Source organism: Anabas testudineus, chromosome 6 (genome assembly GCF_900324465.2).
Source record: "Anabas testudineus chromosome 6, fAnaTes1.2, whole genome shotgun sequence".
Classification (NCBI taxonomy): Eukaryota; Metazoa; Chordata; class Actinopteri; order Anabantiformes; family Anabantidae; genus Anabas; species Anabas testudineus.
Genome location: NC_046615.1, coordinates 20,297,679 through 20,351,373, shown reverse-complemented (window position 1 = coordinate 20,351,373; position 53,695 = coordinate 20,297,679). Strand labels below are relative to the sequence as shown.

General features: G+C 39.7%; 1 long non-coding RNA gene across 2 annotated transcripts; it reads left to right on the top strand.

The window, feature by feature from the left end:
- Window positions 1–5,215: 5,215 nt before the first annotated feature.
- On the top strand, window positions 5,216–53,424 carry LOC113166196. Of its 2 annotated transcripts, XR_003299160.1 has the most exons (8): window positions 5,216–5,429; window positions 8,953–8,980; window positions 15,247–15,467; window positions 34,502–34,559; window positions 46,824–47,078; window positions 50,465–50,570; window positions 51,065–51,105; window positions 52,543–53,424. It is a non-coding gene; the product is annotated as an uncharacterized LOC113166196 (long non-coding RNA). The 2 variants fall into 2 exon arrangements; XR_003299161.1 differs by lacking the exons at window positions 5,216–5,429; window positions 8,953–8,980 and adding an exon at window positions 9,400–9,517.
- Window positions 53,425–53,695: the final 271 nt, after the last annotated feature.

The window sequence follows — 53,695 nt, the reverse complement described above, 5'->3', positions numbered from 1 at the left end:
AAACTCAACTCGTCCAGTTTATATCAGCTTTTAAAGTGAAGTATTCTGGACAAAGTGTGGTTAAACTGACTCAGATGATCCAAATTAGAGGGGGGTTCTGCTCTGCTGGAGCCCCGAAACCATCCTTGACCCGCACTGACGATAACGCGCTGAACCTCCGGGTGATCAGCCGCGTCCTCTGCGCCGCCGCCGCCGCTGCTGCTGAGGGGTCTTTACAGGATCCTGTTGATGAAGGGCGCGTTTGAAATTCAGCTTTTCTGAATCTGAGAGGGGATGGGGTTGGCGGATGGATTTTTGGGTGAGGATGGGGTGCTGGTTTATTTTTATCACGGTCGCCTTTCAGAAATAGAAGTCAGTCTAAAAAAACAGAGCTCATGAGTTCTTCTCAATCGAAGACGCTTGTGCAGCAAACCGTGCATTTATTTGTGATGGAAGGAGACTTTAAATACACCGCCCCCCCTCCTCCTCCTCCTCCTCCTCCCGTCCTCACCGCCACTAACACCACCATCCCTCCAGCTTTCAACTCCAACCCCCTCCCCTCCACCCCAAACTGTGTTACGTAATCTAGCATGTGAATGTCAAGAGACAGAAAGAGTCGTAGAGAGAGAAGGGAGGAGGGGGTGTTATTTGGTCTATGCATAGAGCTCCCAAAACTCATACCCAGGGAACACTGTGTACTCTGGTGTCCCCTGAGACTTGGCAGGTTAGATTTCACCCCCTTTGTGCACGCGCACGCATGTACGCGCACGGTTTGGTAATTCCAACTGTAGAAATAATAATTAAAAAAAAAAACTAGACATGGTTCACCACGAGAACAGGTGACTACCCGCATTCATCCCATTTGTCCGTCCATTCACAGACTCTGTGGGAGCAGTTGTGTGAATGAGTGAGTGGGAAAGTGATGAATGAATGAATGACTGCACGGAATGAGTGAATGAAGAGCAGCAGGAGAAGCAGAGCACAGGGGGCGCGCATCGCCCCTGTCGCTCTCAATGGTTTTTTTTTTTCCTCCTGCAGAGGGAAGTACAGCTGCATGGACAATAACCAAGCATGGAGAGCAAACACATACAGTACACACACATTAAAGGGGGTAGGGGGGGTCGAGGTGGGATGATGGAGCGTGGTGGGTTGTCGTGCGCGCATGCGTGTGCGCGTATTATGTCCACATGTGGCAAAGCCGTTCATAAATATTGAGCGGCTGTATTCATCCTCTTGAGGTGGTTTATTGTGTGCAGCACTGCTCCCAACCAAGCATGTGATGCTGTGTGTGTGTGTGTGTGTGTGTGTGTGTGTGTGTGTGTGTGTGTAAGCAGCAGTAGCAGTAGCAGTGGTGTGTGTGTGTATGTGTGTGTGTGGTGGGGCGTTCTATAAATAGCACTATAGCTCTGCTTCCATTGACATCATTTAGGCAGGAGAGATGGAAAAATAAATAGGAGGAGGGGAGGGCGCAGGGTTCCTTAATCTGGGCTTGAAATTCAAACAAAACCTGGCCAGCCATCCGTCTGTACACACTCTCAAAAACAAAGGCTACTTCGTAGTAAACCTGCCCAAGGTGCTTCTAGAGTCACTTCAAGCTTCTGTCTTTTCGATTTGCTTCAGATTTTGTTATGTGGTGAAATTATATAAAGTAAATTTACACCTGTAAAAAAAATAAGGTCCCAACAGAGCAACAAACAGCTCCAAATCAGCTACTTATGAAAGGGTTCCTCTGTTCTGGTTGAACTTTTAACGTCGTTTCAAATTTTCTAATGTATGTTTGACTTTTTAAATATGTGTGTTAATTACACATATGTTTATTAAGTTAAAAAGCGTACAAACGAACTTGAAGCATTATCTTAGCAAAGGATCCTTTTTTTTTTTTTTTTTTTTTTTTTGATGTGTACGCTTGCCCTCATCCAATGGGGCCCAATAGTAAACAGTGGATCAAAACACCCACTGTTTCCTAGAAAGACGCAGCCGACAAGTCGGAATGGAAAGCAACAAGGCAGATGGGAGGGGACATCAAACAAATTAAAAGGACCTGTGTGTATACAACAGACACACACACACAAACACAAGCAGCAATCCAAATGGATAAGATGGTGGTCATCACACACCCAAGGCAAATGTTTTGGAAGGTATCATTATTGTATTGACATGCCAGAAAAAAAAGGACGAGGTGGAGGATTGGAGCTCAATAGGCCACATGGAGGGAGCGATATTTTCATTTCGTTATCAAGACTACCATTTCCGCTCAAACAGCCTGACTGACTTGTGTGTTTATGTTATTATGGAGGAGGAAAGGAAGACAGCACACTGTTTTTTCCATGGCCGGAGTGTCTTAGTCACACCCAGGACCTCTCTCAGTCTGTCGTCAGCCTTGGCACTGACCCCTGAATGCTGCGTGACTTCCATTGGTGCTGATGACGTCTTCTATGATACATTTCTCCCCATGTGGGTCCTCCGCCTTGTCCTGTGATCACACGTCTCTGAGTCCTGCAGCCTGTACCTGCAACAACACTTGTTTACGTATTGTTGCCTAATTTCCTGTGTTTTCCTTTTTGATTTCTGTGAGATTTCCTTTCTCGTCCATCCACAGTGAGGTCAGAGTTCAGAGGACTTCAGTAGATCTCTTCAATAGGCCACACATTTGCTCAGACCCTGGATGAACCTGCCCTGGTTTGCACGGCGATCTTTTATTTGCAGTAACCTATGGAAGTTAGTGGTTCGTTCATCTATTTGGGTGAAGATGTAGCATCTTCCCTTTGTTCTTCACATTTGCCACTTCCTTCCTTCTCCACTCACAGCTTTTTTTTTTTTCAAAGTATATTTGGCGCGCAGTTCTCACAGCAAAAACCTGAAAGGTGTAGTAAAAAACGGCTAGCAGACGTGTGATGAAGCATCCCACGACATTTGAAGTGTGTCTCTCAATTCAAGAGGATGAATCATAAGGCCTAATTCAATCCTAATGGTGAAGTATTTTTGCCTTTCTCCCCCTTCTCTGTTACATACGCCCTCCTCTTTCTACTTCATATATCACACATACAGTCTCTATGTGTGGACCCGGACACAAACAAATGGTTTGGTGACTAATGTAGATTGGGCGACTTTTCAAAAGAGCCAGTGTAAAAACAGGTGGGCAGGTTCCAAATCAATAGCCAACATCTGCATGTGTGAGTGAGTGTGTGTGCTTATGTGGTAGCCATGCATGCATCAGTGACAATGTGTGTCTTGTAGAAAGATGCAGGAGGCCACTTTCCAAAACAACATGTCTCATAGTCGCATGAAATGAAAGCTAGAAATCGTTGATGTTGCATTGACGATACAAAGCCTGTTGTTTTGAAAGATTTCTTTAATACCCTAATTGAAACATCCGATTAGTGACGGGAAGTGTGTGTAAAATGTTCACTGTGTCTGCTGCTGATGCTCACTTGCTTTCTAAACTGCAGGCAGGTCAAAGGTCAGGATCACAGCAGGGCAGCACTGTGTAGAGCTGTAGTTTCTTTGAGCATCTGTCAGCAGCATCGCTGACATTTGGGATCAAGGATTTCCTCCCTAATCGCTGTTTGTGTAACGTAGGTGAGTAGGTTTATTCAGTAACAAAATCATTTAAAATAATTAGTTCTGTGCTGATTCTAGTGAGTTTATTACCACTTTGCGTCATCAACCTATTATCAGTTATCAGTCACAGACGGCAGATGAGCCAGAGGCCAAACTAATAGCGGTTATACTGTTTTGTAGAGGCTACTTTTTAGAACAGGGTTTAGTGAAGATGTGGAAACATTTAATACAGTGTTCAGCTCCTCGGTGGAAACCAGAACGTACAACAGTTCATTTCTCCCTGAATCCTAATCCACTTCATCCAGCCTCTATGAACTGAAGCTAAAACCACAGACTGACATCTAAACAAAACTATTCTGGACTTTTTCAGATTCAATTTTTAATTAATTTAAATGGTTAAAAATGTGGGTTATTATAGGTCAGATGAATAAATAACTGAGCATCGCCACATCCTGTATGACAAAAGTTGTTCTTTGCCTCCTGATTGTCTGTCTGTCTGTGGTGTTCTGGCTCCCTTGGCTTCAAGTGCTGGAGGATATTTTTAGACTGGAAGACCCAGAGAGACGGGAAGGAAGAAACACAAAGAGACAAACCTATGCTGACCAGTTTGACCTCAATCCTAAATCAATTCCTCATATTTCTGGTCCTTATTTTAGTCGAGGGGTGGTTTATACTTTGTAATTGTCTGGATTTAGCAGCAATGACTAATGTGCATGTGGAATTCAATTTGAATTTGGGTTATTTTTGTTCTGTTCCTCCATCTAAGTGGGACTGCACATTGAGCACCAAGTTATCAGGCTTCAGATATCGATGTGTCATGGTCTAGCTCTCCAACCCAGTCAACTTTGGAAACGGTGATGCCAGGGAGATGGGGGGATTGTTGAAAGGGTAAAAAAATCAGAATAAAACATGCTGTCCCCCCATCCTCACCCATATTTAACTCAAACCCCCTCCACCCCAAGCGTCCCAGCCCCAAACACTCACAGGCTCCACCTCTCTCTCCTTGCCAGCTGAATTAATTTGATACTATTTTTGAAAGTCAGTGTTTCTAAGGGATACCTAATGACGCAATGACGTCAATGCAGGTCAATAGCACAGTGCTGGAGAAGAGGACCAGAGAGAGAGGAGAAAAAACGATGGTTCGAGGTCTCGGCGTCGAGACGATTTTCCAAAGACAATCCTTGTGTTTTAACCTGAATCCTTGTCTCCTCCTTGTCAGTTCTGTTTAATGAAATCCAGCCCTCTTTCCGTGATCTGGTTTCGCCTCGGTCCTCCTTATTTTTTGATTCTGCCCGATCTATTCGCTCCCCGGCAGATTTGTGCCGACAATAGCGCGAACTCTCCGTCGCGCTTCTCCTGTCCCATTCATGCTTTCCGTCTCTGTCTGGGAGTCATTCACACACACACACACACACACACACACACACACACACACACACACACTGGAACAGGCACGCGCGTGCACACAGACAGAGAGGGAGAGTGTCAATGCAGTGAGTGAATCGTGTGGCGCGCCTCCCCAGACGCGTAAAGAACCCCTGATTTGGCGGGCTCTTTCTGTCAGCTGGCTCCTATTTGTAACTCTTTGTACTCTCCCCCTCCTCTGCAATCGCCAGACCTTTGCACTCCCAGACCCCTCAGCCCTCCCAACACCAACACCCAATCAATCCACCTTTCTTCTGAGCTGCCTCAGTGAATAGCAAACCCAAATAATTTAGTCTCCGACAGAACTGGGAGACGACGCACGTCGGACTGACCTGCTTTCTCCATCCTGACGCAGGAGGAGAGACTGTTGGCTGCGCTGCCTTTCTTCTCTATACTCTCTTTCTGTCTCAGCTTCCTCAAAGCGCTTCTTAAAGAGTTTTAAAGAGCCAAACTATATTAAAAAGGTAAGTGATTTATTTTGTAGACGGCGCGAAACCCAATCCAGAATGTGTTATAGTCAAGGAAGTTTGCAGTTAGACCATGCCTTGATAGTTTGAGACTTAAAGTCTGGGGGATTAATGATCTGAAGGCTAGGGTAGTAACACTCTAATAGATGGGAACGGCATCAAAGTCAGATTTCAGCTACTCTAAAAACATCTTTTTGACATAATCATCTAGATATGTCGGTCATTGTGCGTTTGTGCTATTAAATCTGTGCTACATGTTGTCAGTGCTTGCCTTATAGAGATTTGTAACTGAAACACTATTTCTTGTTTGTTGCACATGAGGCATCCAGAGCAACGTTATTTTGGATGTATTGTAGGGAATACCAGTGTTTGCAAGCGTGTCTGTCTCCGGAACGGTCGGACTAGTAAATAAACACAGAGGTGCAACAGTATTAGTCGGAGAGCATGTGTCCAGGTTCTTAATATATCCAGCAAAGAGTCCACGGGTCAGAAATAAAAACACCAGTTATAGTCACGGAGGTTTCTTAGGCTTTTATCCATTTTTGGCATCGAATTATTTTGCAGACACTTAAAGGCAGCGAGCTGCAGTAGTGCGTAGGAGTAAGCTATTCACGTGTTGGGAATCCTCTGTTTTAGCCTGTACACTCTGATATAAAGCTACCAGAGGGGGAAAAGAGACGCAAAGTTTAGGGAAATATACATGTTCTCACCTAAGATCTGTGGCATGATGCAGCTTTGGCAACAGCGGTTTCTTCCCTGTCGTGACAATAGAGCAAATGTGAGTGAGAGGGAGAGGGAGAGGGAGAGAGAGGGAGGCAGAGAGAGCGTGACAGCTCCTCATTCATGTAGACTTGTTATGGACAAAACTCAGCTCAGAGGTAAGACGCCTTTATTTCTCCTCTTGTAAACAACTTTCCGCAGCAGACTTGCGTCAGTCCACCACACGTGTTGCCATCCACCTCAGAGTTACATGCTGTCTTATTGCTTTTCGTGGCAGCAATTTGAATGCATTTGCAGATCATGTAGTTTCCCTAACTTGGCAGAAGCAGTGTAAATTACACTGGTTACGTTGTGGAGCAGCGGGGGGTTAGAAAATTCGGCACGACAGACTCGCTGCGTAAATCAGCACCACGGACAGCACAGCAGATTTTAGTTGGAGGTAAAGTTAATGTGGCGAGAAAGTGCTTCAGTGGTGGAAAACTAAAGAGACAACGTACTGTGCTTTTAAATAAAGGGAAGTCCAGAGGTAGTAGCCTAAAACTGGACAGTTTGAGTGTTATGGATGCTCATCTCAGCTCATTGTGGCAGAGGTTTTGGTTTGAAACGGTTTAAGTGTGAAGAGCACACGTCCTGTGATTAACTGCGTGTCACGATGAGAGCTGCAGCATGTTCTGTCCTTTCGTGTTGTGGGATTAACTCCTGTAAAGGCTTCACAAAAGGAAGAAAGAGAGAAGTCTGCTGTGGCTTGCAACTTGCTGGAGTCAGGAGTGCACTTTTTAATGGGGGGTGGGGGGGGATTTGGAGGGTGCAGAACGAGGAGGATCTCTGGCTGAGTTTGTCGACACCACGCGGTGATCTTGGCGCACTGCACTTAGGAACCTCGGCTGCAACTCCCATTGATACTGCTCCCACTTTGATTGAATGACTGTGGACTACAGGGAACTGTGAGTGTGTACGTGTGTGTGTGTGTGTGTGTGTGTGTGTAGGGTGGCTTGTGCTGGTGCTTTGAATGTGCATCTTCTCGTTCGTTGACTTGATTTTGTGAAAAAATGGAAAAAGCCAGACAGGAACAGATGCCAAAATATTCAGAGCATAAAAACTGCCCGTGTTCTTCTTTTTCTATTATTTCATTCCTTATGCCTGGTATCACAGTGTGGGGGAAATGCTAAATCCGCTCTGTGTCTGAGTCCCTATAAATGCACTCGCCAGCAGTCACGGACATACAGTTGGCCTACAGGCTGGGATAAAAATAGCACAAACCGATGCGACGGGCGCAGCCCTTTTCCCTTCTCACAGCCGACTTTCCTAGGTAGCTGCCACTCAGTGAATTCTCACCACCTCTGTCTCTAAACCCACAACACCTTCCACCTTAGCCCACCCCATCCCATCCCATCCCGTAAAGTCTCGTGAATCTCCACGCGGCATGAGTGCAGATGGACGGCGTGGGGTGTGTGGAGAAGGTCTTACTGTAAAAGTCTTATAGATGCTGAAAAGAAGGTGGAGTGAGAGACAGCATACTGTGGAGGGAGGTTTGTTTGTGCGCCTTTGCATGGACAAGTGTGCACTCCCCGTGGGTCTGTTCCGTGGGTGAACGGGGTCTGGTGCGTGGGCACGGCCAGTGAATATAGGAGATGGAGGGGGCAGCAGCGGTGCACATCGCTGTGTTTTCCTCTCCTGCGGCTTAGAGGCACAATGTTTGCCCGTCAAATGCACTGGATGCAGGGATAAAAATTTCTCCAAGACCAAAACAGCACCAACGCTTGGTGGGGGGATAGCCTATATAGAGACACGGCTGGGAGAGAACAGGAGGGAGGGGGAGGTTGGATGGTAACCCAGATGCTCCAGCATTAGAAGAGGGTTTTTACCAAGAGAAACCTACTACAGCTAGCTACAGTTGCCACGAGTCCACACCACATTATCCACCTGTAATATTTTCCTGTTTTGTCACTCTTTTCCTCATGGCACATATGCGAAGAGCTGATCACAGAGCAGCAGTGTCTTTAATCAGACTCTACGGGCTGTAAAGTGAGAGAATCTAAACGTGACGTCAATGCCTAGTAACTGACGCAGCCCTTCAACAAAAATGGCTTTTTATTTATTATTTTTTTCTTCTTCTCGTCAGCAAAGCTTAATTACTAAATTTTACAGTGCTCCGTCGACTAAACGAAAAAGAAAATCCCACAGGGAGCGTCGGGTAATCCGCGTTCATCAGTATTTGGACCTATTTTGCGTTCATGAGTTTCAGCCGAAGTGACACTGGGACCAGAAGCTTCTGAAGAGGGCGACAAGACATCAAATATTGTCGATGATATTGGCAGCGACGACGAGTTCCAGATTTTAGTTGTTGGGGGGAGAAAGTAGTGTTTTAAGGATGAGAAGGAGGTGGTGGTGCTGCTGTTGAAGGCACATTGGCTTGCAAAAAAAAAAAAAAAAAAAAAAAAAAATCACTGCAATGATGCAACGGAGGGGTATCGGGGCTCTTGTGCAGAGTTGGAGAGGCAAAATTAATTTAGATTACATGCACTTCACGTAACGTTCCTAAGCGATGCCTTTTGTGAGTGTTTTTTTTCTCCTTCCTCGTACTGTGACCTAAAAATAGCATCATAGTTTTGATCGTGCGCCAGAAATAGACAGACGGGTATCACTTGTATAAAAAGGGAGGCGATCCTGAGCAAACTTGGACGTGCCACTGTAAGCCTACATAATAACAAATGGAGGTCTTAATCTGTTGCATCTCTTCCCGACTCTTGTTGCGGCTTTTCACTAAAATCTCAACCTTTCTCTGTTTCCCTTTCTCCAGTTTAGAACAAGGACATCCCTGCACCACGGTGAGTGAGACCTTTGCACATGCTATGTTTAATTCCGTTCACTTTGGTGTATTTGGTAGTGCATGCTCCCGAGTGCCTGTGCCGTTTTCCTTCTCCAAATGTTGCCTCCTCCTCTGTCTCATGCACGCAAAACACTTGACTCGGGCATGGATTTTATTGGCATGCTTTACGAGCTGTGTTTGACTGTAGAGCCGAATCATAGAGCAACCCTTCCTGCATAGTAGGGATCACCCCTTTTTGTAAATAAGCAAGTGCAAAAACTCCCTTTGTCTGTTGGCGCTGTTGAGTCTGTATCACATTTTTTTTCCTGCATAACCGCGAAAGTGAGGGGAACCCTTCTCTGATGAGCGCTTAAGGACGCCTTTCCCTTCGTTTTCTTTCTTTTTTTTTTTTTTTAAAGAGGAGTCGTACTGACAGAGAAGCAACGGTGGAGGAGGAAGAGGAGAAGGAGAGGAGGAAGTGGAGTGAAGGAGCTGTTGCTGCTGCAGAGACCAGGCGCACCGCATGGGGAAACCCGGGAGCTGTCCAGCAGCAATGGTGCTGAAACCACACCAAGTGGCGGTAGTGGGCTGTTGCTGGTGGTTGTGTGTTTGCCTGTGTGTGTGTGTGTGTGTGTGTTTTTATGCATGTGTGTGTATGCAGGGGGTGGCTGGTGTTGTTCCTGGCAGCCAAAAGCTTTATTTACTCCTGTTTGCGAGGCAACTGCATCTATTCTGAGTGAATCCTCTTTCCTGAAGCGACGTTGGAGGAGAAATACGGAGGCACCCCCCCCCCCCCGCCTCATTTAAATTGCCTGCGTTTTCTGAGGGGAAACGTTCGACGAAAAGATGTTATAACAGAGCTTTTTCCCGCCTGTGTAGTTTGAACGGCCTCACCCGATGCCATAGGCAGGCAGACAGGGGAGAGAGGGGAAGAGAGAGAGAGAGAGGTAGCAGCCGGGCCGACTTGGATCAGCTCTTCTGCTCACGTCAGTCCCGTCATTTCGTGCCTGACAGACTCATAAAGGAATCCGTCTGATTTCTTTAGCAATCCTGCTTCGTGAAATTGGCACAAGATGCGTAGCAGCAGTCACGGTTTGCAGCTCACTTACGGACTGTTTGAAAAAGTAGCTAAAATAATTTAGATCTTCTCCGACTGCTTTTGGTTTAAGAGTTCTCCTCACAATAACTTTGCGTCTTAGTGATGAGGAGAGCGCGCGAGAGGCGGTGGGAGCGTCGCTATTCTCACCTCTAAGACAGAGTTTGAAGGAATCAACCTTTTTAATTAAGGTGTCAGTGGTGAATTAGCGACCCGGACCCGCAAGACGACGAACAGCCTGCAGGCGTCTGCACAGCTCTGCAGCCCGACTGGGACACAAGCCCCGCGGTCACCCCCGGTCCCCGTCCGTTCACGACTCTGGCTAATTTGTCCAGTATCTTGCATGCAGGCTATAATGGTACCGTGCGGCAGGAGAAAAAAAACACATTGACCACCTGTCTTTGTCATGCCAAATCCCGATTGCACTTCACCTGCGATGCATTCCTCCACCTCCCCAAATACAAAAACAACAACTTTATGATTCTTCTTCGGTCAAAACGCGCAAATACCGACTCGAGGGGCAAGATCTTACTCAATAATTCAATACCGAGCATGTAATTTCGGTGGAAACAACACGGATTCCCGAGTCGTGACTGCTAAAGTGAGTAATGTGCGCGTTGGCTGCGTCAGGAGAGGCAGTCACTGTGCAGTGCAGACGGTGGGGGAGAATCGTGACTGACTGGGTTGCAAATGAAAAGACCACCCAATAAAAAAAATACCCATACCGGGAGGGGGGAAAGAGAAGAGGGGCCATGGCGGGATGGAAAGGGTGGGGGTCTGGGGTGGACTTTAGACTGTGGTTATGCACTAACCATTTCACTAACCCTCCCCAATCTCCCCCCTTCAATCCCAAATATCTCCTTTCTCCCTAAAGCTTGTTTTTAGTGTGAGCCCTGCTGCTTGCTGGCAGCCAACTTGAATGCAGACGAGTTTCATCAGTAGTGGGGCGGTGTGGATGGAAAGAGAGGAGGGAGGGAGGGAGACGAGAGGTGGGGTGGAGGGGTGGGGGGTGTATTGGTTCGGGATCAAACCTGGTACAAACAAGGGGGAGCAAAAGGAAGGGGTCCGGATCCAGATCGTGACCCGGCCTCCATGTCCGTATACATGAACTAGCGGCTCCATGGAGGGGAAGTTGAGGGTTGTTTATGGGGGGGAGACATTACAATGGCTTCAGAAAAACTCATGGAAATGTTGCAGGAGAAGAAACAGGTAAGTTCTTTCACCTATTTGCTTATTTCTTTGTTAAATTTGACCAAAACAAACCATATTAAAGATTGTTTGAACTCAGAGTGTGTGAGAATGAGTGGTTTACGGTCGTGATGAACTCTTTAACTCTTGATGTGATGCTCAGCGATGTGCTGTTTTGTTAAGTTGTATAATTGTTGCTGTATAAGCTGTAAACTGTTGCAGTACATCGTAGCCGTGATATCATTGTTACTCTGTTTGGTTCCAACTTTAAACCCACTGTAAACAACTAAACCATCGTGGCTTCGCACTGAATTTGCAGTTCGGAGACCCCCGTGTCGTTTTTGCAGTGGTACCCTCCGGTGAACTCTATAGGTGACCATGAGTCGCCTCAGATGCTTCTTGTTATGTTGTGATGCGATGTGGCGTCTGAGCGAAGCTTCCCACGCTTTGTCGACATGCAATTGTTATTTTTAATATTCTAAATTTGCCTGGTATGTTTTGCATTCGCCACGATTTTGTAGCTTGTAGCTGGATCGTGCAGAAAGCAAAGGGGGCGTTTTTTGGGGGATGAGATTAAAATGGCTCGTTTTGCTGTCACGCGTTTTGTTTATTATGAGTGTTATTATAATTTGGTGTTAGTTTCTCAGGCTAAAATACATTTAGAGTGACGGTCGGTGTCGTAGCCGCGTTAAATTCAACGCAAACGCAAAAAAAAAAAAAAAGGGAAATGCAAACGCATACTCCTGAAATTGCGCATTAAATGCTTATATCCCTATGTTAATGCATATATTAGTATATACTTTCTCTGGTATAGATCACAATTTGGTTAGCCCTGTCTATTTTTTTCAAAAAGGGGGGTCCCTATGTGAGCGAGACACTGATTGGTTGATGACGAGGTTTGGTTTGCTCCAATAAGATCCCTCCCTGTTCTCTATTTATTGCCAGCAGTTTACAGCCTTGCTCCCTCCTCACCCAGAGCTCTGGAGAGGCTGCAGAGAGCCAGCGCTTCACTATAGGGAGACACACCACGGACCAGGGAATATAATACAGAGCGAGCACACTGACAACAAAACGCATCGATGCACAGCTTCCAATGATCACACGGGCTTTGCACATCCGAGCATTTGGATAAAAAAAAAAAGCAAGGAGAGGAAAATATCAGGGAGAGAAATAGAGAGAGAAGGGGGAGATGAGAAAGGAATGGTGAGGGAAGAGAGACGAGAGGGGAGATAGAGGAAAATTTAAACTGGAGAAGGAATGGGGAATCAAAGCGAAAGGACCTTGGACAGCTCTCAGTTGAAGCAGCAGCCTTGGCATCCGGAGACCCCCTTCTTTCTCTCTATCTCTTCATTCTCCATCCTCTCTTCCTCCCAGTGTGTGTGTGTGTGTGTGTGTTTGTGTGAATTGGAGGGACACACTCGCCTCGGGTTGCCGATGGCTGGAGATACAATCAACCGAGCCGGGATGGGAGATAAATTCACGGAAGCGAAAAGAGAGCAGACTCCCCGGGTGTCACGGAGTCTCCGTTGGACGGCAGCAGCAGATAATGTCCTTCACGAATCTTTTTGCGGTCTGGGCTTGCTGTTCATAACTATTAATCTGGGAAGCCCTTACCCCAAAAAGCATTTGCGGAGGGCGCAATCGTCGCGCCGAGACATCGACATCGGAAGACGGCTCCACTCATGGAATTTTACAATCTTTAATTTTCTGGGCTTGGGTTTTTTTCTGCTCGAATTTTCTTTTTGCTTAATTGTTGTCCTTATTTACTCTTGTTATTTTCACCATTGCCGCAGCATTGGCGTTTTTGTCATAGTTGCTTTTCAGCCTCATACGTGTGTCATTTTTTTTTCTAGCCAACAGTTTTCTTCTTTGTTAGAGATTGTGGCGAATCTCTGCAGCCACGTCGCACCCAAGTTTTACTCCAACTCTTGCGTCCCCGAGTGTTCAGGAAAAAAAAAGATTATTATGGTTTTTCTGTCAACAAACATGTTGTCCTGCTCAAAACTTTGAGCCATGCAAGATTAAGTCATTATTTCAACCAAACACCCTCCACAGTCCCCCTCCCACAAACACACACCACACCCCCGTCCCACACTGACTACGTGACAGTGGCCCCCAGCAGAGCAGAGTGTAAACACGGGGAGACCCTTGCAATGAACAAGTTGCACGTGGGCAAAACAGTGGAGGGTGTGTATGTTTTGGTGGGTGGGGTGCCACTTTGCTTGAACGTCATTGGACCCCTAACCCCCTTGAAAAAATGTGGGCAAAATACACACACACACACACACACCTGTAAGCACAGTACCTATGCAAGGGATTCCCCAACAAGGCCATTCTAACATAGCGTAAAGCCCAGATTGGCAGATGGAGAGGAATAAGGACCAGCTGCAATCGGTGCTTCATACACTGACCGTCTAGTGACTGAATGTGTGTGTGTGTGTGTGTGTGTGTGTGAGAACATCAACGCAGCCGCCCCTTTTAAACACACACACATAACACTGGAAACGCACACGTGTCTTCATCCCAGGTTTGTGAATCGTAGTTAATCCACCTCAAGCATCGCCCACCACTGTTCCCTGTCAACAGTCCCCACAGAGGGCACACAGAAAACCGGACACGATCACGTCCTTTCAGTTTGACCCCCCCAGATTCCAAACAACAATACAAAGAAGACAAAAATACTAACCCTAAACTCATGCAGCTCAACCACTCGATTAATCAGTGTACTCGCACGTTTTGCAGCAAAAGCAGAACTCTGGCTTCCAAAGCTCCAGTTCATCATGAGTGAGGTGTGCGTACCGAAGTGATCAATGCGATAAAAACAAAGCTCAGACATGAGCATTTCCTTTTTTATTAGATAGAGTAAAAAGAGCAAATCAAGATGCACTTCGGTTTAGCCTCGAGAAAAAAAGCACATGCAACTTTCTGCTGAGTTTATTCTCAACTGTCCCATCACAGCTGAAGGGAGCATCAGTGTGAATAATCATAACTCATGCTAAAAATATATTTACAATAGGAGCCAAGGTGTGGTAGGATATAGGAGAGTGTATGCGTACTCATAAATGACCTCCACTGTGAAATATAAAGTCACATTAAGGCCGCAAGTCCCGGAAATTACAGGCCGGAAGCTTGGCAAGAAAATATATTGTCACGGTGGATAAAGTGCAGGTCAGAGGGCAGAAAGTGACGTAAGTGAAATCACAATTAGAGCGTTCAGATGGCTGGTCGCCTGTGTCTGTGGCTGTGACGTAGAGTTGCCAGAAAAGGCAACTAGAAAGTAGAAAGAGGGCAAAAAAGTTCAAGACGTACTGGAAGCCAGATGTACACATCTTGCTAAAATCCCAGCAGGCGCCTTTGTTATTTCCAACAGTGACATGTAATCCATGAGCAAAGCGCGGACCTGACGAGGCCCAGCCAGGCTGCAAAATGCTGCTCAGACGACGCAGGCGCAGGAACCCCCTGTTCCACCTGGAACATGGCTTTGTGCGAGCTGTCAGGACGTGTATTAGAGCATAACACAAGTGTCCTGTGATGATTTTTTAGATTAACTCTAAAAACACAACTTAAAAATATACCTTAAAATGACCAAACAAAGTCAGAGAGGACGCTATGTTCTTTAAAGGGAAACGGCGTGACCTCTGACCTGTGGAGTCCTCTCAGCTTTCTCTGTGTTGAGGCGCTATGATGACAAAAAGCTTTTATTTGTGTGTAGGCAGCGGGAGGCTCGTTGATGCTCTGTGGGTGTTGGTGTGACTGAAGGTAGACTTACCTGTATATCTCTAAACGATGACGTAATTATGACACTTTACTGTGTGGGTTTGTTTCAGTTTGCTGCGTAAAAACCGCAACTTTGCGTAGTAGTTTCTGAAACCCACCTTTTCCCATGTCCCCTCCTGCATCACTTCGACCACCTGTCTGTTTTGGCCTGCATGCACGACTGCAGACTAACTTTATAGATGGTCACCTCTCACCATGCGTGTCTTGTCTTTTCTGTCTTGCAGGAAAGGGAAATAACAGAAAGATGGAAATGAGGGGACTGGTGCGCCCGGGCGGACCCTGTTGCTGCTGCTGTTGCTGTTGAAGCCTCCAGCTGTGCGCAGGGGAAAAAAATGGAGCCCACGTTTTGGATGTTTGGACCGAGGGAGCGCACAGAGACAGACGGAGACACCGACCGACCTTGCTGCTCCTCCTTGTCCTCCCCCTCCTCCTCATCCCGAGAAAGGTAATTGCACGGCCTGAGATGTGTTAGTGGATGAGGATGACGTCAAAGCCAAATCACCCTTTAAATTGCATTTTGCGTGCGGTTCGTAATGACTGCTCTGTGCATGTGAGCAGGAGTTGTGTCTACGCAGGGAGTTACAGTGCTGGGTGTCCTCCTTCTTTTGTCTCCTTATTTCAACTTATTTCAGGCCTAAACATTATATATACATGACAAGAATTGTTGTGTTCCCTAGGTGTTAAATTGTTGTTTTAAACGCAGAGGATTTTCGTCCTTTTGATGGTTTAAGACATCCAAAATGGTGCACACCATGTAGCAGACTGTACATTTCATACCTGAATGTCAAATACCTTGCAATATTCCTATGACATATCTATAAAAGAGTCTTGGTGTGTGTACAGGCGAGTTAATGGTTTGGCTGGTGTTTCGTAGAGTGGCTTGTGATTTATACAGTGACCTCGGCCACGTTTTGCATGTGCTGCATTCAGAATTTTCAGTCATGCTTTGCTGGTGTGTTGTATCTTTAACACAACTTTATCATGGATCATATGGATGCAGAACTCATAGATAGGCCCCCTGTTGTTGACGTGTAGTTGTCACGTCTAAAATCTGTCATCACGATGGTGGTTTTGTGAGGTCACCGTCCACACTGGGCTGTTCTGCTGTATTGGGGACATGTGACGTCATTGCTGGGTGTTAAACTGGGTGTTAACCAAAGTTATTCAGTGATTATCAATGTTTCTTGATGCTATTGGAGCAGATGTGAGTGTGCACGTATTGACTGAGTGTAACATGCACTGTATTTGCTATACACTATTTGTTTTAGACACCAGTAACTCCAAAGTCCCCTCCCAACTACCTGCTGTGCCACCGCTCAGTGTGAGTCATCATATCATAGACGGTTCAGGCAACACCTCGACGTCACGTTAGGTTTACTTGCACTTGTAATAACGATGTAGTTACCAGTACCAGCAGACGTGACCTTCTGTATTCTTAAATAATACCCCCCTAACCCTGTTTAATTCATCCCCTTTTTTTTATTATGCCACAAATTATTATTTTAATTGTAAATTTAGGAGTGAGATAAAAGTTAAACTGATGCAGATATAATGACCCTGATGTATTTAAGTTATACTGATTGGATAGGTCAATAGACTGGCCCTCACCTGCTCCCTTTGGAGACATTTCAAGACACCAATTTTGCATCCCCATTACAAAGTGATTGATGGTGCATTTAGGTGGTCCTTTAAGCCCCCTGCTTCTACGGAAGTGGAAGTGGGTTTGTCAGTCATGTGCTCTTTCCTTGGAATAGCCACAAAATGGATGCTGCTGATGTTTTAGCACGTGTGTGTGCTGTGTGAATAAAAACACCAGTTGATATCTTACAAAAGCATGTTAAAAAAAAACTATCCTGTGCTTTTTGTAAGATGCTGCAAGCGTGCAAATTCAGTACATAGCCTGCTCTAAATATACAATTGTACGACAGTAGGTTTAATTTATATATATATGTGTGTGTGTGTGTGTGTGTGTGTGTGTGTTCAGAAAATGGTCAAACCTAAATTAGGGTAAATCATTTTGTGTTAGGTGTATGTAAAAGATCTGTTCACCCAAAAAGAGAGATTTCAATTTCTGTTATTTCAGCTAAGGTGGATGTATGTTTGTTTCTGGTTGTTACAGCTCTGAAAAATATGTGTACATTGTCCTAATTTGTTGTTTGTTGCATTTAAATTTCTAAATCTGTGAGCTCTGCAAATGAAACTCCTACTCCACTGAAACTCCATTCCCTTCCACTGCATTAGGTTGGTTGTAGAAATTTCACAGATGGATCTAAAAACCTGGAGAAACCTGGAAAAGTGGTGCATGGGAAAACAAGTATATTTTGAATGTGGTTCACCCAACCCTTTGTCTCGTCATAAAATAAATGGCAGAGTAGATTAATCATAGCTCTCATTTTGTTGCACTGATCATATGAATAAGAGACAGTCTGTGAAAAACAAGCCCAGTTGTAATTTAATGTTTCACAGCATGGAAATATGTTATGAAATGAAATATTTTATTGACAATCTTTACCATTAGACTGGTGTTGTATACTGCTGAGGTGTCTGTTTGCTTCCCCTTATTTGCATCACTTCTTCTTGTGCAGATCACCAAATCACAATGACTCAAGAGCGGCTGCAAAATGGCCCACCATCAAATAGCAGGAATAGCGTGGAGTGTATTCATTTCAGATTATTCATGTTACGGTGACACGTTGGCATCATGTATGTGTAACAGTCACCAGATTGTCACACAGTGAAAAAAAATTGAATTTATTTTGATTCAGATATTTTGGCTGCACTTAAACACACAGTAACACTGCTTAGAGGATATATCCATGATCTGATCCTACATATAAGCGTCCATAATGACTTATGACTCATGACGTCTGCATATTTACAGGCTGTACAGCTCTAAATATACTTTAAATTACAGAACTGGGAGAACTAAGTATAATGTAGTTTGTTTTACCTGAAACAAAGTGTAAAGTGTCTGTTTCTGTCCTCACCTCATGTGGACGATAAATCACTTGATGTTCCTAAAACTTCACTCACAATCTTTTCCTGTTGTTTAAATCGAGCTACCAGTGCAAAGCTATATTTAGGGAGATGATGTCATGGTTAAACCTGAGACCAAGGGGCTTTTGAAGACAAAGGCAACACACACAGTTTGTGTTCCATTTCAACTTGGTATTAAAAACAAACAATATTTATTTATGCATTTACATTTACGGATTATCCCATGGAGAGCAGTATCCATTTGTTTTCAGTAGCTTTACAGGGATGTTGACATCTGCTGCCTCTTGAAGAACATGTAGTTGACTTGAACGACTTGTCAGATATAATTTTTTCAATCAATCTAATTGTAAACAATGATTCTTTTAATAATTTATTTATTTCCCCAAGGGGATTAACGTTTGCCACACTCTTCAACCAAGAAGGGGAAAAAAAACTCATGGTATCTACTTCATGTCTATTTAATCTGCTTTATTCACAAGAACAATAAAACACATCCCATTTGCTTAGTCCACCTCATACCTGGATGTTTATTGGTGGTGGAGGCGAGGGGACATTTCTGGATGTAGTTGTTGTTCTATAAAAGGAGACAAACATTGCGTGCAGTGTGCCGGCCATATTATAAGAACCCACATTTCATTTTGGATTTAATGTGCTATAACTTGGAAAATGGAAAAATTTAGTTTATCAAGGTGCTTTTGTGATTTTAAAGGAAAAGACAGGTGAAATTTTACACTTCTTACCGTCAACATATACAATAAGGAGACCTTCGTCAGCCTCACGCTGATATATATTATTGGTTTGTGTGTTAGAGCTTCACTATTGTACGCAAACTATTACATGCACCCCAGTGAGGCACACTGTTGCTACCTATTTTCATTAAAGTGAACATGGATAGTGGTTTTTATTTTGAATCAGTCCCACATATAACATCCTACTGACGTAAATGTTCTCATGAATATTATTTTTTCTAATCAGCTACTGAAAATAGTTCTCAACGAATACACCATCTATGTCTGTCAGTCACATTTGCTAAAAACTATGTACAGTTTTTTAAAATGACACTGTACGTTTGGCACTGTGTGTGGGTTTGGTGCTGGGTGTCACGAGCAGGGTAGAGAAAGGACTGAAACACTGACTAATATGAAAAAAACAGAATAATGTTGATTCTTGTTCTTTAAGGATCTTAAAATGACCTGGAGTGATTTTTATCTGAATATAAAAAATATGTAACTATTGACAGGTGCATTCATATTTCAATATGAAATCCATAATATCTCTCGATACGTGTTTTAAATCCCAGTGCAGGTCTTATGTGCAGTCAAGTTTTTTAAGTTTTATTATTTTGCTCCTCTGATTGTTTTATAATTTTCACCTCAGTTAGTGATTGATTTTAGACTTAGGTTAATTCGGTTTGCTGTGGATATTTTTTCACTTGCTTGTCTGTTAAAAAAGATGCACTTTGGGTTAGTCTACAATCTGTTGGGCATTAAGTGGCAAAATAAAAGAGATTATTGTTGTACAAATAAGTACAACTGCTTCACTTGACTTTAGCCTGTGAGCTAAACAAAATTAGTTTTCGCTGATTATGCCTCAGCATTACACTGCTGAAAAAACATTTAAGTAACACTTTGAAAACAAATTTCAATGGGGAAAAAAATCATGCTGGATATTTATACTGATATGATCTAGGATGTGTTAGGAATGAAAGGATCCCACATCGTTTGATGGAAATTAAAATTTTTAACCTACAGAGGGCTGAATTCAAAGACACCCTGAAAATCAAAGTGGAAAAATGATGCAGCAGGTTAGTCCACTATACTGAAATTTCATTCCAGCAACTCAAAATGGTGCTCGTGACTTTGTATGGCCCCACGTGCTTGTATACCTGACAACATCGGGACATGCTCCTAATGAGATGATGAAGGATTCCCAGGGGTATCTCCTCCCAAATCTGGATCAGGACATCACTGAGCTCCTGAACAGTCTGGGGTGCAACCTGGTGGCACTGGATGGACCAAAATATAATGTCCCAGAGGTGTTCTATTGGATTTAGGTCATTTAGGTCAGGGGAACGTGGTGGTATCAATTCCTTCATCCACCAGTAACTCCCAGCACACTCTCACCACATGAGGTTGGGCTTTGTTGTCACCAGGCGCAACCCAAGACCCACCGCACCAGTTTAGGGTCTGGTAGTGGGTCCAAGGATTTCATCCCGATACCTAATGGCACACAGGGTGCTGTTGTCTGGCCTGTAGAGGTCTGTGCGTCCCTCCATTGACATGCCTCCCCAGACCATCACTGACCCACCACCAAACCAGTCATGCTAAACGATGTAACAGGCAGCATAACGTTCTCCACGACTTCTCCAGACATTTAATGTCTGTCTCATGTGTTCAGGGTGAACCTGCTCTCATCTGTGAAACGCCCAGTGGCCCCTGTGGCAGACCTGCCTATTCTGGTCTTCTATGGCGAATGCCAATCGAGCTCCAAAGTGCCGGGCAGTGAGCACAGGGCCCACAAGAGGACTTCAGGTCACCCTCATGAAGTCTGTTTCTGATTGTTTGGCTAGAGACATTCACACCAGTGGTCTGCTGAAGGTCGTGTTGTAGGGCTCTAAAAGTACTCATCTTGTACCTCCTTGCACAAAGGAGCAGATACCAGTCCTGTTGATGGGTTAAGGACCTTCTACGGCCCTGTCCAACTCTCCTAGAGTAACTGCCTGTCTCCTGGAATCTTCTCTGTGCTCTTGAGACTGTGCTGGGAGACACAGAAAACCATCTGACAATGACATGTACTGATGTGACGTGTTCAACCTCTATAGGGTCCAGGTATCACCTCATGCTACCAGTAAGGACACTGACTGTAGCCAAATACAAAACAATTGAAAAAACTGTCGGGAAAGATGAGGAGGGAAAATGTTAGCGGCCTCCACCTGTAAAACCATTCCCGTTTTGAGGGTCTGCTTTTATAAATGATTTTATACTGTTCTCACTGTTGAGGCACATGAGCACAAGTTTCACTAATAAGCAAGAGAAAATAAATTAACTCAAAAAGCTTAGTCTTAAGAGAAATCTAGATCCAGTGATGGAAAAAGTAGACAGATCCTTTACTTAAAGTAACCCTCCAGCAAGGAAGGACCAGGAAGACTTTGTGGAAACTATTTGACTGGGTCAGAGCATCTCCAAAAAGCGAGATCATTTAGAGTGTTTTCAGGAAGGACAACCAAGGACAGGGTGCTGGGCACTGAAGACACACTGATGAGAATTGAAGGTTCTGATTCTGTAGAAGAGCTACTGGAACACAAATCACGTGTGTTTTTTGTTGTTTACATCTTGGTGCCAGATACCAGAGGACACCTTCGGAGGTGTCAGACGGGTCAAGAGCTGTTTTGGTGACAGAAGATGACCTACGCAAATATTAGGCAGACTGATTGGTGTATGTGCTAATCTCAGTCTTAAAAAAAGTGTGATATCCAGTCTTATGCAATCTAACACACACGAGAATGGGCGTCATGGTGATATCTTGTTTTGAGCAGCTTTCAAAATGAACAATATTCAAATGCCCAGAATTTTTCAATGAAGAGAGAAAAAGTTGCTTTTAATAACATTAAATGAATTTAAAAAGTGTTAAATGGTGTTTCTGGTTGAAAAACACAGTTTATAATTTACAGTAATTAAAATTGTCTCTGAGAACCACATACTATATATCTAAAAACTCAACTTTTCATGGATTATATGGAGTCAGGGGCGTTATATATTCAATTTGGCTGAATAAATAGGAGGAATTTAAACATTTATCAGAACATCTCATCTTTTATTTTAACCATCCATTCATTTTTTTTAACCGGGTCACTAGAGTGCTGGAGCATGTCCCAGCTTTCATCGGGCAAGAGGTGGGGTACACCCTGGACAGGTCGCCAGTCCATCGCAGGGCAGAAAAACAGAGACAGACAACCTTTCACAATCACATTCACACCTATGGGCAATTTAGAGTCACCAATTAAACTAACATGCATGTCTGCTGGAGTACCCGGAGAGAACCCATGCAGACACGGGGAGAACATGCGAGAACAGGAACTCTACACAGAAAGGCACCCTGCTAACCCGTGGATTCGAACCAGGGTCCTTCTTGCTGTGAACCACGCCTTCATTTTATCAAAGAAAAATCCAAATTATTTACAATCATCTAGTTTAAAGATGCATGTTTTCATTAGACAGAAAAATCTAACTAGTAACTACAGGTTAGTCAAATGTAGTGGAATAAATACTATTAGATATATTATAAGATATTTCTCTTTGAAATGCAGGTTGCATTAGATTCAAATACTCATTTGAAGTACAATTACCTCAGATTTGTACTTCTTTCCACCCCTGTGGATGTAACACTGAGATAAACCCTTAAAACCCCCACCACCGAGTTTGACACTAGAAAACTGTTTTTACATTAATCTGCTGAGGAATGAAAGTTCCTCTGTCCTCAGGTTAAGTAGTGTATAATAAAAAGGAGCTGTTTTGAATTTCATCATTCACTTACACAAGTTACATATATTTAAATTACATTTTAAAGAATGGAGCTGTTTCTGTCACGTTAATTGGGCTCACTGATGTAGATTTGGCCAAAAAAATGATGAACATCTGTCAGTACAACACAGTACAGTTTAACTGCAGCACAAACTACAGCCTCCAAAATGACCGTACACCGGAGTCGACACCTCCTTAAAATAGTTTCAGCTAAACGGAACATTATAAACTTAATGAAGGGATGATTTATTGCAGAACTGTTGCATTAGACAGCATTAGGTCCACCTCTATATTCCTGAAAAATGGCAACTGAATATACTGTGTGTTACAGAATGTACATATTTGAAATAAACATCACACTGGAGATGTTTGTTTTTTAATCAACATGAGGAAACTTTGTTATTAACATATGTGGCAAGTCTCTAAAATGCATACAGCCCAATATGTACTTGTAACATTTACACTATTGTTAAACCATTTTTATGTTTATGTTGAAGCATTCACAGCGCTTACAATTTAGCGAAAGATCCCGGTTTAATACACACACATAAAGTCCACAGTGAGTTTATCAACATTTGACCAAGAAACGTTTTTAAATATTACCCAGGCAGTGATCACAGTGATCATCCCAATGTAACTGTGAAAATAATAATAATTAATAATGTAACCGCTGGACATTTTACATATAATCTCATCTACTTTTACTATATTGCTGTGATGTTTAATGGTTGTGACCTTAGTTAAGCTTGAAGTGTTTTATTCTTGTTGACACTGTGTCAGAGAGGTAAGATCTTTTTACGGACAGGCTCAGAACTGATGTTCATTAGATTGTATTATATTAATGTATGTAGCCTGGTGGTTTTAATGACATTTCATGTACTTAAAGCTGCTTTAAATATTCCTCATAAAGCATTCCAAACATCCATATAGGACAAAGTGAGTCCCCATGGTTAGACAAAGCAAAATAATCTCAACAGATTTTAAACCTAAAACCTGAAATTTGGTATAAAAAAGAGTTCAGAGTAAAGAAAATGCTTAGTAAACCAGAATGCAATAATTTAAAACCTATATACGAATAAAATTAGTACAGAGACAACATATCAAATGTCGAAGTAGGAAATATTGGATATTCAAAATTAGTATATATTTTATAAGGCATTATTATTATTATTTCTTATTATTATTATTATTTATTATTATGAAATTGATCTAAGGAAAAACGATGAAAAATGATGATTTGCAACAAGTCAGTATCATGATTGGATATAAAAAGTGTACAGAGAGGCTGAGTCTTTCAGGATGGGGTGAAGTTCACCACTGTGTCTGGCAAATAGTTCAACAATCGAAGAATAATGTTTCTCAAATTAAAATTCAAAGAATTTGGGGATTTTATCAGCTGTGATTCATCACATCAGTAAAGGATTTAGAGAATTGGGAAAAATCTCTACACGCAAGGGACAAGGCTAAAACCTGGTACTTAATGGTTCTAAACTTTGGAAGAACTCCTTTTATTGGAAGAAACCGGTCGAGGCAAATGACCGTCCAGCCCGAGCAGAACCAGGCTCGGGGGGGTGGGGGATGGGGGATTTGCCTCGACTAGTTGGGCTGAGTGTAAAATAGAAAGAGAAAAAAACAATGTTTGGGTGTGAAACGTTTGTTAGTCCATCACATCTGGACTCAAGTTAGTAAGTTAAGTACGTTGGACTGAAAAAACAGAACTCTGATGATGATCAGTCAGCGTTAGTCTTCAAATTCATTCAGTTCAACTGATTAAATTCAGGTTGTGTTAAACAGTATTTATTTACAAGAAGAATAAAATCTAGTGAAACCTGATTTAAAGGCACATTTTGGAAAAGCAATACCATCGTCTAGATGTACCATTCAATTTATTTACTAAATATGCTGAATTTGGCAGATATATAAATAGATATGTTTCAATTTAATTTAAATGTTCTAATGTAGCAGGAGAACACGCTAAAAAACTATTGTTTTGGCTCAACAAAGAAAAAATTGATCATTATTATGAATTAGTGTTTTTATCTAGTGAACATGCATTTAGTTAAGTAGTGGTATAAGCTCACTTGTAAATCTTTGTGAAGTTTCATTTTAAATAGAAAAACAGAAATAGGGGAAGAGGTCAAATTGTCTCATCTTGTTTTATAAGAAATTTACATTTAGTCATTTGGCAGATGCTTTTATTTAAAGCGACTTACAAGTGAGGTATAAAGGCAGGATAAGCTCAAGGAGGTCCTGGAGGGACCCCCTACTCTTACCACTACACTATCCAGCCGCAATAGCAATAATACTGACCTAACATGTTTAAACCCATGTAAACATGGGGTAGCTCATTCTAGAAGCATTAAAAATGTTTCACAAGCAAAACCCAAATCATGCTGATGTGCATACTGGCAAATATAGATCTCTATCTGTCTGGCGAGTTACTGATACTCGCCAGACAGTTTTTCTTACTAAATTGGAGAATGGCATTGAAATCTGGAGCGAGTGGAAGGTTTTAGTCAAAGGTCTTGAAGTTTTGATGAATTGGACAAAAAACAAATCTAGGAAAAACTTTTTTTTGCATCATTCTGAAGTTTTTAGTTTAAGTTAGTATTTTCAGTATAGTATATTGTATTATATTCAGCCAGATGCAAAACCAAATGGCTTTACCTTTACAGAGTTAAACTATAAAAACTGTCATTGTCTATGCAATCTGTTTTTTTTCATGTAACTGTACTCATTCATATTGACTAAAGTGTGCTGTATTAATTGGCCGAGACAAGTTAAATTAAAAACATACAATGGTGTGGAACGTCACTCCATCGACAACAGTGATTCACAATATAACATAAGTATGACACGTTTTCTTTGAAAACATATATTGCCATCTTTGTAGGACTAATAATCTGTATTTGGTGTTCATTTTGTGCACAAGTTGTATGAATATACAGGATATGCACAGTGATATTGTGGAGGATAAACACACCAAAAATCAGACTCAAATGATTTTTCATTGAATTCAGTAGAACAGAATTTTTGGCTCTTGTGTAAGGTAAAAATTATGTTGTAAATCATGTTAAGTAGCACAAAAGTGGTGTAAATTTCAGTTTAATGGGCACCCATTAGTGCTTTTCTTTAAATGCACATTTAAAATGTAAATATATATCTGCATATTTTAGTAAACTGTTTATCAGGTGAGGATCATATAGTTTGATGTGTTTCTGGAGGTCTTGATCTCTCTGTGCTGAGATCTGGATGCTACTCTCAATCACAGCATTTGAATGGGGAGAAGAAGGTGTGATTGTGTGTGGTGGTGTGGAGGGGTGGGGGTGTATCGTCACCACCACTCCTGGTCGTGACTCACAGTGCACAATGCTTTTTGCTCCTCTCCCAAGCCCTTTATTTATTTTTAGCTGAGCAACGTTTTATACGCCCGAGCTGTAGGCCTGCACACAAGACGATACAAACACACACACAGATGCACACATGTGATGCAGAACATACATCCATTTACATGCACACACTCATTTCTATGATCAGTCATAGAGGTTAATCAGACTTTATCCATCATACACACCAAAGTTCATTTTTCTAAGATGTCACTGTGTGTGTGTGGGTGTGCGTGCAACCTGTCTCTCCTTGCATTGTTTGCAGAAAGCTGATGTCAAAACAGATACAGTGGACTTACAAAGCTTTTCTGCTTTTACTGTTTGATCAGTCGAATCCTATTTCAACAGTGGGAGCATGAACAGAAACTGTGGTTTCGTTACACTGGAAAATATTTGCTAATGAATATAATGTACTAATGCAGTTTTGCTTAAAATGTATTTTAAATTTCTTGCATCCCACGTAATAAGCGACATAAGTGTTTATCAAGTGGTGTGCTCACTTTGAAAAATAACTCAAATTCATTCACGTTATTTAATAAACCACTTCAAGTAAGGAACAAACTAGATGATGTGCTATTAAATCAGGTTTCACTGATAAAATAAAATAAAAAACTTGAATATTTCCTTTAAGGGTTTTTTTCTGAACCTTAATAATAATGTTATTAATAATCTGTTTTTGATGTTTTTCATTTAAGTTCCCAGAAAATTGAATCAAAAACATCGTCACAGTCCAAGACAACATGTGCAGCACAGACCAATTCAGATTCTCCAGAATTAGTAATGGTCAAATTGCTGTTGTAGTCAGACTTGAAAGCATGCCTTTACTTCAGAACACAACTGCAGCTTACTTTTCTTTAATATAAAAGACTATTAGAGGGCTATTTTCAGCTTCTGTAAAGTAGCACAAGTTACAGAGTTTCAGGTTTAGGCTGGAGCAGAGAACTTATTTGTGTAAATAATTGAACATTAGTATTAATGTAACTTAGTTTAATCAATTATGGACTTGACTTCTTTAGTTGATGCTTGTTAGTTGCTAACTGTCTCCTCCTTTCTATTAATGAAGTCTGTTCACCAAAGTGACTAAAGCACATCACTTCTCTATGGTGGTATCACCCTAATGCTTAATGAAATAAAGTTACATTATGTTTAATAGCATGTGTTTACAGAAAATATCTCTCAACATTACTAAAAAACTGTTCATTGGATTTTTCAGAACAAGTTTCAGTTTTTGCTGTTTTTGTTTACAATTTGAATTGCATGTAGGCAGACATTAAATTAAATTAAATTAAATTAAATTAAATTAAATTAAATTAAATTAAATTAAATTAAATTAAATTAAATTAAATTAAATTAAATTAATAAAGCCCCAAATCACAACAGAAGTCCTCTCAATACACTTTACAGTATAAGGTTTAAGACCTTACAAAATATAACTGTATATACAATTATATAGAAAATCCAACAACCCCACTTGAGCAGCACTAGGAGACAGTGGAGAGGAAAAACTCCCCTTAGAGGAAGAAACCTCCAGCAGAACTAGGCCCAGGGTGGGCGGCCATCTGCCTTAACCGGTTGGGATGAGTGGAAAGAGGAGAGAGAAAAGGACAGCAGGCAACAAAAAAACAGCAACAACAAGCAGCACAAAAACTGGACAGGTCGAGATATATAGCACCAGGCCCAGGATACCTGCAGAGGAGAACAGAGAGAGGGAGAGAGAAAGGAGGAAGCATGAAGCACAACTACGGGAAAGAGAAAAGACCAAATTGACATGCAATTGTGGCATTTGAATGGATAGACGAGAGGAGAGGAGAGGAGAGGAGCTCAGTGTATCAGTGGAGTTCCCCCATCAGACTAACCTATAGCAGCAGAACTAAGAGATGGTTCAGAGTCACCTGATCCATCTCTAACTATAAGCTTTATAAAAATGGAAAGTTTAAGTCTTAAATGTGGAGCGCTTGATAGCTAAAGGCTCTGCCTCCCATTCTACATCTGGAAACTCTAGGAACCACAAGTAAACCTGCAGTCTGAGAACGGAGAGTTCTGCTGAGAAATTATGGAACTATGAGGTCTTTGAGATAAGATACAGCCTGATTATTAAGTGATTTATATGTGATGAGAAGTGTTTTAAACTCTATTATGGATTTTACAGGGAGCCAATAGAGAGTAGCTAACGTATTAGAAATATGATCTCTCTTGCATATTGCAGTCTGAACTCTGGCTGCAGCCTTTTGGATTAACTGGAGGCTTTTTAAGCAGTTATTGTGACATCCTATTAACAGTGAATTCATTTTGGAAGTAACAAATACATGGACTAGTTTTTCAGCATCACTCCTCATGTAGAAGAAGGTAATTCTAGAGATTTATTTTATGTATGATGTAAAGGAGATATCCTGGTGAAAGTTAACTCAGAGATTCGTCACAGTATTTCTTGAGACAATGGTATGTCATCTAGGGTAAGAATACGATTCAACATCAAGTCTCTGAAGTTTTTAGGATCAAACAAAATAACCCCTGTCTTGTCTGAATTTAGGAGTTGAACTTTAGAGGACATTCAGGCATTTATATCTTTTAAGCATGCTTAAAGTTTGATTAATTGATTAGTTTCTTCTGGTTTCATAGATAAATATAAAACCATCTGCCTCAACTTGATAGCCACCCACCATGAGCCTGGTTCTGCTGGAGGTTTCTTCCCTAAAGGGAGTTTTTTCCTCTCCACTGTTGTGTAAAGCTTGCTCATGGGATTGTTGGGTTTCCTATGTAATTCTCTATATAATTAATCTCTTAAACCTTACACTGTAAAATGTATTGAGATGACTTCTGTTGTGATTTGGCGCTATACAAATAAAATTTAAAAAATTTAGTTTCATTTTCTAGATTGTTTCCTAATAATATTGCCTAAGGGGGCATATAAAAAGAGAAAAGAATCGGCCCAACCACAAAATCTTGTGGAACTCCATAACTTTTGTGTGCATAGAAGACTCATCATTGACATGCACAAGCTGGAATCTATCTGATAGACAGGATTTAAACCAGCCTGATGCTGTTCCTTTAACCCCTATACATGTTCCAGTATGTGTAATAAAATGTTGTGATCTATAGTGTCGAATGCAGCACTAAGACCTAACAAGACGAGTATAGAGAGTAGTCCATTGTCTGATGCTAATAGAAGATCGCTAGTGACCTTTATCAGTGTTTCTGTGCTATGATGAACTCTAGATCCTGAATGGAAATCTTCATACAGGTTATTTCTGAGCAGCTGGTCACACAATTGCTTTGAATCAAATTTTTCAAGGATTTTAGAGATAAAGGGCAGATTGGATATTGGTCTATAATTGGCTAAAACCAGTAGTAGTAGTAATAGAGTCAATAGTAGGCTTTTTGAGTAGAGGTTTGACTACAGCAACCTTAAAAGCCTGTGGTACATAACCTGTTAGTAAAGAAAGATTGATATGATCTAAAACGGACGTGCTGATTGAAGGTAAAACATCTTTGAGCAGTATAGTCAGGGTGGGGTTTAAGAGACATGTTGGTTTAAATAAATTAATTATTGAAATTAACTTAGAATGATCTACAGGAAAGAAACAGTCTAAGTACAGATGAAAGTAGAGGTGTTCTACATACATGGATCTGATCAATTTTTTTCTCATAGTTATGATTTTATTTGTAAAGAAATTCATGAAGTCATTACTATTTAGAGTTAAAAGGATACTAGGCTCAGCAGAGCTATGACTCTTTCTCAGCCCGGCTACAGTTCTGGGGTTGTTCTTATTTGCCTGAAATAGCATTATATTGGCTGACTATGGAGGTATGGAAATTTACATAAACACCATATAATGCAATATCATATAAACTCAAAAGTGGAAACCAGAGGATATAAATGTGATGTTAAAACTAAAAGTGGTTTTACTAACAGTATGTTTATGTAACATAAAATCGCAGAGACTGAAAACGCTCACTAGGAGGATAAGTACTAACAAACCACTAATAAAAGAACAAAAAAATAATAATGTTGTTCAATCACTGCAAAGCAGGAGAAAACTAATAATGCTAAATCTAACTAGGCTCAAGAAAGAAAGAGAAAACTAAATCAGCAAAAGGAAGAAGCTATAAATTTGAAAAGGCAGCAAACAAAGAACTAGAGAGAGCAGGGAACTAACAATACAACGAGCAGTACAGGCAAACAAAAGGCAAAGCGAACACTAACAAGACTCGGAAGCTAACAAGCAAGATCTCTAACTAATGCTACAAACTGTGATGAGCAAAGCTGGTAGTCAGGGAGTAGACATACTAGCAAAAAAAAAAAAAAAAAGCAGGAGACAAACCAGAGTATAAATACAAAGTAGGTGATCAGCTGATGCCGATCACCTGTGGGAGATGAACCTGTGGGGGCAGAAACCTGGAAGCAAAAGGAAGTGATGATCTGAGGATGGCACTGTAACACTTTATTATGATTTTGGAGTTATTATGCTTTTTCTTTATCACTTTAAGGTGGATTGAGTTAAAGTGAGATTTTAGGAGCACAAATTGCCATGGCTATATACAACTTTTTCTTGGCTTTAGTGAACTGGCCCTATAAAGTAATATCCAGCTTAAGCTTGGATAAATGTACTAATTTACTTTTTATATGCAGTATTTGCTCTTTCCCATGTTGTGACGTGTCAACGTAACTTTGCTCACCTTTGTTTTACACTGGGAAAATTATATAGTGGATAGTAACTTGTACCTAATACATTTTTGGAGGTTTAAAGCAAGCTGAGACAATGTAAAAAATCTGCAGACAACTGATTTTTACAGGGAAGTATTACTATGATAACCACAGTGGTCTTGTCGTCTGAACTCTGTGAAGCTATGACAACAAGCTACACTGAGAAGGCATGAAAATAAAGTACTGGGTAACAAACTAAAGTACAATCAAGCCAAGTTGAGATGTTATCATGCTGTGAAGAAATACTATATAAGTCACTCTCACAGTGTCTGAGAGTCCCAAAAATGTTTCCAAAAATGAACCTTTTCTTCATACTGACATCAGAGAACTGAACTCTGATCCTAAAACCTCTTCAGTTCTCATTTATGAACGAAGTCCTGAGCATTTTGACCGAAACCATGTTGGTTCTAAACCAAGAACTGTGGTTCCCAGGGAGAATCTGATGTCTGACAAATGTGTGGACAGAGATACAGAACAAGTGTAATTATTATCAGTGACATGAGTGGCCCTGTACTAAACCTAACGCTAAATGGAAAAGAAGTGTGCTGCTTGATTGTCTACAAAAACTGGATTTTAATTTTAGCTAAAGAATGAAGGCTCTATGCAGAAAAGCCAATCTGCGCCTGTCCTGTGAGACATAATGATACTACATTCACAATGTGTTTGTTCACGTCAGGGAGTTTGGTTCTATGGTTCCTGAACACGTGAACTGGTTCTTTGTTGGTTTGAGTTTATCCATTTAGTATTTGTCATGAATATACACACCTTACACTGAGGTAACAGAACAGAGACAGGTACAGTACTGTGTCAGAAGTAAACGCCACAGGTCTCAGTTTATATCAGTTTATTGAATGTATGTTGCTTTAATAATGTAGCCAGTGTTAATGTCACTGTGAAGCCACCACCAGGCTACCACAACTTGAACAAAACCTCTCTTCTTCCTTTCTTCCCACTTCCCACATCCTGGTGGAGTGATGTAATTCCACATTAATCAGAGAGGATAAACATGAACAGGTACTTCTGGATAGATTTTCAGTTCAACTCCTTTCAGAAAAGAAACACACTTTTGCCAGGGAATAATACAAATACAGACATAGGTTGAGTCTATTCTAAAAGGTAAAGCTGCATTTAACATTTAGGCTTCAGGTCTGCACCGAGCGACTCTTTTAATGAGCATATGCTGTTGGACATTTGTTGTGCTGTGCAGCACCGTCCATAGTGCTGATGTACTCTTACAGCTATCAGGTCACAATTTATAAACCAAAGTGTATCATACTGTTACTTTATGAATAAAATAATAATTTCACATTTCATCCCTTCATAACATTAAACTGTTCTGCTCTTTCATTAAAAGGGTTTAATAAAAAGTCAGAATATAGACATTTTGATTTAGAATTTGTTAGATTTCAGGAAATCTTAAGGTTTGTAACTTTAATGTAGACGACAACATGTTGTCTCTTCTGGTAGCATCAAATGCAGCTTTCATCGGATCCATTTGTCTGTATCACCATCGTCCTTTTTCGGATTTTTGCCATAACTCATTGCTGTGTCTCCTTTTGGTTTTTATTCCTCAACCTTTGTGCATTTTCCCTGATCTGTTCTCCTGCCTCTTTTGTCTCTGTCTCTAAATATCTGTCTCACTTGTGATTCCCCTCTCTCTCTCTCTCCCTCTCCTCTCTCATCTGTCACTGTCTCTCCATCTTTATCCTCCTTTCTCATTCGCAGCGTCTCTCTCAGCAGCCTGAGGTAAGGATTGACAGAGGGGAAATCCTGACTGACTGAATGCTGGCTGATGATTTCTCCTCTTCTTCCTCCTTTCCCTCCTTCTTCTTCGGTTTCTCATTTTCCTCCCGTGCACTTTGTCCATTCTCTTTCCTTTACTTCTCTCCAGTTGGTGCATTCCTTTCCTCACTTTGTGCTATATAGGATGAAGGTACATTCACGGCTCCATGCTTAAGAACTCTCTTAGATGAATACACATGACTACAGTCTCTACTTTACTTTAAAAATCAATCATTAGCTTTGACCCCTCTTCATTTCAAGATATCGTTTATTCATATTTACCTTTTTCAAAATGGTGTTTCACAGACCAATGTCACCTGAAATGTGTCACAAATCTGTTAAAGTCAGTTCGTGGTGACACACATTGTCAAAAAAACAGGAGGAAACGTTTTGAATATGTGAAACCCATTCTTTTCTGAAGATCGGATATTTTAATGGCAGAAGAAGGTTTTACATTGTGTGTTTTTGTAAGAACATATGCTGCCAATATTACTTTGTACTTGCCAAACTTTATATTTACAAAGTTTTATGTTTACCCACTGGACCGATGCAACAACATGAGCATAACCTCAGATCTTGAGTGAAATGAAGACGTTATGTTGGATAAATCTGATGAAAGTCCAGCAGCCAAAGTTGAAACCTACATTCAAGTTTTGATAAACTCACCGATATAAGATCATGCTATATGTATACTATATATACTATAGTAATACTTACTTACTTAAATACTTACTATACTAGAGTAGGCTGCAGGTGTGCCTAAGTGAAAATATGACAAGCCTTTTCCCATAGTATTGCTGAATTTTATTTTTTATTATGATGATCTGCAAATTTTATAGACCTACATTTTATTCACAATAGAACATAAAACACATATCTAATATTTAAAGTAAGAACATTTAGAGCAAAAATTTAGAACTAAATAAGATTATTTTGAAATTGATGACAGCAACATGTCACGTTGGGACAGAGGCAACAAGAAGCTAGAAAAGTAAAAGGTACTCAAAAGGAAGAGCTAGAAGAACATCGTCCGAAGCAGAAGCTGTATATGAACATGATCCTGCTGTCTTCTCTGGGCCAAAGCAAATTTAAAGTGGTCTGTGACAAAGTGGAAACTGTTCTGTGGTCAGATGAATCTGAATTTGAGATTCTTCCTGGAACCATAGGGGGTTCTGTCCTCTGGTCTATAGAGCAGAGGGACCTTCTAGCTTGCTATCAGTGTTGCCTGCACCTCTAATGGCATAGGTGTGCCTTAGTACCTATCTAGAGCAGCAAATGCTCCCATCCAGATAATGTCTTTTTTTTTTAGAGAAGACCTTGCATATTTTAGCAGGACAATGCATACTGCATCTATCTCAGCACGGTTTTATAGCAGAAGAGTCTAGGTGCTGAACTGGCCTTCCTGCAGCCAAGATCTTTCAGCGACATTTTGAAAAACAAAATACGACAAAGAAGATCCAGCACCATTGAGCAGTTAGAATCCAATATCAGGCAAGAATGGGACAAACATTCCTCTCTGTTTATAGACTGTTGTTAAAAGAAGTGTGGACGCTACACTGTGGTGAACATGGCCCTGTCCCAGTTCCTCTCTGACCTGTTGCTGCCATTCATCATGTTGTTGTTGTTATGGGTTTATAAGATTTGCAAATCATTACATTTTGTTTGTATGTGGATTTTACTCAATGTCACAACATTTTTGGAGTCAAAACACATTTCAAAATGGATGTAGTACGCTTGAAGAGCATTGGTAGGAGTGAAGAAATTGTTGAGAGGTTTTGAGTGCAGCTCATCCCTGCGAATTATAGCGATTGGTGATTGATTTTTTAGTGTTGGGGTTTCTTAGTCGTGCTAATTTCATAATGTCAACTTGTCATCTGGAGTGCTGGGCAGAGCATTAGTTGAATTAGTTGTTTACCCAAAAGGAAAAAGAAAACCCTCTTGTCCATCACACTTTGTAAATTAGAGAGTATATAAAATGTGATCTATTATATATTTGCTAATATGTATTTGTAAAATAAAAAACTAATTCCTTAATCCCACAAAGTGATTGTACAAAGTTTATTAACTTTTTTTATGTTTTCTTACATAGGTCTTGGAATATGCAGTCCCATGGCCAAGTGACGTGTGTCTTCTGAGTATGACTGCAGGTATGACAGTTATTTTGTGCATAGATGGCACAAAATAAGAGCTTTCTGATTTGATATTACTGTCATCATTCTAGAGCTGCAACGATTAGTCAATGAATTGAACATTTGTGAAATGATAGTATGACATGTTATAGCCATCATTTAAAATTACTTCACATAGATTTCTAAAAAAAAAACCACATTGTCTGCTGTCAGTTATGTAAACTAGCATCACAATACCCAAAGCTAACACTACAGTACCCATGAGGCTCATTATTGTGGAGACGATGCCAGAGCCTGAATGAGAGTTGTAGCTTCTCCAAAATGTTTCCTGCAGAATTGACCCAAAATAGATTGAGAATTTGAAAATGAATCATTTCAAGCTGCTGGATATACCGTGTTCTTATATGATTCAATCCCCATTAATAGCATAGTTCAGATTTGTTGTCTTACTGCAGCACTCCTTGGGACACACTAACTCCCACCTAATTTTTTTTTTTGTCTTATATGTTTCACTACCTTCTACTGACTATTCATCCAGGAGAGTTTCATGTCTAACCATGATTTAATAAGCTTGTGTACTCTCAGAAATCCTGTACGACCGAATAACTTTACAAAACACTCCCTCTACACCTTTCTGACTTCACTTTAGTGTGCTCTGTGTCTGACCATTTCTGTAGCTTTTCCAAAACCAGTGATAGTGACATTCACACCCTCATCGTGCCATGATTTGCTGGCTGTGTATGGCTCTCTAGCTCTCTTTTTTCATTCTTGACACAACTATTTCTGTCACTTTGCACATGACCAACTGAGTGCAACACAAGTTGACAGTCTGAAATGGCTCATGACGAACTTTTCAATTTGCAATATGGTCAGACAACATACATTATACGAGTTCGAGAAAACTTTAAGGGCTAAAATGTTGAGCTACAAATATAGTTTACATAAAATAATTTAAGTTTATTCTCCAAGGTCTCAGAAGGTTTTGAGTACAGACGTAGTTCTTTTTTTTTTCTCAATTCAGTTAAATTTTATTTGTATAGCGTCAAATCACAACAAAAGTCATTTCAAGGCATTTTTATAGTGTTTAAGGTTTAAGACCTTACAAAACATAGCTGTACATAGAATTATATAGAAAATTCAACAACCCCACTTGAGCAGCACCAGATGACAGTGGAGAGGAAAAACTCAGAACCTCAATGTGTGCGGCCATCTGCCTCAACCGGTTTGGGTGAGTGGAAGTACTCACCCAACTGATGGACTGCATGGGTCCAAATGCAATTCACCAAAAGTTAGAAATTAACAGTTATGACATAGAAATGACACCATGAAATATGTAGTTAGTAATAAACAAGGTATGCAGCCAAAAATGATGTCGTACTGTACAAGATTCCATGTGTACGACCTAAATATAGTGACATTATTTGTCAAGTCTTAGTAGACGGGTTTTAACTGGGCAAAATGTGGTCAAGACTGTTGCCCCACAGCTAGAAGGTGTTTTGAATCCACCAGCCATGTGCTTTTTGTGTGGAGTTGGCATATTCTCCCTGTGTCTGTGCAGGTTTTCTCCAGGTTAATTGGTGACTCTAAATTGCTCATAGGTATGAATGTTTGCCTGTCTGTTACAATTTATTTCATTTTAGGCATCATAGGTGCATCTCTTTTTACTTTGCACACACTCCTGTGTTCACTGAGACTCCTCCTCTCAGTGCCATCAGATACTAATTAGATGTTGAGTCTGTTAAGTTGGATTTCTGTATCTTTTCCCCGCAGGGTTTCATATAAATCAAATCCACAGATTTGTCACATTCCCATCTTGAATTAGTTTATCTCAAAAACTAGACTTTATGTTTCCAGTTAGTGTAAATAGTCATCATGTGTCAGCACAAGAAACTAATCAATTATTGCTCTGTAACCATTGTGTACAGTTTCATAGCTTTATACGGCATTGTGAGATTTGATTCTCAGATATCCTCAGTCTTCAGTGCTATGATAATGACGTGGAAGTGTTTCTCTGTGCTTACAGGTGAAGATATTTAGCTGTGTTATTTCTTCTGTCCGATGCAGAATGGACAATTAATCCACACTAACAAACTTTGTCTAGTTTAGGATTCTTCTAACATATCAAACACAGTCGATGTCTTTTTACAGGTTCTTTCATTTGTCGTGAATAATATATGATCAGATGGTGCACTTTCAGTTATTACCAAATGCTAAGCTAGTACATCCTGGAGACACGTGCAAAATGTTATATGTGTCTACAGGCATGCATGCAATTGACCAAATGAGCAAAAAAGCTTCCACTATATCATGAACAAGGAACAAATATTCAGTGAGGTTTTAAATACAATCAGCCGAACCAACTAAAATAACAGTCACTGTTTTTCCTTAGAGCCAAATTAGTGATGCAGTCAAAAAAAAACTTGTAACATGTAAACTACAGTGTTACTGAGAAGTAAATCTCATTCGTGTTTCTGTGATTCTGTCTGCATTAGTAATATGTGTACAACCAACAAGCCTGTGTCCTCAATTATGATCAGCTTCTGTCACATCTTCAGAGTCAAGATTTAACAGTTGGTTAAGTTTTAAGGTGATTATCCAAATATACACTCACTGTCCACTTTATTAGGGACACCTGTGCAATCTAGTGCAACACAAAGCCATGAATTCTACTTTTAGTAGTCTATATTTAGTTTATAATTTCTCCATTTTTGTTTAATATGTCAGAACAGTGATCTTTTGTTTTATTATTGAGATCATAGTGGGTGGTGGAGTTGTACTGAAGTGCACTGATCTGCATTTCAGATGTTTTGGGTACCCCTTAATGAAGGGGCCAAATTATTAGAAACACCTCACCTAACAATTGAACTAAAACTGAGACGTTATAAACTTGTAAAAGTACTGCAGTAAAGACCCACTACTTTACTGCTTTAAATTGTACAGGTGTACCTAATAAAGTGGTCGGTGAGTGTGTAACAACTACTTTCACCCATATGTATGTGTATTGCAACATGCAGCAGCTTTAAATATTTGTCAGATACTTAATTTGATTATTTTTTTCTAGACAAAAACAGTGAAGAGTTTTACAGTGAAACATGAAAACAAATTAACCTGATATTTTGCAGAGCTCTGCACCAAAATATAAAGAGGTGCCGAGGTGGGGGCACGTTTCCGGACGGAAGTGTGGCGCACTGTGTGTGTGTTACCAGAGGGCAAAATGCCACATCACTTTGGATTGCAGGGTCCAGTTGTGTGCCAGTGTGTCCCATAGCGGACTCCACCCTCCTGGTTGTGACACCATCCCTTTATAGCTTCACCCTAGATCTACAGGATACAGTCTTCGAATCAGACCCCTGTTCCTTATGTGTAACCTCCGCTAACACACACACGCATGTCGGTGTGTGAGTGAAAAGAAAGCAGTCAGCTCATCCTATAGGTGGTGGTGGAAAATAATTACGGAAGCAGGAGGGAGGTGAAGGTTTGGTAAAAGGTAACTCTGTGGCCCCTGACGTAGGCAACACATGCACATGTATATACACAAATACACACACACACACACACACACACACTGAGCAGTGTACATCCAGACGTCATCAGTGCTGTGAGGACTGCGTCTGTAGCTCCGTAGACGTAGGTGAATGAGGCAACACAGCGCACAGTCCATTTAGTTCACACACATTCAAACACACACACACACACACACACACACACACACACACACACACACACACACTCACACACATGCACAAGTACAGTGTCGGACTAATAATAGTTTCTTTTTTTTCAACTCTTACTTCATATTCATTTTCAAATTTCAAAACTGTCGGTGAAACAAAACAACTTCTTATTAATCGACTTAATCAATTCAGACAATAAATTTAAACCATTTAAGTTCTTATTTAAATTTAGGTGATGTTTCTTATTTTATTTTATTTTTTACTTTCAACTTTAAGAGGATTTCACGATCAAGTTGAATCGAAGGTGATTTGAAACTTTCTCACTTTGTCTTTACAGTTAATAGACTCACACACTTCCATATATCAAGAATACACAATTTCACAAGTGAATTCTCACTCGTTTGCTGACGCACTCGTGCTGACACTGACTCACGCTCACACTTTGTCGTCGTCTTTGATCACTTTTTAAACTCTGTCGTGCACATGCAAACACACCCTCAAACACACATACACTGCACAGTTGTTAATAAACCTGCTTCAACACAATCTTTTTCAACTTTTTCCACTCACCTTAACATTTATAATTATGCAATGATTATTTATATGAACACAGACACACACACACACAAACAATTTCAAGATTACAATCAACTCCAAATGTGAACAAACACACACACACACAAATTTTACTTCAGTTTCTAATTCTAAATAACAAAACCAAGTTTAAATTAATCAGTAATTTCAAATAATCTTTTCTTTTTCCAGTCTGGATCTGAAGAAGCTCCACACTTTAAGTTCTTTTTTGATGACATTTATCTTCTCATTGGAGCATTTTGATTTTTCTCTTTAACTTCTCGATAAATGTATATGATGCTCTTTTACAATGGTGCTTTCTTCACAAAATAACATTATATTTATGATATTTTGAAATAGTTTATCCAGATTTGATGCACATTTTGGAAGCTGAATGACTAAACAGTGAGTAACACACAGTGTAAAGATGATTCAACACAGCACATTTACAGTCATGAGGCAGTAAAAAGCATTTTCACTAAACATATTTTTAGTTATTTCCCTTTCTAACAGTTCTGGATCTGAATAAACTCCCCTTTTTTATTTATTCTCCCTTAAAGCACCTTGATACCCTTCTTCATCTTTTAACTTTGTTTAAGTTTAAAGGTCTTTCTAAACACTGTGTTGTACAACAAATACAATAAGATTATCTCCATGATCCCCAAGAACATTTAATTCAGGTTTACGTTTAAGTATTCAAGTTTAAGAGGCCGATCACAGTGAAACACACTTCAAGATGATTCAACATAGTGAAAAGCATGGACAAGTGTTTCATAAAAACTACATATGACCAATCAGCTCTGTGGGTTTATCTCAATATTATGATTTTTCCCTCCACAATCCTGTGTTTTTAAACTGAATTTTAATTTTAATGAAAATCTAAACACATAAGGACTAAAAATGTTATTGAAACTTTTATTAACTCACATAAACAAACGTTTACCTGCTCAATTAAAAGAGGCTGAACTTTTCATTTAGAGACAAACACCCAAATGTACACAGATGTACTGTGAATGCACAAAAACAAAAACAAAAAAAATAACAACACACACCCACCAAGATCCTTGAATTTACGGTGCATCACTAAAACTCTATTTTTCACTTGAAAACTGTTTCATATTAACATATAACTTGTTGTTTGTTGTGTCTGATTTGTATAAAACTAAATTATTAACTTTAAAAAGTAAAACTATCTGTAACTATCATATTATAATTTTCATCATCCTTCCTTCACTAAGTATACACTAAGTATTTTTCTGATTATGATCTAGATTATAGATAATTTAGTAGAACTATTACTGTCTCTGTCTGAAGCATAAAAACAACACAGTTGTGTTTTCTTGTTTTGATTCTGAAGAATGCCTGTAATGGGCTGTTTTTTTTTTTTTTTTTACCTTTATGTTATCTCTAAATTACCTATTAGTTAAAAATAAACCCAGAAACCACTCTTCTTCTGAGTAGACTGCAAAGTAAAGTATTTAATGTGCACCACACAGTGAATGAAAATAATCCTTGCAGTTGGCTGCTATTGATGTCACAAGATCAAACCCAAAAAACAACAAATATGAAGCCTATTAAGCCAATTTAGGAAAATTAAACTAACTACAATGATTTCTTAATGGTTTCTTACATTTGCTTCTTGCTAAAAGACATCCAATAGCATCCAATTCAATACAATGATAACAGTGTAGCCTGATGTTTTGGCAGCTAGTGCGGAACAAAAGTCTTGTTATCACAAATTGTGGCTAATTTAGTATAAGACAATAATGCAAATAAAGATTTTATCAGGAAATGATGCATTGCCTATGGAGATAATGTCAGACTGTGCAGCTTTAAAACCAGAACTGAAGAAAAAATTCAACACAAATCAAAAATGGCTTGAAGGATTTATTGCTTCAGTTCATGGTCAGAGTGATCACACTAGATTTAGCAGCTCTTTTGTAACTAAATAGACCTCAGAGATATTTCGAATTTAATGGTTTCTCACTAAGTCCTGTTGAGATCTAAATAGATTTTAGGCTTTTTTGTGAATACACTGAAAACTAAGTTTAGCTCTGAGTACACAAAATAAAACACAGATGTATTTACTATTAATCAAAATTCATTCATTCAACATAATCCATGTGGCATCTGGGATCTTTTACATTTATGTATCTGATATGACATGTTCGACAAAAGATTTCAAGTCAGAATTACATATACCATGTATCTGTAATGATGTACTATGATTACATTGATAACACATCAAAGAAACAAAACAACATATTAATAGGATTTTTAAAATGTAAAATTAATATAAAATGGAGTAAGACAAATCAAACAGTAGAATCACAATAACAGTGAAGCGTAAGATCTAACTAATCCTAACTTTAAGTTACAAGAAGCAGCAAAACAGTCACCTAATGACCAAATGATTAAATGTAAATGTAAATATCAGACAGAGTCATACAATAAACCTCTAAATTTGTCAACCTCCACTGAAATCGAATGTTCATCCTCAGTTTGAGCTGTTTTATACTGTGGATGTTGGAACAACACCCTGAAAAAAAGACCTTTCAGTTAAATGCATCCATGATTTGTCTTGTCGTAGCTGCTCACTTGTGGCAGCTGGACACATAGACTGAGTCTGACTCTGTGCTGTTCCCAGATGTTAACTAAAGATGATTACACAGGTCAGTCATGCAGCACTAAATACATTTCTGGCCCTAAAAGACCAGTAAACCACTTTAGTTACCTGAAATATAAAAATAGTTTGCTATTTGAAAGTTATTTAAGAGTTCAAAAAGACATTTTAGATTTTCTCTCTTTAAACGCAGCTATAGCTGTGATTTAAATGAAGCCTGCAATAAGTTTGCACCCATTCAAAATGAGGATATGTAAAACTTTACACAACACTTTGATACACACATTTACTACTTTACTGTTCATTTTTATTTCAAAAGCAACTAATCATGAAAAACTAGTTTTATCTGCAGTTTATATCAGGTTATTTAACCTTTTCTGCTCCATAATCATTTTTATTCTCTTTACTCTGACAAATACAGAGGTGTAAAGTTGCCAGATGGATTTGACATTGTGTTCTAATGAACACAGAGGAAGCTGAAAAAGATTATGCAGAAAGACAATTTATTCCAACACTATTCAAAAACTAGTTTCTGTTAGAAATATAATAAATAGTATAATATTTAGACGTGTACCACAAATATATTAAAACTTTTTTTAAAGTAAGCACAGCTACATTAGTTAAACTAGTTTGTATTAAACTGATACTGACATGTATCTAAAGGGTTTTTTGCTAAATCTATCATTCTATCTGTTGTAGTTTATAAAAAGGAGCTAAACTGAGCATGTGAGCAGAAACTCAGTCCCTCTGCCTAAACAAATACAAGACAATGCAAGAAGGAAAAGATAAAACAACATTCATGTTACAGTGTGTACAATGACCAAAAACCAGATTAGGACATACATTGATGCTGCTCCTGTTTTTCTTTTCACTTCATCTTTTCTTTGCACATCTGTAGAAAACACAGCACAGCTGCAGCTTCACAAAGGAAGCATTAAGACATGTTACAGTCAACATGTCCTGCTACAAAAACAATGTCACAACTTCTTCGAGCCAGTAGAAGTTGCTTTTAGCTTGGATGGTGCACTTTTATTTACAATTTGAAACTGACTCAAACAGAATTTGTGGCATCCGGAAACCAAATGCACAAATTTGACATGTTGATTTGACAAAAAGTTGTGAATTATCAATCGTGTGTTAAGTAAATAATATTTTACTGAAGTATTAATGAGATTGTGCAAGTTTATTAGTTTTTATTATATATATAATAATATACTCTGCAGTTGTACTTTTCAGCACCTCCAGCTTCAAAACCTTAGTGAGTTTAAGTTTGATTGAGACTATAAACATGTTTTAAATTCTGGACATTACAGTTCTGTTCAGTGTGTGTGTGTGTGTGTGTGTGTGTGTGTGTGTGTGTGTGTGTGTGTGTGTGTGTGTGAGGGTTTTACCAGGATTAAATTCACTTCAAGCTGACTAGAAACACATACTATTTGCACTTTAATTCACAAAATTTCATCAGTTTCTAAATGTTAATTTTATTTGATATGTATCAATATGATTGAGTAGTTCAAATAAACCTTCTCTTCTCTTTCCGGGACTTTATCTTCGTCTCCATCTCAACTCTGTAATCTTTCTTTAGTACAAAGATGATGAACTGACCAGTGTGGCTTTAACTCTTACAGTATAACTATGGCTAACATATGGGATGTGAGGCTGAGATTTACAACTATTGTGATTTAATTTGCAATTTGGATACAAGTCCGACACACACACACTCACACACACACACACACACACATACACACACACACACACACAAACACACACAGATACAAAGACAAAACATTAAATTGTAACTAAACCTCTAAAAAAGACTTGGACGTTAAATTGTGAAGTTTAATTGTGATTCGAAATTTTCAATCTTCAACTTACTGAGACACACCTAAAGAAAACATCTGAGACTTTTGAAAGACACCTTTTAAAGGTTGTGTCCAGTTATAATGTATATACATATATTAGAATACTTTAAAATGTACTTGTCCATCAGGGTTTAGCTCCTTTTATCCACTTATAAGAAAGGTGTGAATGAAAAGAGTAAAGCTCAAGAGGGACATTTTTACAGATTGTAAATAAAAATAACCTACTTCACAATTAATAACTTATTTTGATTAAAAATATATAAAACAAATAACAAAATGGCACATTTTGTTGGAGTTTAATTTTGAGAAATTAACAGAACAAGTTGTCTTTCTCTTTCCTGCATGTTCTCTGTCCTGTGGTTGTTCCACGGTTGCAGCATCATCATCAGAGCAGTGCAGCACCAACTTGAACAGTTCAAACTCTCAGTTAATGTACAGCAGCAGTTTAAAAAGTCTAACCAACATTTGTGTTAGTTTAAACTTGGATAAGAACCTGAGACATGCAGCCCAACAAAAGAAGAAACTTAGAGAAGACACGTCACAAACTATAAAATCTGTGATCAGGTGGGAACATGTAGTTTTTCTGTATCAAGGTGATGCTAATAATCACATCAAATGTATTTATGTGGCCGTCAGTGGAGAGAAAAGTTAATCACATACATTATATTGATGCTTAATAACAGCACAAGAGACAAGAACGAGGAAAAGAAGGAATAAATCCCACAGACTCTGACAAAGTATCGATAAAATGAATATGAATGAAAAGAAAATTCACATAATGTTGGTTACATGCAGCTGTGGACAGATGTCAACCTGTAAACAACGTTTGCCTGCCTGTCTCAGTAGCAGGTTTAATTTGGACACAGCTCACAGTAAAGTCAAAATAGTTTCATAACATTTCTACTTGAATGAGAGCAAATGATATTTCTTAGCAATAAAGTAATATTCCTCCAGTTTTTAATTGTTTCTTCATATTTATAATTGTGAGATTCTGCTCTACAAATACGTAAATTCAATTATAGTAGTATTTTACTGGGCACATTTTCACAGTGTGTCCTGTAACTTTAAGTTTTGATTCCTGATTGTAAAGAATTAGCAAATGTTAAAGCTTCGATGTAATCCCTTAAGTAAAGACTAAACTTTAACTTTAACTAAAGTTTAACTTTCCTGTCGTGAAACATGTAAGGAAATGTCATGGAAAAAACAACAACAACTTTGTCTCTTAATGTATATTCAGCCATTCAGCAACAGCAGATATATCACAAGTCACAAAAGCCTTTAATTTTAGATGGGCTTTAAAGTTTTTGGAGTAAAATCACATCCAAACTTTAGTCTTATCCAGCAGAGGAGACTTTGACAGACTGACTTCATACCTGTTGAGCAAAAACATTTCAACTTAAATGCTTCAGTCCTGCCAAGCGATGGTGATCTAAACAATATTATGACAAAAATAAAAACAACTTTGTTTGATTTTTTTTATTTTTCTAATGCAACAACAACAAAATGCTTCAAAGTCTCTGTAAAAAAAAAGACTGCAGGTGGAGTCAGTCCAGCCATTTTAAATTTAGCAATAGGAGAAAAGAGATAAAAGAATGCAAGTAAAATTATATTCTCAGCTTTTGAATTGTACATCCTATATGCTTATTTAAACCTATATGTGTGGTTGTCCTTGAAGTGGGTCAGCCATTTTGTTGTCACCACTCACAAGGTTGATAGTGAGACATGCGAGCACTTCTATGGAGAAATAAGTGGATGTTAAAAGCCTCTTAGCATCATTAGTGCTACTGTTTACTACTCTGACATGTGATTTCATCCGTGTGTGCTTATAGGAGGTGGAACTAGTATTACAGCCATTGCAGCCTCAGTGAAGCCTCCTCATGTCTGACAGAAAATGGCTGACTGTACAGCTGAAAGCACAGAGCTCCAGAGAAGCAGAGCAGCTCTCCTGCATCTTACAGTTTGTTCATAAACCTTATGCTAAAGAGGTCAATTTCAAAATGATATAAATTAAAATGGGTGTAATTTAGACAATTCATGCTATAAAAATGAATGATAGAAAAAGGATTTTTTTAAACACAGACTAACTAATTCTGTATTTGTAAAAGTGAATCAATGCAGTAACTGTGGGATGAGCCAAGGCAACAATATTCATATAGAGCATTTAATGTAAAATAATTCTCATGCATTATGTTAAAATTCATAAAGACATGAGCAGCATGTGGACATCATAATTAATGAAATGCAGGACAATGTAACCGCAGAGGAAAAGGTGATTAAAACACCAATTTATCTAAAAACAGTGACAAACGATGCATTTAAGCACAAACACAGACACACACTGACTCACACACACAGTTTCTTCTTTTAAACCACTGTGAGCAAATGTTAGGTTTTACATTAAAGAGAAATAAAATACTGGACTGATATACGGTGTGTGTAATTAGAGTTGTATAAGAATATGTTTCAAGTTTATGCTTAAAATATCACAATCAGATTTAATTCAAGCTTGTGTGTATAAGGAATTTGTTTTGTTTTGATGCAGGTGTCAGAAAAGCCATATGAAGAAATATATAAAACTTTAAAATAGAACACTAATATTAGATGTAGAAGAGAAGTAGTAAAACAACAGTAAATGTGTATAAATGTTAAACAGTAATATACAAATGCACAGTTACACAAAAAAAAATGTACAAAACTGTGGTCACGGTGTAAATTCAGGGTGATGCACCTAGTGTAGAAAGCAGTAAAACTGTCTCACACAGGACGAGTGTAAATAAAAGTTTAGATAAATACAAAGTGCAAATATTCATAGTGCACGACGTATCAGCTCCAGTGGTGACTGACTGTAGGTTTTGAATGAATTACCACTTAGTGTACTGCACCATTGTTATGTGTGAGAGTTTAATGTGTTTGAGAGCAATAAAAATTCAAAGAAGACAGTGTGTGTGTGTGTGTGTGTGTGTGTGTGTGTGTGTGTGAGTGTGTGTTGACTATTTATTTTGCATCTTGCAACATTACCTGACTTCTTTTTTAATGTTTGTGTGTACGTTTACAATAATATTGTGTCATAGCCTGCTTCTGATATGTTTTCGTCAACTTATTCAACGTATAATTCGTCAAGTTATTTATGTATAGATTACTATGGGTGTGAGTGTGTGTGTTTCCCACTATAATGTGGCAGCAGATGCAGAATCAGTCTTGCCAAAAAGGAGAACTGTGAGCAGCCTGTCCTGACGGCCGAAGGGGTTGAAAAGAGTGCACCTTGGGTGTCCTGCCCCAAAAAGGAGTCCTACCCCTGTTACCTGCACTCACACAAACTGGTGTCCTTTTAATTACAGTCGCAGCTCGGTGCACGTGTTAAATACAGTTGAATTTTAGGTTATAAACAAAGATACTCACAGTATTGAACTTTCCCCAGCGCTCTATATACATTTTCATGATTCCTAGTTTATTTGTTGCGTTCATTTGTCTGTTAGTGCATCTGAATGTAAGAAAAAAGTGTGTGTATTCCCTGTTACTGATGAATGTGTCACTTGTTGTGCACTTTTAGGACCAACATGACGTTGACTGTAAGAAGAAACAAAATGGAAAAGTAACACAAGAGATGAAGGAAAAGCAGCAGCACATAAGGAACAATAAAGGCTCCAGGAGAGAGGGAGGAGGTAACGGGGTGGCACAGCTCAACTTGCACCTTTTTAAATATTTTTTCCACCAACATGACCTAAAACCTGGAAAGTCAAGCTGGATTAAAAGACACACCCACCGTGCAGAACCAAGGAGAGTAATCTAATCGCAGCTGGGGAAGGTAAATGGGTGTGTTTTGATTGTTTAAAGGTGAATGAGTCTATGGAAAAAGTAGAAGCTCCTAAAGGTTAAAAGTGAAGTAGAATTTACTTTTAAAAGTTTAAAACTGGGCTCTACCTCAATCAGTTGGTGTGAAAAGGTTAAATTAGGGTTAAAATACTCTTTTATATTGATCTTTCATTTGTGTACTGTAGGTGGAGAGGAAAAGAGAATAGATGGCACAGACAAGCAGGAAGGTGGAGCAAGGAAAAGAGGAATGGATGGTCAAGTTCCAACAAGCATAGCAGATTATTCATTGTGCATTTGCAAATGAATGATAAAATACAACCAGATGTCAGTTGACAGTTCAGCATAAAAAGTGAACCTATGAATGAATGTCCAGAGTCACAAACAGTTTAGGGAACCGTGAGCGCTGGTTAATTTGTTTCTATGTAGGCTGTGCATGATGTAAACAGCAGATTCCGGAGCAGTGTTTCAGTTTGTCCTCACCAAAACCTTGGTTGGAGCCAGGACTTAGTCTGATTCTGATACACTGCTGGCCTTCAGTAGCACTTATGTCAAATGGGGGCGCAGGATATATCAGAGGGCCTTAAAGGGTTTCTAGGAGGTCTTCTCCCCCTCTCAAATATCTGAGAAGGTGTTGGGACATAAAAACAAACAGGAGGACCATGTTCTTAAAGATAGAGAGGAGACAGCACTGCAGCCCTACTTAACATTATACACATCAGCTGGATAAATCTCTGCCCTAGAGTATTAATTATTATCCTGAAACTGTGGAATATGTTGTCTGATTTCATCTGATAGGGGATTTTTGACATTTCCAATGCTAGTAATTCTGGATTAAAGCTGCTGATTGCTGACACTCAGTTGCCAGTTTATTAGCTACTCCAAGCTAAAACAAATGCACACAACACAGCAGTCCTGCAAGGCATCCTCCATTTGTGAAGGTGAAGATGTGCAGCATTGTTCTGGTGGGGTGTCGAGTCAACTCTATAATCATTTTGGGGGCTGTAGTTTGTGCTGTTGTTGAAAGTCCCTGCTTTACAGATGTGTGAGATGTGTTTCTTTTATTTAGCCTAGCGTTGTTGGTAGAAATGAGGTGGACAAAATAATAAAAAACACCTCTGGTTAAAACACTGCAGCAGCACAAGCTACACAATCACTGTGCAGTTGAATCTTGACCTTTTAAAACCTATTTAACAAAAATCAGGTAGAGTAAGAACAACGGGTCTTGTTTCTTGTTGTGTTGAAATGTTTCACTACTCATCCAAGTAGTTTGTTCACTCTGCAATTCACTGAACAAACTACTTGGATGAGTAGTGAAAACATTTCAACACAACAAGAAACAAGACCCGTTGTTCTCACTTAACGTTTAGATAACCTCAAATGGATGATTGAGAATCTTCACTGACATCGATTTGATCATGTATTACACTTTATTTGTCTTAGTTACTGTATGTAACTCTCATCTGAGTGTATTACCTTTAAATGTTAGTATGTTGATGGCAGGTAAAGTCAAATATGTTGCTCCCGTTCCCATGTTAGTTATTCATGACTAGAAGTAGTAAAAACTTTCAAATTTACCTGGATGTGCTTTGTAGCATGTTTTGCAGAGTGAACCCTTTAAAAACTGGTTCAGTATAATGACATACGTCATGTTAGTGCAGGTGTCACTAACAAATTCACATCAAATGTTCATTCAAAGGCAAATATCAGACGATATAGGAACTTACTGCTAATTAAGATAGTATGTTAGCTTCCATCTAGTGCAGCGTGTGTGCACGTTACTCGTCCGTGTGTTAGAAGCCTGTGTGAAGCGTCAGCTGCAGTGAGGCGAGATGACGCAGTTACAGGCTCCTGTACATGAAACTTTAAACTGCAGATTAAATGTTGTGTACAACACAAATATTAAATCTCAATATACAAATTTTTTAATGTTATTATTTTAATTTAAACAGTTTTAAACCTCTCAAGCCATTATATGTTTCAATTAACAGTAGCTTACATGGGTTAGTTTTAATTACAGTTTTAATTTTTAGTTTTAAGTGTGTGTGACCGTGTGTGTGTGTGGGATTCGGACCATCAGAGAAAAATTAGGTGATGTATGTGTAATATTCTGGTTTGGTGTCTGCGTTGGTGAGGGGTTTATGATACTTTACTAAAGATTTGTACTTTTAACACATGGACACACACACACACACACATCACACACGTGTCACTTAAACTGGTCACTACAGGATACTATGAAGTCATACAAGCATAAGCGTGGATGCATGAGCTTGCATGAGTCACACACACTCATGACGGCTGGAAGTGTGCGTGTGTGTGTGTGTCCGTGTGTGTGTGTGTGTGTGTGTGTGTGTGTGTGTGTGTGTTTACTATCCTCATTAAATAAAACTGGGAGAGAAAATATGTTTAACATACAACAACTTTATCCCAAACATACATAAAGACAGATTAATATTTTACTGCAGTATCTATGTTTAACACATGATTTATATTGTATATTTTGGAAAATCAAAGAGAAATGTATTTGTTGTCTTATCAGAGACAAAACTAATTTAGAATGAAAATATGTTTTGCTTGCTTAAAAAAACAGCATCTAAAACATCCCCATTGTTTAAATTTTAAATTTTGTGTTGTGCTCATTTCAGTGTGGCTTTAATAAATGAAAATACATTGAACTCATTTATATTTAAGGGAATTCTTATTGATGAATTTATAGTTTATGTGTTGCTCATGTACTGAGATGTGTTTTGAGTATAATTCAAGCTGTTTACATCAAAGTTATGCTGCAGCATGTGTAGATGGAGGCTGGAGTGTTACGTGTGGTGGTGGTGGTGTGTGTGTGTGTGTGTGTGTGTGTGAGAGAGAGAGAGAGAGAGAGAAAGAGAGAGTGTGAGAGACAGTGGGTGTGAGTGTATGTAAATCAGTGTGTCTCCAACCTTTTTGGTCAAGAGTGTAATATTATGAGTCTCAGACGTGCAGGTTTTAGAGGTGTGTGTGAGTGTGTGTGAGTGTGTGTGTGTGTGTGTGTGTGTGAGTGTGTGTGTGTGTGTTGCTTAAAAATATACTTTGAGCTCACTCCATTTTGTGATTGTGCTGGTGAGACTTTGATCAGACGATACATACATGAAGGAACATTAAATGTTGTTGAAGTTCCTGCCTGCATGCGTGTGTGTGTGTGTGTGTGTGTGTGTGTGTGTGTGTGTGTGTGTGTGTGTGTGTTGGCCCTTCTGATTCCAAATCAGCACGAGGCGGAGTGTGTGTTTCATTTGCTCCGTCAGTTCTCTTTGTCCTGTGAGTGTGTGTGTGTGTGTTATAAAAATTAAATCAGAGGTTTATATGGTTTGTGACGGGATATCTGTGTTTCTTTTCTTCCTGCAGGAGACACAGATAAATGGGACAGTGTGACAGCAGTCCCCCCGTGTAATGCAGCTGTACACACACACCACTGTCTGCTGCGCTGGATATAACACACACACTCATACAGGTGATAATATATTGTATGTTTCATACTTCATGCTTTAAAAAAATAACACACCAATCAAAGTACAGGAAAAAATACTGTGTCAAACTGCATGAATGCACAAATTCTACTAAGAGGCCTTTGTTTTAATGCTGAATATTTGAACAACTGTGAAATATAATTTCATCAGACCACAGCTGAAATGAAAATATACCATTAAGCCTTATTCTTCTTAAGATAGAGCGTGAATAAAAAGGCCTCAAGACAAATTACTGTAGGTAATTCCAATTCTCCCAGTTAAAATGCATTTTGAATGAAGAGACAACATGTGAAAAGTAACAGCAAGTCTTTATATTTAGTTTTGTAATAGTAGCTGCTATTTGCTGTCACCTTTATTAATCAAGCTTTGAAAGATACAGACAAGAGATTTAAGCCAGATGCTTCTAATGTTATATTAAATGTAAATTGCTGTTTTTGCTGAAAATGAAATGACCTATTCTGTTTCTGTGTGTCTACAGGTGCAGCTGAATGTAAGGTCGCCGTCACCGCAGGATGCAACGTATGTAAAAACCAATAGAAAGCTAGAAACGTTGTCTATGTTGGTAGTGAAGGTGTTGGGGACGTGCACAGGCCCTGTGTCAGTGGTCAGAGACCTTTAAGGCTTTGGATATGACTCTCTGAGCAGATGCATATCATTGTTTTCGAGCTTAGAAAGGAGACTTAGGTGTGTCTCAGGGCCTGTTGTCTCTCTGTCGGTGCAGCAGATATCTGGATGTGTAGACGGACAAACAGCTGTGTGTCTGCTGGATTCAAGCTGCTGGGGATGATTCTATTGAAAAGTTCTTCGTCTGCACGTTGTGTCACACACGTTAACGGTGACTATTCACGGTTAAAGGGCCCAAAACTGGCCCATGAGTTGTTTCAGTGAGGTGAAGAGTCGTGTGTGGGAGTAAGGGCAGGAGTGGTCCGCTTGCTGGTCTCTGTCAGCTGAGGCTCGTACACATGTGGAAACCGCTGTGCAGGACAGAGGTGGATCACTGGAGGCTTCGTGTGCGTCGCTGTCCGGTCCAGCGGTGCTGAAACCAGTGTTACCAGCTCCACGGTGCGATGCATCCACATGTGAACGGCAGAGAATAAAAAGAAAGTCAACGTGTTAACTGACTGTAAACTGTGGTAAAGTCTGAGTGTGAAGTGCAAAAATACCAACGAGGTTTAAGCTCGTATTAACGTACTGTCTGTAAACAAAGGGGCAGAGATCGGTGGTGACAGTCGGGATGTTTGATTAATCTCTCAGCAGAAGTGATCAACTCAGAGGAAACATGAGTCCTGGATTCTGCCCTGATGTGCTTTCAATTCAGCTTAAAACCATCCTGTTTTATCATCAGTAAAATTAATAAAATCCTAGATTACATGTGGACTCACTAATGTGCAGCTGTGGACAGAGAACAACCCACTACCACAGCGGGTGGAACCACTGATCTGTCCTGGACGGACACGGACGGTGTGTGTGAGAGTGTGTGTGTCGGGTAAAACGGGGTGAGTGTGGAGGTGAGAGAAAGTGTGTGTGTTTGTGCAATGACAAGGGGGTCGCAGAAACTTAAATGTGAGAAAAGTGTTTGGATAAAGGGTGTGTCTGAGAGTGTGTGTGTGTGTGTGTGTGAGAGAGAGAGAGAGAGAGTGTGTGTGTGTGTGCACTGGGCTATCGATACTGGGAGGAGTAAATGTTCTTTTCGTGTACCCAAAACAAAAACCTGAAATTAGAAGTGAGTGAAATTCAAGTGTGGAAGCTGCAGTTTGTGGTGTAGTTGTAGCACAAGCTGGAACCAAACTTTCCCTAAATGTGTCTGTATTTTAAAAGAAGCTTTGGACAAGTTGATGTTTTTATTATATGTTTGTGCAGTTGTGTTTTTTTTTTGCAGATTTCACACACACGTAAAAAGACTTTCTGAGGGAACTGTGCACATTTTTAAATCCACATTTTCTCTCTTGTTTTCAGCTGCGAGGACACGACTGAGACGTGAAGGTGGACTCTCAATACGTCCGATAGAAGTGTGTGTGTGTGTGTGTGTGTGTGTGTGTGTGTGTGTGTGTGTGTGTGTGAGAGAGAAACTTCAGGATATTTACTGTTTTATAAAGTGTTTGTTTACACACACCTCACAGCTACTTTAGTCTCTTTAATATATTTTTGCTCTGTCATGTTACACTGCACTGAAATGTTTTGTATTTGTTGTTTTTAATGTAAAACTTATATTTGTGTTCATTAACTAGTTCCATGTTGGAGGCTGTAAATTAAAAAGTTCATATGCAATATTGACTTTGCAGTGATGCCACAAGAAAAAACTCGGTGCTATAAAAGTCATTTTTGGGAAGATGACTTTATGAAGGTGATATTTTGGAAGCACATTTTTATTTTGCACATTGCAACTCTAACTAAGAGACAACTGATCAGTACAACATTTAATTTAATCTCCTTTGAAATTGTTACACTACTTCTCCCTTTGTCACGTTGACTTCGGTTCCTCCACTTGTGTCAAAATATGCGAGCAGGTGCATGATGATTGTCAGCATGTAGATCCATTTTTATACTGCTGGACCTCTGCTGAGTATGTGACAAGCTTTGCTTTAAGCGACACAGCCTCGATTTGCCTGAATTTCATGTTTAGTTTGGGTGGGTGAGAGTCAGGGAGCATGGCGGCAGAAGGGGGTGTGCTGGAGAGTTAAGCTGCTGTTGCATATAGCCTTTCTGGGTCGGAGAGGGGAGCAGAGAGCATGCTGTTGAGGAGAAAATCGTGACAACCCTTCGTGCTGAAGCATCCAGCCTCTGTAAACATGACTGGCTTATTCGTGTGTATCTAAATGTTGAAAGACTGAAATAAAGCGACAGAAATCCACAAGCCTGGCTCAGTGTTTATGTAACACACACATCACATCCCATCTCTTCCCTCTTCGGTGTTTTGGATGGGAAACTTACTACAGTGGGGACAATCTCGCGAGATTCTGAAAAGGCAAAGCTATACTGGGGATTGTAGTTTTTGTTTTGGAGAGCCCATCCATGAGCATCTTGCGGTAAAAGCAACTGTGGGACAGCTTTCTGGTGCACCATGTGTGGATGTATGCGCCAAGATGCCTCACTGCACCTGTTTCCTTCA